At 42.8% G+C, this 67128-nt stretch overlaps 4 protein-coding genes across 10 annotated transcripts in view; 2 read left to right on the plus strand and 2 right to left on the minus strand.

Moving 5' to 3' along the window:
* Positions 1-29404: 29404 nt before the first annotated feature.
* On the minus strand, positions 29405-32011 carry LOC147861095 (phenylalanine ammonia-lyase-like). The gene has a single exon (XM_087323588.1). It carries the CDS (start codon positions 31887-31889, stop codon positions 29538-29540), a length of 2352 nt encoding a protein of 783 aa, XP_087179714.1. The 5' UTR covers positions 31890-32011; the 3' UTR covers positions 29405-29537.
* Positions 32012-35720: 3709 nt separating this feature from the next.
* Positions 35721-45287, plus strand: LOC147861096 (mitogen-activated protein kinase kinase 1a-like). Its single transcript, XM_087323559.1, has 8 exons — positions 35721-35883; positions 36192-36270; positions 36819-36953; positions 37181-37405; positions 37484-37666; positions 37775-37998; positions 44781-44826; positions 44936-45287. Exons 1-8 carry the CDS (start codon positions 35810-35812, stop codon positions 45017-45019), a joined length of 1050 nt encoding a protein of 349 aa, XP_087179685.1. The 5' UTR covers positions 35721-35809; the 3' UTR covers positions 45020-45287.
* Positions 45288-46585: 1298 nt separating this feature from the next.
* On the minus strand, positions 46586-49788 carry LOC147861097 (uncharacterized). Of its 2 annotated transcripts, XR_015530167.1 has the most exons (6): positions 49406-49788; positions 47754-47952; positions 47595-47663; positions 47200-47341; positions 46750-47128; positions 46586-46650 (listed from the first exon to the last, which is right to left on the minus strand). XR_015530167.1 is itself a non-coding variant. In XM_087324044.1 (5 exons), the coding sequence occupies exons 1-5, from the start codon at positions 49737-49739 to the stop codon at positions 46889-46891; spliced, it is 984 nt and encodes a 327-aa protein (XP_087180170.1). In that variant the 5' UTR covers positions 49740-49788; the 3' UTR covers positions 46682-46888. The 2 variants fall into 2 exon arrangements, 1 of the variants encoding a protein (XP_087180170.1); XM_087324044.1 differs by lacking the exon at positions 46586-46650 and having other exon boundaries at positions 46682-47128.
* A 16225-nt stretch (positions 49789-66013) lies between these two features.
* Positions 66014-67128, plus strand: part of LOC147861098 (protein phosphatase) — a 3349-nt gene continuing 2234 nt past the window's right edge. For all 6 annotated transcript variants that reach the window (XR_015530087.1, XR_015530088.1, XM_087323163.1 and 3 more), the window contains exon 1: positions 66014-66229. Coding sequence is in view for 4 of the 6 variants with exons in the window: in XM_087323163.1 (XP_087179289.1) it covers positions 66108-66229 (122 nt within the window). In the remaining 2 variants the exon portion in view is untranslated. The remainder of the gene's footprint in view (positions 66230-67128) is intronic.

Here is a 67128-nt window from a genome sequence, read left to right on the forward strand (position 1 = left end):
GCCGACCCGAAGATGATAGAGCCGATGGTGATTTTTACGGTGCCACATGTACCTTGGAACCTCAAGCCGATACCGGTTCCAAGAGCTCACATTCCAAAGTTGATTGAGCTTCTAAAGGAAAAGGTTAGGATGGGAATTCTTGAGCCATCCAATGCTCCCTACTCTAATAGATGGTTTACGGTGCCGAAGAAGAACGGGTCCTTACGCTTTATACAAGATCTCCAACCCGTCAACAAGGTGACGATCCGAAATGCCAGAATTCGTCCAAGCGTGGATGAATTTGCCGAAGACTTCGCGGGAAGATCGATCTATTCCATTGGAGATCTCTACTCGGGCTATGATCAATTTCAATTGGCCGTCGATAGTAGAGACATAACGACAATGAGGACGCCGATCAGGCTGGTAAGGATGTGCACCTTACCCCAAGGTGCAACAAATTCTATAGCCCACATGGTGAATGCCATGAATAAAGTGTTGAGGGATTGCATCCCCGATATCACAATGCCCTTCATAGATGACATTCCAATCAAAGGATGCTTGATGGAAGAGAAAGATGAATCGAAAGATGAAGATGGTTGCCAAAGATTCGTCATCGATCATATAAAGGATAGCGAGAAGGTGTTGCAAAAGCTTGAGGATGCGAATCTCACGCTTTCGGGAGAGAAGTCTGCATTCGGTCAACCAGAAATATTGGTAGTAGGACACTTATGTGGGTCTTATGGCCGGAAGCCATCTCCATCCAAGGTGAACGCTATTCAAGAGATGAAAGAAGAATGTGTGTCTCAAACAGAGGTGCGTAGATTCTTGGGAGCATGTGCATTCTATCACATATGGATTCCACATTATGCCCATGTCGTTGAACCATTGTATGGACTATTAAAGAAAAGGAAGAAGTTTGAATGGGAAGATGAGCATACCTACGCGATTTGAAAACTAAAGAAACTATTATTGGAAGCTCCAGCACTGCGCAAAGCCGACTACACCGATGGTACCCCGATATATGTGACGGTGGATACTAGCCCAACCGGAATTGGATGGGTGATAAACCAAGAAGACAAAGAAAAGAATCGGTATGCAATCCGATTCGGTGCGAAGGTGTTAACGGAAAGACAAAGGAAGTATGCCCAAGTAAAGAGAGAGCTATGGGGAATAGTATTCGCGGTTAAAACTGACCGTGACTACCTTATAGGAACAGAGGTAATAATCGAAACCGACTGTCTACCTATTCTCAGAATGATATCCGGTTGTGCTACACCGGATATTGCTATGTTGCGATGGATTGCCTATATCAAGTCCCTCAACCCCGAGATTCGGCATATAAATGGAAAGCATAATGTGGTGGCCGATATGTTGTCAAGGGCGAGGTATGAGGGTGAAGAAGATTTGCACTCCGATGAAGAGGATGTTGGCCTAAACTTCTTTACGGTTTTTTGTGCTCGGGTGCTAGCAGTATTCAAAGTAGAAGATTATGAGGGTGAATTCATCGAAATTGACAAATACTTAAGCTCTCTTACAAAAGATGAATCATGGTCAAAGGAAGACTTCTACCGAATTAGGAAGAAGGCCTACAAGTTCTTCCTCAAAGATGGACATCTATGGAAGTTTCTGAAGAAGAAGAATGGAACTCCACTTCGAGTGGTGTGCAAGAAACAGGATCAACAAACACTAATTGCTGAATTTCATGATAGTGTGTGGGCAGGTCATCGTGGTATGTGGGCAACATTTGCAAAGCTCAAGGAGAAGTATTGGTGGCCGGGTGTTTACAAAGATGTAGCAAGCTATGTTGAAACATGTGAGCAATGCCAATTATACTCGAATATTCAACATAGGGATGAACTTCATCCGACATATCCATTATCAATGCACTATAAGTGGTTGGTAGACATAGTGGTTATGCCAATGGGATTGGGGCAAATGAAATATCTCGTGCTAGCAAGAGAAGATCTCACCAACCAAGTAGAAGGACGGGCGCTAAGGAATAAACAACTTCGGCGGTTTGTAAGTTTCTCCTTGAGGATGTTATTTGTCGATACGGATGTGTCGGCAAAATAGTAGCCGATAGGGGAGAATTAGATGCGAATGAAGCTAAATAGTTCTTTTCAAGAATAGGCGTCAAATTATCGCTCACCATGGCGTACAACCCGGATGCAAATGGGAAGGTGGAATGAGGACATGGTCTGATTGTAAAAGCTCTAGCAAAGGCTTGCAACGGCAAGATGGGGAATTGGCCACGATTACTACCTTATGCATTGTGGGCAAATAGAACTACACATAGCACGACTACGAGATATATGCCTGCCGAACTCATATTAGGACAAAAACCAATAATGCCTATTGAGCAAAGTGTTGCTTCGTGGACATCTTTGCCATGGCAAGAGGAAATGAGTCAGGAAGACTTGCTAGCCACGAGGATTCAACAACTAGAATGGAGGCCCGAAGATGTCGAATTGGCAATAAACGGTTGCACCAAGCTCGATTGAAGAACAGGGAGAATTTCGATAAAAAGCATCGTCTTCAACAAAGAAAAATTGAAGAAGGAGATTGCGTTCTTGTCTATGATAGTAGTCTCGATAATCAATATAGCACTACTCGAAAGTTCGCGAAATGATGGTTTGGCCCGTATATGGTCAAGAAAATAGAAAGCAATGCAACCTATTTTTAGGCGGAGTTAGATGGAACTCGACTTGCTTTGCCAATAGCAAGGAAGAGGATCAAGATCTTTAAGAGAAGAGAGGCCCCAAATCTTGAGATCAAAGCTCTAGATGATGTATCCTCGAACATCGAGGTTGAAGAAGAGTAATTAAAAAAGAGGAACCTCACCACAATTGGCACATACCGGTGGATGTGCAGGTTTGGTGGGGGTGAATGTCGTGTGGTTTTTCACACACAAGATTAAAACTAGTAAAATAATTATTTAAGATTAGCTTAATGTATTCATATAGATAGGTGTCTTCAAGAGTTTCATAGCGTATTTTACTACGCATGAAACGGATAAACAAGTATCAAGCTATGTGAGTGTGAAGTTTGAAGAAGAAGAAAGAAAAGACAAAACTGTGAGATATCCCACATAGATAGGACAACATTGGAACCTAGGATATATAAGGGAAACCAAAACATATTCATTCTACCAATGTGTGGAACATAGAATGTTCAAGGTGACTCAGGCTACATTGTGTGGTGTGCACGCTTCGGGCATATGTGCGTATGCACGGTCGTGATTACGCTTCGAGCGTATGCACGTATGTGCATATGCACGGTCGTGTTAACGCTTTGGGCGTATGCGCGTATGTGCGTATGCACGATCGTGTTAACGCTTCGGGCGTATGCGCGTATGTGCGTATGCACGATCGTGTTAACGCTTCGGGCGTATGCGCGTATGTGCGTATGCACGGTTGTGCTGACGCTTCGGGTGTATGCGCGTATGTGCGTATGCACGGTCGTGTTGACGCTTTCGGCATATGCGCGTATGTGCGTATGCACGGTCGTGTTAACGCTTCGGGCGTATGCGCGTATGTGTGTATGCACGATCGTGTTAACGCTTCGGGCGTATGCGCGTATGTGTGTATGCACGATCGTGTTAACGCTTCGGGCGTATGCGCATATGTGCGTATGCACGGTCGTGTTGACGCTTCGGGCGTATACGTGTGTGCATGGCCACGTGGACGTCTTCGGATGTATGCGTGTGTGCAAGTTTCGAGCGTACGCGCGCAAGCGTAGATCCGTACATTGCGGCGCGGTCGGCACTTTTGCATGCAGACGCGTGTGTACGGACGAGCGCGCGGATGCGTACACAATGCGATCAGGACGTGCGCATGCGTGGATACGTACATTGCGCGGTCGAGACTTTTGCGCGCGGACGCATCTACAGTTTAGTTGCGACGCACGTACGGATTGCGCACGGGCTAAACTTTATGGATGATTGGGTCATTTGGCCGAATTATACGGACAATCGCATGCAACCAAAAGCCAAGGCCATGCAACTAAAAGTAAAAGGCATGCATCTAAAAATGGAAGCATGCAACTAAAAGCAGAGGTCATGCAACTAAAAATAGAGGCCATCCAACTAAAAGTGGGCATGCAAAGTAACATTGGGGAGGAGGATCAACGAGGAGCTGGATATATGTCCTATTTTTTCCCTACTAGTTTTTTTTTTTCGCCCCTCTTCCTTCTTCTTCCCTCTGGGTTTTCGAGAAACAAATTATCTCACATATTGATATCAAACTCCTAGCTTTGGGGACTCGATCTTTCTTGTCAAAAATTATCTCTCGTATTCATATCGGACCACTCCTTGCATGGTTGTTGGCTCCTTTCTTTGAAAAATTAATCTCTCATTTCCATACCCAACCCATTGTAACACGATTCTGAAATTATAAAGAATCGATTTTCTTTTGCAATAAAGGAATGATTTGTCTCTCCCACTTGTCTTATGCTTAAAACTTGCTTGTGTTGTACGTGTTGCACTAAATCCTTCTAGTCCAGAACCCCGGCGGTTCCGTCTCACGATCCGCACATAGTGACGGATTTTCACAACACCGGTTTCGTTCGGTGGGGAATGGAAGCCGGTATTGCTTCCCGAGTTGGCAAGATTCACATATTTGGGCCTTCCGGTGTCGCGAAGATACGCGTGCGAGCGTGCTTCGCTTGAGCGGGACCACCGGGGTCTTGGACCAAGGAGGATGTCCGTCAAGGTATTGAGAAGAGGACGATGTGAATGTAAGATTGGAGGAAGACCTATTACACTTGAGAAGATTGAAGATTGTACACTTTGAGAAGTAGATAAATAATTACAAGATAGATGCGAAGAAGAAGAAATAGAAGCTTATATTATTGATGGTGATGATGATTGTCATATCATATTGAGCCCCCCCCTTACACAAGCCGTACTAGGGGTTTTATAGGTTTGTCCATGCACAAAACCATGGGCTTGGAGCCATGGTTTCTATGCACACAGTTTTGCTTTGAGACATGCAAGAAACCATGGGCTTAAAACCGTGGTTTTGTGTACACGGTTTTGTTCGTTTGTTTCCTACGGAATACTGAATATGAGAAAGAAATATAGAACATCTAAAGCACTTAGTAGTAGCTTTAGTGGTAAGGTAATTGCCTCTTATCTTAGAGGTGCAAGGTTCAAATCCTACTTGCAACCCTCTACATGCACTCAATGCCATTGGGACCTAGGTTTATTTATTTTCATTTTTACAAGTATTCGTGAAATGTGTGTGGATCCTCAATTTTTGATTTTTTCTCGCACTAGACATGCCACATCACGACACCGGCAACTAAATTTCAGCAATTCAAACACAACTTGTTTCAATTGCAAGTCTTGAAGCGTCTGGTAGTTGACGTGGCCGATCCGCTTATGTCAAAGATCGATGTCTGATTCAATCTTCTGTCCTTTGGCAAACATGGCGGTGCCGACGTCATTGGTGTTGAGGATGAACATCCTCCCTTCTCTACGCCCTTGCGCGATTATCCGGCCTTCTTCTTCGATGAAACACCCGAGGTGCATAAACCGCACCTACATCCCCTGGTCGACAATTTGTCCGACCGACACCAAGTTCTTTGTGATTCTCGGAATGTGTAATAGATTCATCAGCTTCCACTTCTATTCCACATGGCTCAAAGGGACTTCTCCAACATGCACAATCGGGTGAGGAGTGTCGTCTCCAATTTCGACGATTCCCAGTTGTTCTGGTTTCTCCAAAAACGAGAACCACTCTTCATGGCTCGTCATGTGGTTGGACACTCATGAATCAACGTACCATACTTCCTCCGATCCGGAAGTAGTCTTCTTCATCGAGTTAGCCTTGTGCTTCATCACGAAGGTTGGCCCTTTACCGGTCTTCCCGGTTCTAGATCCTTCCGATCCTTCTGCGTCGTTCGAGCTTTGCCAGTTTTCCCGACCGGTTTTGGCGGATCCGGATTTGTCCGAATCGGCGCGCTTCTTCCAACACTGGCTTTCCCTGTAGCCCTTCTTGCCACAGTACTAGCATTCCGTGTCGGCTTTTCCTTTCCCACTTCCAACGCCGCTTTCACTCCCCCTGCTTGTGGAGGGTCCGGAACTGCTGTCGGCACTACCTCTGTGCCTTTGGTCCTACTCTTGCCAGTCACCTCCATTTCGTGCCGACCCACCTCGTCCACCACGTCCATGGGGATGATCTGTCTCCGTGTACAGCATCCGGTCATCCGATTGAGTGGTCCTCGACCCACTCGCGTGGTTTTCTTCGATCGTTAGCATCGATTGCAAGTCGAAGAAACTCGGGTCCATCAATGTGACGGTGGACGAAGACAAGATCGTACAAATCTGCCTCGGTGGTCTAGCGCAAAGGTACGGGCCAATCCGGACAGCAATCTGCACCTGGGAGAAGCGATCCTCCTTCTTCGACTTACAATCAATGTTGATGGTCAAAGAAAACCATGCGAGTCAGTTGAGGACCACTCAATCGAACAACCGGATGTTGTACACGGAATCGGATCGGCCCCGTGGATGTGGAGGATGAGCTGGGTCGGCATGCAATGGAGGCGGCTGGCAAGAGTAGGACTGAAGGCACAGAGGTAGTCCCGATAGCAGTTCCGGACCCTCCACAAGATGGGGGAGTCAAATCGGCGCCGGAAACCGGCAAGGAAAACCCGACACGGAATGATGGTACTGTGGCAAAAAGGGCCACAGGGAAAGCGAGTGTTGGAAGAAGCGCGTCGATTCGGACAAATCCAGATGCGGGAAAACCAGCAAAGCTCGCACTACGCGAAAGGATCAGAAAGATCTGGAACCGGGAAGACCGGTAAAGGGCCAGCCTTCGTGATGAAGCACAAGGCTAACTCGATGAAGAAGACTACTTCCAAATCAGAGGAAGTATGGTATGTTCATTCCAGAGCGTCCAATTACATGACGAGCCATGAAGAGTGGTTCTCTTCTTGGAGAAGGCGAAACAACCGGGGATTCTCGAAACCGGAGACGACACCCCTCACCCGATTGTGCATGTTGGAGAAGTCCCTTTAAGCCATGTGGGACAAAAGGGAAAGTTGATGAATGTATTACATGTTCCAACTTCCGACAATCACAAAGACCTGGTGTCGATCGGACAAATCGTCAACTAGGGAATGCATGTGCAGTTTACGCACCTCGGGTGCTTCATCGAGGATGAAGTCCGTATAATTGCGCAAGGACACAGAGAAGGGAGGATGTTCCTCCTCAACACTAATGGCATTGGCATAGCCATGTTTGCCAAAGGACAGAAGATTGAATTGGAAATCGATCTCTGGCACAAGCGGAGTGGCCACATCAATTACCAGAGGCTTCAGGACCTACAATCAAAACAGGTTGTGTTCAGTTTGCTTAAATTCAGTGGCCGGAAGGCCCAAGTATGTGAAGCCTGCCAACTGGGGAAGTAACACTAGCTTCCATTCCCCACCGAACGAAACCGGAGCCGTAACAAGCTCGATCTAATCCATTCGGATGTATGGGGACCAGCACAAAACGTTAGTCTTGGCGGGAGTAGATATTTCGTCTCCTTCATCGACGACTACTGCCGGCACACGTCGATCTACCTCATCGAGAAGAAAAGCGAAGTCTTCGATTGTTTCCGGAACCTTCAAAGCTTAGTCGAAAGGGAAATGGAGAGGAAGATGAAGTGCTTGTGGTCGGATGGCGGAAAAGAATACTTTTTCGGTCAATTCAATAGTTATCTGCAGCAGAATGGAATTCAGAGAGAATTCAGCTGCAGATACACACCGGAACAAAACGGTGTGCCCGAGAGAAAGAACCGGTCGATTGTCGACGCGGCAAGGCCAATGCTGGAGGAAAAGAGCATGCCCCAATTCTATTGGGCTGAGGTGGTTTGGATGGCCGTCTACATCCAAAACCGGATTGGAGACAAGGTGTCAGCAAACGAGCTGTATTTCGGGCGCAAGCCAAATTTGAGACACCTTCAGATATTCGGTAGCATAGCATATGTGCATGTACCGGATGAGAAGCGGAGGAAACTAGATCCGAAGTCGGAGAAGTGCATCCTATTCGGCTACTCGCATGAGCAAAAGGGGTACAAGTGCTATAACCCCCAAACGAAGCAAGTCCGACTAACCTGAGATGTCGAGTTTGATGAGACGGCATCATGGTACTCCTTATCAACTCCAAGTCCCGACAAAGACCCGATTCCGGAGGATGAGGCCAGTGAGCCTGAACCGGTCCAGATAGAAGATGACGAGCTTGAGACTCTACAAGAGAGTCCGGAATCGTTTCGGTTGAGTGGACCGAACGAGCAACTGGGTCAAAGTGACCAGTCGGATGAGGAATCGGCGAGTAGTGGAGACTCTGTCGTGCTCTCCCTGCGCAAGAAACCAAGGAGACGGTTGACGCGCAAAGAGAAGGGGAAGAAGAAGATCCCAGAATACAAAACCAGCAACGTTGAGTAGGATCGGAGTGAATCCAACTGCGGAAAGGATGAAGGCGGATCTTCGGGAACAAAGTCCGAACCAGCTAAGAAGGGCCACAAATCGGGTGATGACAAGTTACACTGGTCATCCCGCCAGAAGAACCCCATTACGAGGTACGGGTACAATGACTACATGGCGCATCACTATGTGTACATGACCAAAGTGGCAGAAGTGCGTGAGCCGGAGAGCTACGCAGAAGCGGCAAAGGACGCAAATTGGCATGCCACTATGGAGGAAGAAATGCAGGCACTCGAAGACAACGACACATGAGACCTCGTTGACCCTCCCCAACACTGTCAACCGATTGGTTGCAAATAGGTGTACAAGGTAAAGTACAAGGCCCGATTAGTGGTGAAGGGATATGCGCAGACCCACGGAATCGACTATGATGAGACATTCGCTCCGGTAGCGAAGATGACGACGGTTCGTGTGGTATTGGTAGTTGTTGTGGCAAGGAGGTGGCATCTTCACTAGATGGACGTGAAGAATGAGTTTCTTCAAGGTGACCGTGAAGAATGGGTCTATATGATCCAACCTCCCGGTTTTCAGTCGGAGATGAACAAGTCGGCGGTGTGCCGGCTTAAGAAGTCGCTTTACAGTCTGAAATAAGCCCCCCGATCTTGGAATGCGAAAATCACGCACCGGTTGTGTAAGATGGGGTTTGTGACCTCTAAATCCGAGTCATCGTTGTTCATCCGGCAAGGTCCGAACGGTCCAGTTTGCATCTTACTTTACGTAGATGATTTAGTCATCACGGACCCGGACTTAATGAAATCGGCCATGTCAAGGCCTAGCTATCGGACGCATTTGAGATGAAGCACCTAGGGAACCTTCATTATTTCCTTGGGATCGAGGTCATCCGAACCCCCGACGGCATATTGCTCTCACAACGACACTACGTGTTGAATATGTTGTACAAGTTCGGCATGACGGAATGCCGACCTGTCTCCACAGCCCTGGACCGAAACCTGAAGCTCTGTCCCGACTCCGAACCAGCCTGCGATGAGAAACGGTTCTGACAAATAGTCGGAACCCTGATATACTTGACAATCACCCGACCCGACATCAGTTATACGATCGGTGTGATCAGCCAATTCATGGAGAAGCCAACCGTGAAGCACCTTCAGTGCGCGCATCGAATATTGGGGTATGTGAGCAGCACGAAGGACCGGGGGCTGTTATACCAACATGGTATAACTGAAGAGCTAGTCGGATACACAGATGTCGACTAGGCTGGTGATACATCGGATCGCCGATCCACCTCCAGTTACATGTTTTCTCTAGGTAGCGCGGCTATTGCGTGGAGCAGCAAAAAGCAGCCAACAATGGCTCTGTCGAGCATTGAGGTTGAGTATCGGGGTGCTACCAATGCCACCTATGAAGCCATCTAGCTTCGGCGACTGCTCCAAGACCTGCGGATTGAGGTACCGACCCCCATCCTAATCTACTGTGACAACATGAGCAGCATTCAGGTCGCGAAGAACCCCGTGTTCCATTCTCGAACAAAGCACATAGAAGTGTATTATCACTTCGTGCGTGAGCGGGTCCTGAGCGGTGATGTCGAACTTCGGTATGTTTAGGAGGATCGGCAGGTTGCCGACAATTTCACCAAACCACTCAGATCAGAAAAGTTGCAGCACTTCACCGAAATGCTTGGTGTTCAGCATCTCAACATGTCGCACTTGAGGGGGAGAACAGGCACGAGTAAAGGCAAAGAAACCAGTGCCACAACGGGCAAAGGCAAAGGAACTGTTGATGGCACCAGACAAGGAACCAGAAAGGGAAGAACCAACAAAGGGAGAGACAGGAGGAAAAAGGAAGCCATGCCGATAGAAGAAGTCGGCACATCCGAACAAGTCCGAACGAGCGGCGGCGGCGGTAGAGTCAAGAAGGACAGAGCCGACCAGAAGGAGAAGTCCAAGACCCGGACATGGTCTAATGTGGTGAAGGGCCTAAAACCGGGAGATGAGTTGGAGAACACCGACTCGGATTGGAGCCGAAACAAATCGGGAGCGACTGATTCGGACAAGGACTGGAACGAATCGGAGACAACTGATTCGCTTCAACAGTTGGATTCGGAGGAGCCGGATCAAGTAAAGGCCAAGCGGACACGGACGCAGCGGAAGTCAATGCGAACATGAAGGAACCGACGGGTCGACAAGCGCCGGAGTCGCAGCAGCGAGGGAGCTGAAATGGGCTTGGTGAGCAGACAAGTCGACCGAGGAGGTCGAGGTGCGCAAAACCAGAAGGGTCACGACAAATAGGACCGAACCAGACGAGGAGCACGAGCAAGGTAGATCGATGCCAAAAGGAGCCGGCTAGAAGAACCGACTGCCACTGACACTAACACCACGATCTGACCTCAAGTTGAGCTTGAGGGGGAGTGTTGAGCAAGCAAGCTCAATCGAATCTGGATCGACTGAATAAGCCTGAGCCGAATCGGCATCCGGAAGGATGAGCCAGATTGGTATCTGGATGGTATCCAGAAACAACCAGGCCGGATCGGAGAGCCGGATTCGAGTGGGAACCGAAAGCCTAGTAGTAGCCTAGACTACTAGGTAATCATTGTCTCATAGTTAGTGTTAGTCGCATGTAGGAATATTGAAGTACCTATCAGTACTTCTGTCAGTCCTTTATGGACCTTGTATAAATAGTGTTGTTATAGCACATTGTATGTACACAGAGTTTTAGAGTTATTTTGAATCTACATTTACATTCTGCTCTCTCTGTCTCTCCCACGTATACTCTTTGTGTACTAACCTTCTCCATTAAACCTTCATCTTATTCTCTATTGCTATCCGGCTGAGCCGGTTCTATCTAACGCTTCCGCACGTTAACATTAACAATGGACTTGTATAAAAGTGCTCTCTGAGCACATTCTATGTACAGAGTGTATTATCTTTTTGAATTGAGTTTTATGTTCTGCTCTCTCTATCTCTCCCGTGCATTCTCTGTTAAACCTTCTCTCTACGTTCTGTTGGTATCCGGTTGAGCCGGATTGTCATACACTTCCGCATATTAACTTTCACATTCTTCAATTATGTCCTCATCAATCTTCTTTTCGTCTAGATCGCTTTTTTTAGGCTGCTCAGCTACTTTTGGTTGTCTCGTTTCCCCACGCTCGGGCCGTCCAAGTCAATGTCATCAACCCATTGATGACGCTTGTCAAACCTATTGCACGTTCACTTCACCACAATCCAGTTCGTCACAAGCCCGTTGGCTTGGGTGCCATCTTCGAGGAGAATCCCCAATTCTCGCCTATCCTTCATATCCACATCTTTCAAGAAGTACAAGTCTTGTCCTCCTCAAGCAACACTTGGTTCATGACGGGGAGATGACTAAACATCTGGTCGAACTCGTCATACACCCTCGAGGCACTCATCTTCTTATTCTTCTTCTCTATCCACCTCATCAAGACATGTCGAGTCCTCTTCGACAAATCCTCAGTCGCGAACTCCGCTAATATTGTTTTTTCGAACTCTGACCACATTGTCTTCCCTTCTTGGAGCTCGATGACCCGCCTTTGGACGTTGTTGGGAACAACTCGCTTAAAACTCGAGATTTGATCCGACACATCCCTTTGATTCATCTCCCTTTGTATGCATCAAGGAACTTCGTAATGTTCCTTCCATCAAATTGACCCACGATCTCCACGACACGATCGACAGCCTTCTCGACGCTTGCATCGTTGTCCCGAGATGTCATCATTTGTTCGACGATTACCATCTCCCCCGCTTGATTGCTTGAGGATGCCATCTCTAAGTGTCGATCGATCCTCGTCTTGATCCTTCCTACCGCTTCTTCATGTCGGATTCACCAAGAAAGATGTCAAGGAAATCCTCGCATGTTCGCGAAATGAAGCGGAACCACCAGGGTCCTGGACCGGAAGGAATCGAAGTTTGTACTAGCTTTAGCGAGAAAGTATTTAAGCTACATAGAGACAGATTGAAAGACGGTGATTCCAATTCTGAGACAGTTTGAGAGAGAGAGATTGAACCCTTGACTTTAGTTTTGAGAGACAAGATACATCACCATTAGGATTACTAGATTTTTTATCATTAGTTTGTTCATTGAATACATAGCTTGCCTCCTTCCTTTTCCCCCCTTACACAAACCCAAGTAAGGGCTTTTATATGTCCCTGCATGGAAAAACCACGAGCTAAACCATGGTTTTGTGCCCACGGTTTTTATATGTTTGTTTCCGTGGTAAGTTAATTAGTCTCCTATTTTGGAGGTGCAAGGTTCAAACCTTGCTTGCACCCCTCTATATGCACTCAAATGTTGTTGGGAAATCTGTCCCTCCGAATGGGATCCGATTATGAATGAAGAGGACCCGGTGAGAACCGGAAGAGATCCGGAAACCGGATCGGTTGGACCCGATGAGAACCGGAAGAGAGGACATATTTGTAGATATGTTTTGAGTAAGCCTATTGAGGCTATATGTGTAAATAGCCTGAAGTTCATATAAGTATAAATATGACTTAGGGTGAACACCTTTTAAAAAGGATGTTGTCATATTGTTATAACTGATATAGAGAGAGCGACAAAGAGAGAGAGTGTGTGAGACATAGAGCGATACTCTGTTGTAACTGTCGGTTGGTGAAGATACAAAGCTCAGGGTCGTTGCCTCCGAGGCTCTGATTGTACCTTTCTCATACAGTGATAGTTTGGAGTCTGTGGGCTCCCGTAGTTTTTCCCTATTACGGTTTTCCACGTAAACATCCTATGTATTTCCTTGTGTACTCTCCATTTTCCCATTTCTATGTTTGATTCTAAACAAAGTGATTCAAGATCAGTTGTGGCCGAGCAATATTCCGCATTTTTCTACAAATGTTACTAGGCTTTAGTCTTATTTTTATATTTACAAATGTTTGAGCGCACATCACACGTGCACATGTTTAACCTTACATCTAGCCTTCCTTTTATGATTCTCATTTCAGTCCTATTTACAACATGATAGCATATGCGTGTGACCATCACCCCTTTCACACGTGCCCATTGCACCTTCTCTATTTTTTTCGTTCCACACGATTTTCACACCGTTGCCAAAAATCTTCACGACAGCGTGAACCATGTATTCATTTCTGTCGTGACTTTCTAAGGTATGCTCTGGAGGATAATATCTTTTCGTGTATCTTCCCCTATGGCCATACTATCTTCGATAAGTAGTCTCGTATAGTAGGTTGTGGCGATATTCCTCATTCTTTCACCATCCTCTCGATTGAGACTGCACGTCACGGTTCTAGTGTGCCTCGGTCCCTTGGATAGAAAGAATTCCTTTGTGGTTTTGTCCCCTACTCAGATACAGCGAGCCATACTTCCATGAAACTGTTGGGAATTCGGTTCCTCTGGATGGGATCCGGATGAGAACCAAAGGAGCCGCATCAGAGGAGCTGCATTGGAGGAGCCGCATCGGACAAGCCGGATGAAGGAACCGAATATGGAAGGGTTCCGGATGAGACCCGGAAACCGAATCGAGTGAATCCGGATGGATCCAGTGCAAACCGAATCCAAGGATATATGTGTAAATATGTTTCAGAGTAAGCGCACTGTGGCTATATTTGTAAATAGCCCTAAGGTCATATGAGTATAAATATGACTTAGGGCAATCACATTTATTGTTTCTATTATAGTTGTAGAGAAAGAGAGAGAGAGTGAGTGAGAGAGTAGCTACGAGCACTTTCTGTTGTAACCGTCGTCTGGCGAAGATCGCAAGCACGAGGTCATTGCCTCTGTGTTTCCACTTTGTATTTCCTCTCATATACTGATAGTTCGGAGTTCGTAGGCTCCCATGGTTTTTTTCCTGATTAGGGTTTTCCACGTAAACATCTTGTGTTCTCTATCGTTGTTTTGTGTTCGTGCATTCATCATACCTATTTCCCATTTCTGTGTTTGGTCCTTCATAGAGTGATTTGCGACTCGATTGTGGCCGAGCAATACTTCCGCGCTAGTTCCTCACAGAAACTCCATGTTATAGATTTCCTTTTCTATCATGATGAGTTCTTGTTTGGCCATGGCAACCTATCCCACGATCCAACTACATGATGGGTATCTTTGTTGGAGTCATTATAAGGCTATTAGTCCCCATTTTGTCCTTTGTCGCTTTTTGTGAGCATCCTTACTTGGAGCACATGAATGCATTCCACGGGCTAATACACCAAGCCACCTCGTTGGAAGTACCTCTCGCGGATGAGGTACTCGCATTGCTCCTGCTCGGATCCCTCCCGGATATAGCTTGGAGACGTTAGTTGTCACATTGGGCAACGTCGGGCCGGAAGGAAAGTAGTTGTCCCTAGCAAGGGTAAAATCAAGCTTGCTAGATGAAGAAGCTTGCTGAAAGGACCGGGAGTCCAGAACCGATCCGAAGGCCTTGGTCACGGAAGATGACCAAAACCAGGGAAGAAGCCAGTATCGGAGTCCCCAAAACTAGGACAAATCGGGGACGAGGACGAAGTCAAGGGGGAGGCCTACTTGCTTCTATTGTGGGAAGTCGGGGCACTTCCAAAAGAATTGTCGGCATTTCCAGAAAGAGAAAGGAACCGATAGTGCAGATTCGAAGAAGGGTTCGGATCGGAACGATTTGGGCCGGAAAGGGTCGGATCATAAGGGAACGTCGGCAATCGCGATAAGTGAAGAAGAACTGATGCTCATTACCGAGGAGAATGAGTTAAACCTTGTCGGCGATGAGACAACGTGGGTTGTTGATTCCGGAGCATTGTTCCATTTGACACAAGACCGGAAATGCTTCTCATCCTACATAGTCGGAGGTCACGGTTGTGTCCAGATGGGGAATGAAGGTACATGTCGAATTGTTGACATAGGAGATGTGTTGTTGACAACATCAACCAGATGCAAATTGCTGCTAAAAGAAGTCTGACACGTTCCGGAGGTTCGGTTGAACCAGATATCAGCCGGTCGGCTAGATGATGAAGGCTACACGGGTAGTGTCAAGAACAGTACTGAGACAGAGAAGGAATTAGTACTAAGCGAAGGATTAGTACTATGAGAGGTGTGGAACTTCTTTGAGAGAAGGAAGAAGTGAGCGAGACAAAGAGAAAGAGAGAGATCGAGAGAGGGAGAGAGTGATGATAAGAAAGATATGTATTATATGAAGAGAATATACAATGGTGGCTAAAAGGCTTAAGACTGGCGTTGAACCAATTTGGTTCAACATAATGCCTAGTGCCCTCTTTTATAGTGTTTTCAGGAGTAATCCTGAAGCTTCTAGAATGTTCCAGAGAAATCTGGAATATACACTAATTTCCTATAATAAAATGTAAATGAAAATAATATCCTACGTATTACAATAGATGATCTAATGGTCAAGAGCTCGACCCATATAACCTAAGGTCATGGGTTCGAGTCTTGCCATATCATGACAGGTAGCATCCGGAACGGATTCATAAAATTCAGCAAAGGAAGCCTGATCGTGGCTCGAGCCTGGAAGATCAACACATTGTATCTTATGTGCGCCCGGATATGTCGGGAAGAAGTGAACGTAGCATCCGACACTTCCGGTGAGTTGTGGCACAAGAGGTTGTGTCACATGAGTCAGAAGGGGATGGATGAAGAGACTTGTCGAAGACAATCTCATTCCAGTGAAGGATATGCAACTTGAGAAGTGCACTAATTGCTTGGCCGGCAAGCAAAATCGAACCTCCTTCCGGTCAAGACCACCGATGAGACACCACTAGAGCTGGTGCATATCAACGTGTGTCAAGTGGCCACGAAGTCACATGCCGGATCACAGTACTTCGTGACGTTCATAGACAACCACAACCGAAAGTTGTGGGTCTCATCGTTGAAGACAAAGGATCATGTGCTATCTGTCTTCAAGGAGCTCCACGCGAGAGTGGAAAAAGAAACCGGTTGGAAGCTGAAGGCGGTTTGAGCAGATAACGGAGGAGAATACCGGGGGTAGTTCGAGGAGTACTATCAATCGAAGGGAATCCGGCTTGAATTTACCGTGCCGAAGACGACGGAATTGAACGGGTTGGCTGAACGGATGAACCGGACCATAATGGAGAGAGTCTAAAACATGCTAGCACATGCCAAGTTACCCAAGACATTTTGGGTTGAGGCGTTGATGATGGCAACCTATGTGATAAACAAATTACCCTCAGCACCCTTGGAAGGAGACTCACCGCAGAAAGTATGGACCGGTAAAGATGTATCTTACCGGCATCTGAAGGTGTTTGGCTATCTTGCATATGTGCATGCTGCAAAGGACAAGAGAGCAAAGTTGGATCCGAAGACCCTGCCATGCACATTCCTTGGATACGGCGATGATGAGTTTGGATATCGAGTATGGAACCTGGTCGACAAGAAGGTGTTCCGGAGTTGGGATATAGTCTTCATGGAAGATAGGACCATTTTCGACTAGGAGTCTGAGAAGAAGGTGAAGAACTCTAGATCATCAAATGAAAACCGGTTTGAGGACACAAGGACTTACCCGGTTGAAAACCAAAAGATAGTTGGTAACAGATTGACACTCGATGAACCGGCCGGATTCGGACAAGAAACCGAACCAGTCGAAGAAGAAGAGGAAGAAGACACCGGAACCGGACAAGATCCTGAATCAGATTCGGATGTGGAAGAGATGGAGGAACCGGTTGCCGAAGACCAAAGACGGAGATACCCTCTCAGGGAGAGAAGAGCCCCCCGGAGATTTCCGGATGCAGAGCATGTATTGTTGACCGATGAGGGGGAGCCGGAAAGCTTCGAGGAAGCAAAGAAAGACACCCACAGCCGCAAGTGGTTAAGTGCCATGCAGGACGAGATGAATTCCCTACATGAGAACCACACATATGAATTGACGGAGCTATCGAAAGGAAAGTGTGGGTGAACAAGCTGAAACCGGGAGACACCAGAAATCCACTCAGGTACAAGGCCCGGATCGTGGTGAAGGGTTTCCAGCAGAAGAAAGGTGTGGATTTCGATGAGATCTTTGCCCCGGTAGTAAAGATGACATCCATCTAGACGGTATTGAGCATAGCAGCAAGCATGGAGCTCAAGGTAGAGCAACTGGACGTCAAGATGACATTCCTACATGGTGACCTCGAAGAAGAGATCTACATGCATCAACCGGGAGGATTTGAGAAGAAAGGGAAGGAGCACCTAGTTTGCCGACTGAAGAAGAGCTTGTACGGATTGAAGCAAGCTCCCCGACAATGGTACCGGAAGTTCAACTCCTTCATGACCGACCAAGGGTACCACAAGACGCAAGCTGACCACTGCGTGTTTGTGAAGAAATTTGTCGGAGGCGACGTCCTGATACTACTGCTATATGTGGATGATATGTTGATTGTCGAACGAGACCAAATCAAGATCTGAATGTTGAAGAAGGCTCTGAACCTGACCTTCTCAACCGGCAAGACAGATTTTGGGGATGCACATCATCCGGGACCAGTCAAAGAAGTTGTTGTGGTTATCACAAGAGAAGTACATGACAAAGGTGCTTCAAAGGTTCAACATGTCGGAGGCGAAACCGCTTGGATCGACACTTCCGGCAAATTGCAAGTTGTTCGGAAAGCAAAGCCTGGAGACAAAGGTAGAGAAGTCGGATATGACAAAGATACCATATGCCTCTACCGTTGAAAGCCTAATGTATGCAATGGTGTGCACCCTACTGGATATTGCATATGTTGTCGAAGTAGTCAGCCGGTTCATGAGCAATCCCGGAAAAGATCATTGAAACGTGGTCAAGTGGATACTCCAGTACTTGAAAGGCACCTTGAGTATGTGCCTCCAGTTCGGCTCAGGTAAACCCCAACTTGACGGATTCGGATATGTCGGCTGATGCAAATATCAATCAATCTACATCCGGATATGTCATGACTTATGCAGGGGGAACCGTATCATGGCAGTCGAAGCTGTAGAAGTCCGTTGCACTATCAACAACGGAAGCGGAGTATATGGCAGTTGTGGAAGCCGGCAAGGAAGTAATATGGATGAAGGACTTCATCAGAGAGCTACGGATCCGACAAGAGGAATATCGGCTCTATTGCGATAGTCAAAGTGCCATCCACCTTGCGAAGAACGTGGCCTACCATTCCCGGACCAAGCACATCCAAAGGAGATATCACTAGCTCCGGGAGAAGGTAGAAGATCAAGACTTCGTGCTGACGAAGATCCACACGAAGGAGAACGGATCGGATATGCTGACCAAGGTGCTTTCAACCAACAAGTTGGATGCGTACCGAAGACGGATCGGATTAACGAGAAATCCCATGCCGGAGCGAAGGGGGAGTTTGTTGGGAATTCGGTCCCTCCAGATGGGATCCGGATGAGAACCGGACAAGCCGGATGAAGGAACCGGATCTGGAAGGGTTCCGGATGAGACTCGGAAACCGGATCAACTAAATCCGGATGGATCCGATGCAAACCGGATTCAAGGATATATGTGTAAATATGTTTCAGAGTAAGCCCACTGTGGCTATATTTGTAAATAACCCTAAGGTCATATGAGTATAAATATGACTTAGGGCAATCACATTTATTGTTTTTATTATTGTTGTAGAGAGAGAGAGAGGGGGGGTAGCTACGAGCACTTTCTGTTGTAACCGCCGTCTGGCGAAGATCGCAAGCACGAGGTCGTTGCCTTTGTGTTTCCACTTTGTATTTCCTCTCATATACTGATAGTTCGGACTCCGTGGGCTCTCGTGATTTTTTTCCCGATTAGGGTTTTCCACGTAAACATCTTGTGTTCTCTATCGTTGTTTTGTGTACGTGCATTCATCATACCTATTTCCCATTTCTGTGTTTGGTCCTTCATAGAGTGATTTGCGACTCGGTTGTGGCCGAGCAATACTTCCGCGCTAGTTCCTCACAGAAACTCCATGTCATAGATTTCCTTTTCTATCATGATGAGTTCTTGTTTGGCCATGGAAACCTATCCCACGATCCAACTACATGATGGGTATCTTTGTTGGAGTCATTGTAAGGCTATTAGTCCCCATTTTGTCCTTTGTCGTTTTTCCTGAGCATCTTTACTTAGGGTCTTGATGATCTCATGTAATAGATTTGAAGTTCTTGTTAGTTTAACTAGAAGTTTGTCGGATGTTGATGGGTCATTGACGGGTAATGACCATTGGGTGGTGAGTTGTTCCTTCACCTTTGTGACTGTGTAAATAGTGTGTAGGATTCGAAGTTGGAATGAGTTGCACTTTTGGTGCAACTAAAAATGACCAATTACTGGGTAGTGGTTAGAGAAAGTCGTGCCTAGAGTTATGTGTCACCAGCCTCCCTTCCCTTCTTGGGCCTCGCCTACATAAATGCGGTCGATGTGAGATAGGGTGGGTCCACTACTCCGCCCAATTGATCGAGAAAATAATAGAGAGTCCCTTTTTCGTTGAAAGTTGCCTGAATGCCATATGTCATGATATGGCAAGACTCGAACCCATGACCTTAGGTTATATGGGTCACGCTCTTGACCATTAGATCATCTATTGTAATACGTAAGATATTATTTTCATTTACATTTTATTATAGGAAATTAATGTATATTCCAGATTTCTCTAGAACATTCTAGAAGCTTCAGGATTACTCCTGAAAACACTATAAAAGAGGGCACTAGGCATTATGTTGAACCAAATTGGTTCAACGCCAGTCTTAAGCCTTTTAGCCACCATTGTATATTCTCTTCACATAATACATATCTTTCTTATCATCACTCTCTCCCTCTCTTGATCTCTCTCTTTCTCTCCGTCTCGCTCACTTCTTCCTTCTCTCAAAGAAGTTCTACACCTCTCATAGTACTAATCCTCCATTTAGTACTAATTCCCTCTCTGTCTTAGTACTGTTCCTGACAGTTTGAACCAATTTTCCTACCTTCTGTCTCTCTCATTTCCTACTAATCTCTTATTCCTCTTTTCTTTCATCCCATGGCCATTGTTAGCGCTGAAGAATATCAATCTGTTTTCTCGGAATTTCAATGCTTGAAAGAGAAGTTCCATGCTTTGGAACAAGAAAACCAACGATTGTTGGGGGATCTTCGGCAAATCTCCTTAGAAAAGTAGCGAACGCAACAACAGCATGGGGAACTTGCGTTACGCGTGCAACAACTCGAAGCAACCATCGTAGCGATGCAACAACAAGGGCCCGAAACACAAGGGATTCATAAAGAACCCAAGATTGGCCTTCCCACGAAGTTCGATGGAAGGTGATCGCAGTTTAGAGGGTTCCTTAACCAGGTACGATTAGTTATTCAAATGCATCCTTCCCGATATCCCACCGATGCATCACGAGTGGGTTTAGTAGGCACTTTGTTAAGTGGCTCAGCGTTGGCATGGTTCGCTCCACTATTAGAAAAGGAATCTCTGTTACTCAACAATTTTGAAGAGTTTCTAGGTGAGTTTAAAGCATGTTTCGGAGATACTGATAGCATCAGGACCGCAATCAACAATATTCGGCGATTACGGCAAGGTGACCGTCCAGCCTCCGCATACGCTGCAGATTTTCGCCTACTCCCCGCCGATATCCCTTGGGATGATCAAGCGTTGATGGAGCAATTCCATTATGGTTTACGCAACGAAGTCAAGGATTTACTCTTAACCTTCCCCGAAGAGCCAAAGTCCTTAACAGAAGCAATCAGTCGCGCGGTGAGATGTGACAACCGCCTCTTTGAGCGACATTCAAAACGACAGCTACAGATGCCGAGGGCAAGATCAGAGCCCACCTATGCCTCAGTGGTAGCAAGACCTTTTCCGAGGGAGTCATATAATGCGCCTCCAGCGAATACTCCGACTCCGATGGAGATTGACACTACACGTCGTCGAGGGCCATTATCCGAAGAAGAAAAGCAATGACGCCGTACAAATCGACTATGTCTTTACTGCGGTGGACCAGGACATATCGCAATAAATTGCCCCCATAGGCCAAGAAGACAGGTATACCAAATAGTCGCTAGTTCTAATTGTACTAAACCCGAGCCTATTTCAGTAGGGATATCTGATAATCCTAATAGTACTAATATCCCAGATCTAGCAAACAAATTTGATGTCCTTAGTCAGTTCGAAGAAGAGTTAAACGACTAAGTCCAACCAAAATAGGAGTCGTTTGGTTGGACAGCCCTAGATCTGTGCAGCCCATTAGTGGTTCCATTCCCTCTAAGCAAGTTAGTGATGTGTTCGTAGCCCAAGTAATAGTTAGTACTAAAAGTACCCCTCTAGTACATGTCCTAGCACTCCTAGATTCCGGAGCTAAGTCTTGCTTTATGGATAAGAAATTTGCTCAAGCTCATAAGATATCCCTAAGAAAACTCTAGTGTCCAGCCTCTGTAGTAGTCATTGATGGACGTCCCATTGCTTCCGGAAATATCATAGAAGAGTTAGAGCCCATTAGTATTGTCCTAGATAACTTAGCATATGTAGTATCATTTAGTATTATTGGTATCCCAAAACATCCTATAGTTTTAGGATTATCGTGGTTCGAGTTACATAACCCAGACATAGATTGGAGAACAAGAGAAATCCGGTGTCGACAAACCTAAGGGTCAACTCAGAAGATGGCAACCATTTCGCTACGTCAATTGCGTAAAGAAGGGCGCAAGGAGGAAATGTTCCTCTTTGCAATATCAGTAAACCCCTCCAGCACCACTAAAGAAGAATCCACCGTTCAACTTCCCGAGAAGTATCGTCATTACGATGATGTGTTCGATAAAGTACAAGCCAACACACTTCCTCATCATCGACCGTACGATTGCCCCATCGATTTACAACCAGGAAAAGAGCCGCCATGGGGACCGATCTACAATTTGTCACCAACCGAGCTGGAAGTCCTTCGGTCCTATATAGAGGAGAATTTGGAAAATGGTTTCATTTGGCATTCGAAATCTCCAGTCGGCGCGCCCATTTTCTTCGTCAAGAAAAAGCATGGATCGCTTCGTCTCGTTGTAGATTATCGTGGCTTGAATAAGGTTATAATCATGAATAGGTATGCTCTTCCCCTTATCTCAAGTCTTTTAGAACAAATCAATGGTGCCAGGTTCTTCACGAAGATCGACTTACGGGGAGCATATAACCTCGTACGGATCCGACCAGGAGACGAATGGAAGACCGCGTTTCGCACCAGATATGGGCACTTCGAGTATACGGTCATGCCGTTCGGCCTCACTAATGCACCGGCAGTCTTCTAGCACATGGCTAATGATATATTCTGAGATCTATTGGATGATTGTTTGATCATCTATTTGGATGATCTACTGGTTTATTCAAAGACCCAAGAAGAACATGATTCTCATGTACTATTAGTACTAAAACGACTTCGAGAACATGGTCTGTATGCAAAGCTAGAAAAATGTAGTTTCGGGTGCAACCAAGTGGAATTTCTCGGCTACATCATTTCGTCAGAAGGCATCTCCATGGACCCAGCTAAGGTCAAAACGGTGGTAGAATGGCAGACTCCGCGTTCGGTGTGGGATGTGCAATGCTTCCTAGGCTTTGCCAATTTTTACCGGAAGTTCATACAAGATTACTCAAAGATTGTTCTACCTCTCACACAACTTACCAGGAAGGGACAATCGTTCATCTGGTCTGAAGAAACGGACATGGCTTTCGAGAGTCTTAAAAAGGCATTTACATCGGCTCCAATTCTAGCTCATGTCGATCTGGAAAAACCATTCATTATCGAAGCTGACACATGGGATTTTGCATTGGGGAGCATTCTGTCACAACAGGGGAATGATGAGAAGCTACATCCTGTGGCTTTTCACTCACGCAAGTTTGACGCCGCCGAAATGAACTACGAAATTCATGATAAGGAGCTATTGGGAATAGTGGATTCTTTTATGCAATGGAGGCATTTTCTGGAGGGATCCTCTCATCCAGTCACCGTATTTAGTGACCACAAGAATCTTGCCTACTTTCAGGATGCTCGTGTGTTGAATCGACGTCAAGCTCGGTGGGCCCACTTCCTCACGCGTTTCGACTTCAAAATTACATATCGTCCTGGGAAGCACCAAAGGAAGGCAGATGCATTATCACGGCGTTCGTATCTAGCACCTCGTCCCGGCGAGCCAACTTTCGATAACCAAAAACAAGTCATCTTGGGACCGGCACGACTACAAGCAACACAGATCTTTAACATGCCCATGGATTCCCGCATTATCGATACCATACGTGAAGACTTGAAGATAGATGCGTTCGCGCAAGCTATACTAGCACAAATTGATCCCTCTCGAGCGTCGTGTTCATAGTCGCAACCACCAGGTACGGACTTTCGGCAATTCAAATACCATGATGGATTACTCTTCTTTAAAGAACTTTTGTATGTTCCTAATGATTCTTGCCGCCTTCGAGTAGTACAAAATTGTCATGACACATATACAGCTAGGCATTTTGGTAGTACTAAAATATTAGATTTAGTACAACGATCATTCTAGTGGCCTTGTATGCGACAATTTGTCGAGGATTTTGTTCAGACTTGTGATACATGTTGCAGAGCGAAAATGCCAAGGCATCATCCATATGGTTTATTAGAACCATTACCAATTCCAAGCAAGCCGTGGCAATCCATTGCTCTAGACTTCATCACAGTTCTTCCAATCTCTAAGGGGTTCAATGCGATTCTAACGGTGCTCGATCGATATACGAAGATGGCTCATTTCTTGCCATGTACTAAGGAGATCTCTAGTGAAGACACTGCCGAAATTGTCATGCGTGAAGTATGTCGACATCATGGACTTCCCGATAATATCATCAGCGACCGTGGACCCCAGTTCGTGTCAAAATTCTGGAAGCACCTTTTTAACATGCTCAAGGTCACTTGTAACCTCTCCTCCGGCTACCACCCACAAACTGACGACCAAGCTGAACGAACAAATCAAACACGGGAGCAGTATATGCGGTGCTTTCTCAACTATCATCAGGATGACTGGGCAGATGTTCTCCACTTTGCCGAATTTGCCTATAACAACTCTATCCACGCATCCACTAAAGTTACGCCATTTTATGCTTATACGGGATGTCACCCCCGGTGGAGTGTACTTGAAACCCCAGAGGTGTCCACAAATCCGTGCACGGAGGATCGTTTGGAGCGGTTACGCAAGATACAAGTGGATTTATCTACTCATCTCCAACAAGCTCAACAAACACACAAGGTCTACGCGGATCGTCATCGACTTCCATCCAGTTTTAATATTGGAGATCGGGTGTGGTTGCTACGACGACACATCAAGACTACTCGCCCATGTGAGAAGTTGGATTATCAGCGATTAGGTCATTTCCGTATTATCGGAAAGATTAATGATGTCGCTTTTCGTCTCGATCTACCGCCTCAACTTCGGATACATCCGGTGTTTCATAGTTCTCTCCTCTCACGAGAGCACCATCCCAGGACATCTTATACAACCTCCACCCCCGATCGAGCTTGAAGATGGGCCGGTGTACGAGGTTGCCACCATCCTTGATTCCAAGATTGTTCGCAACAAGCTCTATTATCTAGTCGATTGGCTAGGCTATAGCCCCAACGAACGTACTTGGGAACCAATCGAGAATGTGACCAATGCTCGTGCTCTTCTTGAAGACTTCCATTGTCAATATCCACACAAACCGGGTCCTCAATCCAAGACGACTTGTGACACTCGTCGTTTTAAAGGGGGGATAGTGTCATGATATGGCAAGACTCGAACCCATGACCTTAGGTTATATGGGTCGAGCTCTTGACCATTAGATCATCTATTGTAATACGTAGGATATTATTTTTATTTACATTTTATTATAGGAAATTAATGTATATTCCAGATTTCTCTAGAACATTCTAGAAGCTTCAGGATTACTCCTGAAAACACTATAAAAGAGGGCACTAGGCATTATGTTGAACCAAATTGGTTCAACGCCAGTCTTAAGCCTTTTAGCCACCATTGTATATTCTCTTCACATAATACATATCTTTCTTATCATCACTCTCTCCCTCTCTTGATCTCTCTCTCTTTCTCTCCGTCTCGCTCACTTCTTCCTTCTCTCAAAGAAGTTCTACACCTCTCATAGTACTAATCCTTCGTTTAGTACTAATTCCTTCTCTGTCTTAGTACTGTTCCTGACATTATCCATAGTGCACCAGAATTTTGTGTTATCCCAGTGTTTCTTCAGTTTGTTCACGAGGTTTTCATCTCTTATTCTTGTTACAAAAGATGTTTCTTGGCTACATTGCGCGCGTAGGACGGTGTAGAGTCATTGCACGGTGGCTATAGGGATGGGGTGGTGGCGACGACTGCGGTGGGGACGTTGTCATGAAGATTTTTGGCTATGGTGAGAAAACCAGGAGGGACAAATAAAATGGGGATGTACAACATTGCACATGCATTTGTAAATTTGTGTAATAAGAATAAGTAAACAAAATGTAATGGGAAGGGTAATAATCTAAGGTGTTAAAGGTGCACCATGAAGTTCGTAGAGGCATAAATGTGTTGTGCACTTTGTAGAGTAGAATGAGTAGTGGGCATTAAGAGTAAATGTGATAGGAGAGAGAGAGTTAAGGCCCACCGATTTAAGATCAAGGGAGATATTCCCATTAAATGAAAGGGGATTTGACTCCCTCTTGTAATGTGTTCACCCCTTACTACTATAAAAGGGAGTGAGGGGTCACTAGTGAAGGGGTTGCCTATTTTGAGTGAGAGAGGTATATCACTTAGGTCGAGGGGTTTTATTCAGTTTTAATGGTTTCTTCTAGGGTTTTCTTCTTGGGTTTCTTTTAGGGTTTCTATGCTTCTTTGCTTACTTATCTGGTTAGGGTTTTCTTGTAGTCGTTTTGGGTGCGGCCTATGCAACCTTGGTTGTAATCTTTTGTGAAATCTTAATATAGCATGTTGATGTTTCTTGTCTTATGGGTGTATCTTGCCTCCATCTATTCTATTCTATTCTATGTTTATGTGTTATTCTTCCTCTTCTCCTCTTGAGCTAAGATTCCATTTTGTGTATTATTCCTTCTCCTCTACTCCCTAGTCCAAGACCCCTGTGGTCCCGCCTCGGATCCTACACGTACTCACGGAATACCACGACAACATTGTGACAACCACTGCCTATTGGTCGTTTGCAAGAAGTGGTGGGGGGCAAGTGTAGGTTCTGCAGAGGGTGTGGTGATTTTTGTGCCCCATGTCTGCAAACCTCCACTTTGCACTGGCAAGGGTGCGCAATTCATCCCAGTTCCTGCTCCGCTCTCGTTGTGGCTCTCACAAGGATGCCCTTCAGCTCTTGGTTCGTTGGAGTTGTTGCATGCATGGTATTATGACATGTTATGTGAATAAAGAAAACATAGCTTAAAGGGAAAGAACTAAGCATTGGAACAATAGGATCAAGGGTTCAATACTAACTAAAGACGATGGGGCTAAAACAATGAGTTATAATTCATAAGTGACGATAAAGAAGCGTTGTGATACTCCTTGCTAAAATCTAACACCCACTTAACGATAAGAACAAGTGCAATTCATGTTAAAAGGAGATACTACTAATGTTAACGATAAGAACAAGTGCAATTCATGTTAAAAGGAGATACTACTAATGTTATCTAACAAGAGAGGTCGTTGACAAGTTCATTGGGTTCAATTGCAATGCATGTTAAAAGGAGATAATACTAATGTTATCAAACAAGAGAGGTCGTTGATAAGTTCATTGGGTTTAGGATTTGAATGCCCAAGTTTTGCCTATAAATGGAATCATGGGGAAGTAAATCACAAGGGCACATATGAGGCCTACAATGATCAAGGCAATCTTACGATCTATCATAGTCTCACCAAGCAAAAACTCAAGGATATGACCCCCAAAATCTTTCTTATACCCTAATATCTTCTCATCTTATGTCAAAAGCTTCAAATATTGTAAACTTTTGTGTAATTGGGATCCAATTCCGCTAAAACTTATTGTAATTTGTAAGATTATAAAAGTCATAGTGATTTAATATAATTTACCTCTATTGCATTTACTTATTTCAGTAAAAATAAAAATTCTTGTTCTTAATGTGAATTTGAGCAACAAAGGACAACAAATATAGTCTTAATATCTGCAATAATTGTAGAAACCCAAATTTCCCTCCATTTAGAATTTCTAGGTCACTATTAAAGTATTTGGTAGATGGTGGGATTTAACCACACTTCTATTGTTACCACCACCAACACGAATTAATTAAAAAAATATTGTTTAATTACAGTAAGAATTATAGAAGTTTAATAAGTATTATTAACTCCCAAAGAGTGGGTTAAACCGAATTTCATTTCTTAAGCCATTGCAACCCACCTACTTGTTAATTATGTCTAACTATATTTTAAGAATTGTGTTGCAATTGGAATGAGCTTATTTGATGAGCACATAAAGCAAGCCCATGACTAGAGCATAAGTTAAGAGAAATCTCAAGCCTAATTCTCAAACGCATTCATCAAGCCCAATCCTCTTATTGAAGTGAATCCTTGAATGCAATCCTTGAGCACACATTTCAAAGGCAGTCTTTAGCCTTAAAGCTCAAAGAAAAGAAGAGAGCAACACAAGAAAGGGAATATGATACTTGGATATAATGTGCGTGTTCTTCTTGACCCCACAACCACCTAAAAGGAAAACATCCGAGATCTTTTGATAGTGGCAATCCAACTCATGGTTCCCGATGATCCCACTCAAATAGCACACGTACACGCAATATACATGAAGGAGTTTTAATATATAGATAGGTTGAATTTGTAATATGTATGTAAAGGCCATATTATTGATTAAGCATAAAATCATGTGATAGTTACGTTCGTATTATATTATTTACATATAAAGGGGTAAATGAAGAAAAATTGTAACATATGGACAAAGGAGGATGTGACGTAAGTCCTCCACTTTCAAAACAAGAGACTTACCATTTAGCTTACAACCATGATAAATCAATAGTTTCTATACAAACTAAAATTTATAAAGAATTCCAATACAACACACTACATGGAGAACCTCCCTGGACGGTAAAAGGTGCATGGAGTGTCCTCACAAGGTGAGATATGAGATGGAAAAAGCTAGCTTGACAGTTGTGGTGATCACCTTGTAATCGAAGGACAAGGGTTCGAGTCTTACCTTGATACGATGCTCATAAGCATTTCTTCATTGAAAGATAGACTATATATTATTTACAAGAAAAGGAAGAGTGGCTCAACAATTGCTTCCTTGCATCCATTGTTCTTTTGTGCGTGAAACCACGCGACAATGTGTGAATAACAAACACAGACATATTCACACACTCACTTAGACAACCACATACAATTACATATATACACACTTACACCAAAATACAAATAGTCACAAATACACTGTGTGAATAACAAACACAAACATATTCACACACTCACTTAGACAACCACATACAATTACATATATACACACTTACACCAAAATATAAATAGTCACAAATACACGGGAAAGATGGGTGCCCAATCTTGCACACACTACATTACTATTTTAAGGGAACTCACTTATAAAATCAAATATCACACACACACATTCCAATGCACAAATTCATCAAGTCACCCCAGCCACAATTTGAACAAGGCTAAAGAAGGGACCATCAAACTATTGTCATCCTTAATCACTCCTCATTCGGGTCCCTTGTGGTCTTGACTCATCTTTCACACCCATGCGCGGATTTGCATGATAATTAATGGTGTGAAAAACTAGTCTGAAATGAGGGTCTTGCAACAATAGAGTTGTGTTGATTACATATGAGATACTAATGTAGAGAATATTTGGTGGTATGGACATGGATGGTGTTTAGCATTCATTCATCTCAATTCCTTCACTCAAGTAGAAAAGTATCCATAACCCCTTTATTTCCCTTAACTACATGTGTATTTTCTTACTTGTTTGTTATATCCATAACATTGTTTGACGGAGGCATCAAAGAGGGTTTGATCAAGACTTGATCCTAAAAGGCAATCCACACTTGTCAAGGAGAAAAAAACATGTTTTTTATTCTCAAGAAGCAAAAGAACATAATAATAAAAAAGACCCCAAACGCTTAGACAAACTATGTGCAATTTATCATCGACATCTTAAGGGTTTTATTGCTTGCCAAGTCCAGAACCAAAGTTGGCCACTCCTACAACTTTTTAAAAAACTAGACATGATTGATAGGATAACATAATGTGACACTTAGGTGAGAGCCCAAAAAGCTTTACTAGATGTAGCTAAAGGTGATCTAAGGTTGTCAAACCAAGTCCAATAGGTGGGGTTGTATATGGCCGGGGATGCATGCACTAGTCGTGGTGTGAAAGGACCCGCGGATCCTCGCCATCCATCAAGACACTTGATTAATGGTAGAAGCAACTTCCCGTCCAATATTGCAATGAAAATCTTCTCAATGTCTTCTCCGGGGCTCCTAGTAGCATTCCCTCTCAACAAACTAGTTTCCAACTCACCCCTCACAAACTTATAGATCGGGTAGGTTCGGCAGTTCTTGATCTTGTTGGGCACCGCATAATCGCCATTGTCATATCGCTCCCTTGCCTTGGGAACCTCTTTGTCCAAGCTCTTCTTCAAGTGTGCTTCCAACATTGGGATGGCCTTGACCAAGGCCCCCGAATCGTCCTCATTGTTGTTATCCGAGGGAGTGTTCAATGCTTGATCCACCAGCACCTCTCTCAATTGTGATAGAAGTGCATAGGCCGGATTGGACGGGTTGTCGATGTACGAGAACACGGGTTGATGGTCCACGACCGAAAGTAGCTCCATCGCCGATGAATTGGTCGAGAGGAGAGATGTGTTCTCCAACTTTAGAGTTGCTCGGATCGATCGATCCACCAATTTCCTCACCACTGCTTGCATGTTATCTTCGAGGTGCCTCAAGTCCACCGCCTGGCAAAGCGCGGCCAAATATGTCGACGACATGAGCTTCAAGATCTTGATGGCTTCAGCCGTCTTCCGAGCCGCAATGAGCCCCAAAGAGTTCACATCTTGGTTGTGCTGCTCTGCGCTTTGGACGTGAGTGGTCACGGGATTCGCGAGGTACTGAAGCTCCGAGCAATAGGCAGCCATCGCGATCTCCGCGCCTTTGAAGCCATAATCCAGGCTCGGGTTCGGGCCTCCGCTCAGATTGGAGGGCAAACCGGAGTTATAATAATCGCACACAAGCTCGGAAAATTGGGCAAACATCAATTTGCCGATTGCAGCCAGTGCAATTCTCATGTTATCCATGGAGACACCTATGGGGGTGCCTTGGAAGTTACCCCCATGTAATGCCATGTCTCTCGACACATCGATCAATGGATTGTCACTCACCGAGTTTATCTCCCTCTCGATGGCATGGGTGGCGGCACGGATGACTTCAAGCTGAGGCCCCAGCCATTGAGGTGATGTCCTGAGTGCATACCTATCTTGTTTCGGCTTCGAGAGGGGGTCTGTCTCGTTAAGCTTCGTGGCCGCCTTCATGTACACACTCCCTTCGAGGAGAAATTCCATGACCGCCGCAGCTTCTATTTGGCCCGGGTGATGCTTGAGCTGATGCGTGAGAGGGTCGGTGAACTCAGGCTTGCCATTCATCACCTCACAAAAGAGTGCCGAAAGAACCTCCGACAAGAGCACGAGGACATTCGCGTCAAAGCAAGCATTGGCGGCTACGGCCGCCCCGACCGACGTACCATTGACGAGAGCGAGCCCCTCTTTTGGTTGCAATACAAAGGGCTCCTCCACGCCGGCTAGCTTTAGGGCTTCTAGGGCCGGAAGCTCCTTGCCATCGGGACCAAAGGCCCGGGAGTTCGGGCGTGCCGTGATCAACCCCGCAATGTAAGCAAGCGGTAGAAGATCCCCGGATGCGGTGATGGTGCCTCGGAGTGGGAGCTTCGGGACAACATTGGCACACATGATCTTCTTCATGGCATCCAGTATGTCCCACCGGATCCCCGAGTAGCCTTGCATGAGGGTATTGGTCCGGACGAGCATGGCCGCTTTGGCGTACTCGGGAGGCAAGAAGCACCCATCTCCATCTCTCCCCAACACGCCGGCATTAAGGAAGCGGATGAGCTCTTTCTGAAGATCGAGGGCTTGGCCGGTGCGGCGGTGAGATGCGGCACCGAAGCCTGTCGTAATGCCGTTGATGTCGATGCCTCTTCGGATGTTGTCGAGGACCCAATTCGAACTCTCGTCGACACGAGGTTTGGCCTCGACCTCGTCGAGCTCAATGGTGACCGAGGGGCGTTGGGTGATGGCCGCGACTTGCCCGATGGTAAGGCCACTCCCACTCAACACCACCTTCTCGCACTCGTAGAATTGATGCACCATGCCGCGAACTTCATCGAAATGGCTACTCTCGAGGTCCTCTGCGGCCTTGACCCAATGTGGGGGTTTGGCAACAGGACCATCGACAAAGAGGAGGTTCTCGCCTTGGACTGGGAGAGGGAGGGTAGGGGGTCTATGGAGCTCGGCGAGCTTCTTCTGGGTTGTAGAAGAAGACTTGTCGGAGGTGGCCAATGTCAACGAGGAGGAGACACTAGGGGTAGTCCTAGACATGGGGAGGGATTGGAGATGAGAAGGATGGCTAATGATGAAATGGAAATGGGTTCTTTCAATGCAAAGACACAAGTTTATGAAGAACAGAGATACTTGTGGGTATGTTTACTTACATAGGAGGAGATTTAAGAGGTCTAAAGAAGAAGACACTCTTCTTCTTTCTTTGGTATTGTAAGCTTTGTGAAAGACTTTTTTGAACATTTGATAAATTCCCATAGGAGGAAAGGAAACTTGACTAGGCAAGAAGAAGAAATTTGTTGGTAAAAGATTTTGATGTGTACTTGGAACAATTAGACAATTGACAAGATTGCCTGGATGCTAACAAATAAGTTTATGACATGGCATGACAATTTCTTCATGCCATATCTTGCAGAGCACACATATTGCCTTTATGTCATATCATATATATCACAAATATTTCTTGTCAAGAGTAGAAAATTTTCAATGTATTTCATTCAATAATCGTGACTCCCGAAGCCATGTTTTGTTTTAGTCTTCGAAATGTTTGTTGGACACGTTTCCTATTAATATTAGATGATCACACATTTTCCTTGCAATGAGCAAATGCTTCGGACATGGCTACATTGTTCACTGGAAAGCTCTTTGAATTTTGAAATGAATAGAATATATCATTTCCATGCGATTGATAGAGAGAGAACAAATTTTGGTTCAATATTTTGTAGAGGTGACATTATTTCAAGACAAATATGAAACCCTCAATATCTTATTCACTACAATAATATATGAAAGCCTTTTCTCTTACAATCTTTTGTCTTAACATAAAGGTTGATTTAATAACATCCTGATATTTTTTGGTTTTCTTTGTTTCGCTCGAATTCGTGATCATCTTGAAAAGAATAACAAGGTGGGTAAATTGACTTCTTCTTTTTTTAATTATATAAATGATTGCCACTTGATCTCTCACTCTCACATCTTACACACAAGAAAATGTTCTCTTGTGTAATTCAATCGCTTGTTCTCTCATATAGTAATAATGCTCAAGAGAACTCGACCAAGTTTTTTGCCCACACGTGACACAATTACACAAATTTACATACATATTTACACCAACACCAACACCACATAAAACACATTAGAATTTAGAACACATGCATATTTATACATACAAGAACATATTTATATGGACACATTTACAACTAAGCATTTACAAAAACTAAAACTTTCACACTAAAACTTACACTACATATTCACATAAAGAATCAAATATGATCACAAATAAATATAAAAAAGTTATACACATTTGCATGTTGTAATAGATTTCAAAATCACACAACTATATTAAATAGGGGGATGGTTAATGAGAGAGAGAGAGAGAGAGAGAGAGAGAGAGAGAGAGAGAGAAAATTTTATTTTATTTCAAAAAACAAAACCCCAATGAGAGTGTTATATACAAATCCTTGTAAGGACGCGATAGTTCCATCTTGTGTCGATGCCCACGGACTCAAGAAAAGGAAAGGACGGCCAATGTTGGATGAAGGCTAATTGTTGTCTTTCAACTCCATTGGATCCGCATATGAGGCCATTGTATTGGCTCTTTAGAGTGGCTACAACTTCACTCCATATATCCTGCATTAACATTACTTGATGCACTATTTGGTTGGAGAAGACTCGTCTACACCGTTGTTTCCATAGAATCTAAAGAGTTATTGGGTTGAGCAATTCCAACACAACTTGAGATTTGGCATTAATAGGAGTTGAGTGGATATATGTCGATGGTGGGAAAAAAATCCCTTGTGCTTTTATCAACAAAGTCATCCCCTCCTTTTGATGTTCGTACCTATCAACTGGGGCCTTCTATGATAACCAACATACATTCCCCCACTTGATTGTGCCTTGCACCTAGCATAATTGTGCGATATTCATATTCGATAGGTCTTTGGGTAGTCCCACAAAGTGTGTCAGATTGACTCTGTTGCATTTGGGCACGCTACACAATTAGGAGAGCTAAGGTTCCCACGCTACCATGCTCCAATTAGTAGTGACCTATGTATTAACAACCATTGGAACTTGGTAATTCGCCTCTCTCTCTCTCTCTCCAGGATTTTTGCTAAAACTTAGTGATGAGAGAGAATTAAAATTCCCACCATTAAAACAACTCATTAACAACTATAGTATAATATCCTCTATCTTGTTGACATAGATGATCAATACATGATTGAAGGGAAAACCCATACAAAATACACTAAACAATGTTACAAGCTAACCTCATTTTCATAATCTCCCAAGTTGATGCATTGTCTAGTATTTGGATGGCTTATAACATGAAAACCATAAAATCTCTAATGTCTCTTCAATTTCACATAGAGGTAACGTATATTTTATAGAACAAATCCAGAAAGAAACCTTTTTAGGTAGAAATGGACTTGTGAATCTAGTATTGTCAACAACATCAATACTTTTGTATATGAAGCTCCAACAATTAGATCATAATGTAGTTATATGATTGTTAATGTGCATCCCTATAGTATCAACATCTGTCTCTCTAGAATTTGTTGTTCCTAACTTGGTTAAGGTGATTAGAAAACTTTGGTAGAGAATATGATAAGAAACTCTTGTTTTTGTTTCCATGATAAAGAGTAAGGTATGATCATGCATACCCTACATGAGTAAGGCCTAGAAAGCAAGTTGAGCAATATAAACATATGTTGAAGTCATTGAATAAATCACCAAATTTTTGACACATGTAAAATTGCATGTTATCAACTGACCTCTAGCATTCTTGAGAGGGCCATGTGTGTTTTTGACTGTTGTCATTTGTATACCGTAATACCATCATGAGATTTTGTGCAAAGAATTAGAATGTTGGGATGCTTGATGGTAATTCCTCAAAAATAGGTATGCTCCATATTTACTTAAAACACAGGATCCATATGTATGTGTATTAACCCTATTTCTATGTATTGTTAATTCCATGTATGTGTGTTAATTTCTATGTATTAACCCTATTTCATGTGTGTTTCTTTTATGTGTGGTTGTGTGTATGTGTATTGTTAAAATTCTATATGTGTGTGTAATAGTAACCCTATGTATTGTAATTTTTGTGCATGCTTGTGTGTATGTGAATTCTCGTATGTATGTATTATTAACCATGTGTATGTATGCGTGCATATAGTGTATGTGTGTGTGTATCATTAACCCAATGTATTGTAATTTCTAAACCCTAAACATCCCATTATGTTCTAGTGTTGTAAACGAGTATAGGTATTTCGCCTTCTAGTTGTTAGGCTAGATCATTATGGTCAGATGACACATGTCATTTGTTGGGTAGTCCATCATGGTTGCCAATGTGTTGTTCATGTTTTAATGTAATCGTCGAGTAGGATAAGCTTCTTAGCTAAGTGAACATTAATTACATCAGATATCTTCATAAAATCCGAGGATAAATCAATGTTGGAATGCTTAACACTTAGCCTTAGGGAATAAGTTAGGAAATGAGTTTTGATATTGGCTCAAATTAAGAAGCCACTGAGACAGTCATACCTACGATTAGAAAGTGGCGCATGCAAAAATACAAGGAGACTCAGGGAGGGCCTAAACTGAAGGTGGAGGGTTTAGGGTTTACTAAACATACTTCTGGTCAAGAGGCGAGCAACGAGTAAGTGGGAATGGATTCGGCTAATCATTTGACCTCAGCTAGAAGCGGCTCTCGGATTGATCGGCAAAAATGGGCAGGCAAACAATACCTGACAAAAACTAACACATAACATGGATTGGTGTGTGTGTATGTGTATGTGTGAAGGAGCCCAATTTTGATAATATTGGTAATGAAGGGGTATATGTTTGTAATTTCTCTAAAAAGTTAGAAGAAGAAGAAGAATCTAAAGAAGCTGCAGCTGCAGCTAAAGAGAGAAGGAGAGAGAGAGAGAAGAAGAAGAAGAATCTGAAGAAGGAACAGAGACATGAGGAAGAGAGATACACCACGCGGGCTCAAACTCACTGTACCAGAGCAACAGACCCCCATCTCTGATTTCCTGTAAAGTAGCTGAATCTCTCTCTGGTTTGAATTTCATTCTATTCTTCTTTAGATCTGTGCTTTGAAATGCATTTTACTCTGTTTGTAGCTTTTTGGTCATAATTTTCTTTTCCTTATGTTCCGTTGCAAATAACAACTGAATTTGTATACTTTGATATTCTCCATATTTGTTTTTCTCCCTTGGTTGTTTTTGTATATTCTGGTGATGAGTGATGAGTGATGAGTGATGAGTGATAAATGATGAATGATGAATGATGGTGATGGTGATGAAAATCTTGTTTTCCTTTCTTCTTCTCCCATTAAAACAGGACTGCTAGTGGAACTTTCCAAGATGGAGATCTCCTTCTCAACAAGCATGGTCTACGTGTGATATCAAAAGATTCATCTGTAAGTTCTATTATTTAAAAGTATCATCTTTTTTATTCAAAATGGTAGTTAAATGGAAATGTTTTAGTGGGTTATTATTGGGTTATTTGAATGGTATGCTTGAACTATAAAGTTTCTTAAACGCCTTCTTTGTTTCGGAATTAACCCCATATTTTTGTTCCAAATGATGGCTTATGAAATTTCTTCAGTGGATACTATTGATTTTCCAAACATAAAAGGATACCGAAAAAGGGATTATTTGGTTGCATATCTATGATATATTGTAGCAACTATCAAAAAAATTCTTAAACAAAAATTTGATTCGTTCAAAATAGAATGCATTATTGAGAAGTTGAGCTTTCCTGAATAGAACAGGAGGATATGGCAAAATGGGTGATCTGCTCATATAGCTTTGGCATATTGTTTGAACTGTCCAAAACCTCCATAAATACAAAGTTGTTTCTCTCAAAATAGTGACTGCTTTTATGAATAGAAGAGGGATATGTGAAAATTGGTAATCTGCTTTTATTATCTAATCAATATATTGTTTTGAACTGGTGAATCTGCAGCCAGCTGTTGCTCAACCTGCTGATTCTAGTTTCACATTGGAAGATATGGAGACAGTGAGGGTCGTCGGGAAAGGCAGTGGGGGTGTAGTTCAACTTGTTAGACACAAATGGACAGGCCAATTCTTTGCATTAAAGGTGAACGATTTCTCCTGAAAAGTTGATTTCAGTTTTCCCATCCATTTACAGTGATCTTTCATATTAGTAATGCCGTTGAAAGAATTCAATGGTTTTGTGGATCATGTAGATATAAAGTTATTTATATAGCCTTTCTCATTCATTCAAATAAATTGAAATTCTGCTTATGTGGGGAGACCAAGTAAGTTGAAATTGTTCTCTTTTTTTTCTCTCATTTTCCTTTATAGGTTATCCAAATGAACATTCAGGAAGAAGTTCGGAAACAAATCGTTAGGGAACTGAAAATTAATCAAGCTTCTCAGTGCCCATATGTTGTTGTGTGTTACCATGCATTTTATAACAATGGAGTCATATCCATAGTACTAGAATACATGGATGGTGGTTCCTTAGCCGATGTCATAAGAGATTTTAGGGTCATACCGGAGCCTTATTTGGCAATTATATGCAAACAAGTAAGTGCTGTTTACGATGATCCTTCTCTTTTCAACCATGCATACGGATAGCTCCACTAATCAATGCTATTTTTTCAGGTTCTAAGGGGACTAATATATCTGCACCAAGACAGACATGTAATCCATAGGGACATAAAACCATCTAACCTTTTGGTGAATCACAAAGGTGAAGTGAAAATCACTGATTTCGGAGTGAGTGCAATGCTAACAAATTCGATGGGTCAACGAGATACATTTGTGGGAACTTACAATTACATGTCGGTAGGTGGGAACAAATACAGTCATAAAAAATATTCATAATTAGGTATATTACCTAGTATTGTTGCTCTTCATTATTTAAGTGAGATTTGTATTTATTTATTTTTTCAGCCGGAACGTATCAGTGGTGGTGCATATGGTTTTGATAGTGATATATGGAGCTTAGGTCTTGTTATATTAGAGTTGGCAATAGGGCGATTTCCATACTTGCCTCCAGGTAAAAATGATGGGTGGCTAAACTTCTATGAGCTTTTGGAAACTATTGTCGAACAACCCCCTCCATCTGCTCCTGCTGATCAGTTTTCACCTGAATTTTGTTCATTCATCGCAGGATGGTCAGTTGTCACGCTTTGCTCTTTTCTTTTTTATTATATTTGAAGGGTTTTTTATGAAAAATATTTCCTGCTGGCTATTCTCAAGTTTATGCATCCTTAGGATAATTGTGATTTTAATTACTTGAAATCCTTACAATTTATAGCTTTAATACAAGATAGGAAAATATTCATTAAGGAATAATTTTCTATCACTACGCCTTCAATAATTCATCATTTCTGTAGTTTGTAGGGTGTGTCAATTTAGCTGAAGCATATCACACATACTCTGAGATATTCCATCTTTCTGTTTTTAATATTATTACCGTATCTTGATTTTCCTTAGTGAAAGTAGACTCTTTTGCTATACCTCGGCTGTATATGGAATATATTGTACTCATGCACATACATATATGGTTCAAGAGGAAATGGGATCTTGGGACTATTGATATGAACCTAAGCTATTTGCCCTAAGTTTAAGACCCTGGTATAGTATTGCCTAGCTTTTGTGATCGATGAGAGTACTTGGCTTTATTCTTTCATGGACTGATTTTGTTAATTTGGTTATCCATGTGATTTCGATTATGTTATTGGCTCATATCAGATTTGGGTATGAATAACATGAATATGATTTGTAAAAATCAAGATTACATGGATGGGGTATGTGATCCAAAATACTTTTCATTGGCCTTCTTGTCTTCCTATGTCTGTCTTGTTCAGCTGCAGTGTGAATATTTCTGCAAACCAAATCAGTCTCTCTTCATCTTCTTTTACCGTAATGGGTTTAACCTTGTGGTAAGTTGTTAGATCATCAAGACAACGTGGTAGGTTCAAATGCCTATTTTGGCACATCTTTGATACACTATATATCACTTCATCTAAACATGTCGTATGGGTGTATCAAATTAATGAACTAATGGTCTCCAAACAGTTGACATGGCCATCTCATGACCTAATTGCACAACATCTCACCTATAATCCAGTCTCTTTCTATCTCTCTCATAGTCTCCAAATAGTTGACAACCTTCTCATGACTTCATGGTCTCCAAATTGTTGACATAGGTATCTCGCCTATGGTTTCTGCCTTTTTCTTTTGGGTGAAAACACACAATTATATTAATAAATGTGTGGAAAAGACTACAATGGTACCACAATTGAGTGTGGCCACTGTAATGAGGGTAGTGGAACATGTTAAATCACCAATTGTCAAGATGAACACTCCATTGAGAAAAGAATTCCTATTTGCTCAAATAAAGAAAATTGCCACATTTGTACTCCCTTCAACTTTCGTAGATATGCTTTGACACCATGCCTAATCAAATACAATTGCAAATATCCCAATTATGATGCAATCCCAAATATCTTAGAAGTCGGAAAATGATCTCCATCTTTGATTTCGATTTGACATGTGTGAATCGTGCAAATTGTTGGAGGGTGGCAGCTCCAGATCTGCACTCTCTTTCATCTTTATTATCTCTGTACTACATTCTCTCTCTTCCTAGATTCTTCTCTCTCAAGAATTTGCAACTCTTTAAATGCCTTCTCTCTCTAGAATTTGCAACGCTTTAAATGCCTTTTCCTTTTTTATTCCTAGTTTATTGTACCTGTTTGGTAGTACAAGAGTCTCTTAACTACCAAACAACCATTCCCAATTTTGTATAAATAGGCTTACACCAAACTCTTTTGTAATGAGATTATTTTCTGCTGCTACTTACACACAAGCACAACTCTTTGGCTGTGTCTCGACTCTTTGCAACCATTTTTTCTATTGTTGTCTAACAGCCTTCTCACAGCTTGGCTGTGTCTATTTTGTTCTAACTCTTCCGCTCCTACTATTAACAACTTTTCTCACATGGTATCAGAGCAGTGAGGTCTCCATATCCTCAGCCTGATTTTTTTTGCCAAAGAGCACACAGACCTATCTTCTTTTATCCCTCCCTCCCAACCCTATAGAGGAGGTTCTCTTTGCAGCCACCCTCCCAACCAACAGAGGAGGTTCTTTTTTCTTTTCCCCTCATCTGAGCCTCACCTAGCATCTAGGGAGAAGTAGAAAGACCCCGAGCATCTATTTACAACTGTTGTAAATTATCCAGTTGTAGAGGATATCCATGGCCTCACATGCCACCATTGTTTCATCAACCATTCCCCAACTCCCCAAAGAGTCCATCTTGGATGGGATCAATTACTCGAATTGGGAGCTGCAAATAAGACCTTGCTACAATACCATCATTTATGGAATGTAGTCAATGGTAATGACAAGAAACCACTAGTAATTTCATCCTCTTCAAACTAATCAGTTGCTGGTTCATCTAACGCTGAGATTGAAGCTTGGCTAGATAAGGATTCTCGTGCTCATGCTTTCCTCATGTTTAATATTAAACCGAGCATCACTTGTCAATTTCAAGATATAGATGAAGAGTCAGCCAATGAACTATGAACATCCATCAAAAAGAGGTATCATCGAGCTAATCATGCTCAAATGATAGCTATTGAAAGCCAACTAGCAAATCTCAAGATTCATGACACTCCCAACATCATGGATCAAATAACGTAATTTGTTACTCTCCAAAAGGAACTAGTTTCTTTGGGAAGCAAGTCAACTGAAGTTGAGTTTGTGCATCGTCTAATGATAAAGTTGCCTGAGTCATTCTCAGCTTTTTGTGACACAATTTCTCTTCTTCTCAACGCACCTGACATGAATACATTTCTTGGCATGCTACAAGACAGGGCAACAAGGAAGAAAAGTGCTCAAACTTCGAATGAGACGCTTCTACATGCGAAATGTAAAGGCAAGTAGAAGCAAAATGGTAACTCCTACAACAAACCCAATCCAAGACCACCAAACAACCCAGCCCACAAGGAGCTTTTTGTGACACAATTTCTCTTCTTCCCAACGCACCTGACATGAATACATTTCTTGGCATGCTACAAGACAGGGCAACAAGGAAGAAAAGTGCTCAAACTTCGAATGAGACGCTTCTAAATGTGAAATGTAAAGGCAAGTAGAAGCAAAATGGTAACTCCTACAACAAACCCAATCCAAGACCACCAAACAACCCAACCCACAAGGAGCTTACTTGTCATTATTGTGGCTACGAAGGTCACTTTTAGCCCGACTGTAGGAAAAAGAAAAGAGACAATGCCAAGAAATCTTCTTCTACCGCAAGTGAACCTACACCAAAATTAAATTTGGTCCACTCAGCCAAAGAAACAGTTTTCCTTGGCATTGAGGAACATACTTCACATTTGGCTGGACCAACTACCTCAACCATTGATGAGTGGTTAGTAGATAGTGGTGCCACTTCACACGACCTATGACAAATCCATTTTGCATGATGTGAAGCCTAGCTCCTCCCAAATCTCCATAGGAGATGCCTCAAGCATTGAGGCTTCATGTGTGGGTAATGTGTTTCTTAACAATTCTTCAAATGAAGAACCTGCCATTCTTCAGGATGTGCTACATGTGCCTCGCATCTCTGCCAATCTACTTTTATTCTACCAAATCACTAAGCAAGGTTATGGAGTCTACTTTGATAGCTCAGTTTTGGAAGTCATTGACACCAACAGCCTACAAATTGTAGCTAGTGGCACACAAGAAGGGGGTTTATATCGCCTAAAACGCTCCCATAGCCCCTTGGAAAAATCCAAATCTCATCTTCTTCAAGGCTCTCATACCTTGGTGGCACAAGAAGATCCCATGTTGTGGCATGCTAGGCTCGGTCACCTCAACTACGATTCTCTACAAAAGCTCTCCTCTTCACAGCTAGTTGAGGGTCTGCCTATTTCAAAACTCCCAATACCCCATGTGTTGCTTGTCTTCATGGCAAACAACATTCCCTCATGAAGCCACTCACCGTGCAACATCTATCTTGGAGTTATTGCACATGGATCTTTGTGGTCCCATGAAAGCCACTACTCTTGGTGGTGCATGCTACTTCATGCTTATAATTGATGATTTCTCCCGCAAGGTTTGGGTTTATTTTCTTGTCGAGAAATCTCAAGCCTTCACAAAATTTCAAGAATGGGTAGCTCTTGTGGAGAACGAGACATCAAAGAAACTTAGAAAGAGCAAGTCGGACAATGGTGGAGAGTCATCAAGTTGGCATATTGCCCTACTCAAGAAAATGTGGCTGGTTTATTTCGTAAGCCACTTCCAAGGCAAGCCATTGATCAGCTCCTTGGTCAACTCAATGTTGGACCGCCGTTCTGGAGCTGAGAGGAGGTGTTGGAGGGTGGCAGCTCCAGACCTGCACTCTCTTTCATCTTTATTATCTTTGTATTACATTCTCTCTCTTCCCAGATTCTTGTCTCTCTAGAATTTGCAACTCTTTAAATGCCTTCTCGCTCTAGAATCTGCAACGCTTTAAATGCCTTTTCTCTCTTCCACTTTTTCCAAGATATTCCTTTTTTATTCCTAGTTTATTTTACCTGTTTGGTAGTACAAGAGTCTCTTAACTACCAAACAACCATTCCCAATTTTGTATATATAGGCTTATACCAACCTCTTTTGTAATGAGATTATTTTCTGCTACTACTTACAAACAAGCACAACTCTTTGGCTGTGTCTCTACTCTTTGCAACCATTTTTTCTACTGCTGTCTAACAGCCTTCTCACAGCTTGGCCTTGTCTATTTTGTTCTAACTCTTCCTGTGCTGCTATTAACAGCCTTTCTCACACAAATGTCCATTGTCTTGGCATCAAATAAAAATGTGACAAAATTGCCAAATCTAAGAAATGTAATTCCCAAATCTGACAAGCTATCAAACATTGTATGAAACAATGAGTACTATCTTTTACTTGAAATGCAAAAGAAGCAATTGGTTATTGCTAGTCCACATCGTTTTAGAGCTAATCCCAAAGGTAAACCCCCAATCAACACTCTCCAAATGAAAACCTTTGCTACGAGTGGCAATTTATAATATTAACTATGTTTCAAGATTTGCCACCATCCATAACTAATCAAAGTTAAGTACCTTCCATTCTTGTTCAGCTTTAGATGATAGCCATCGAAGAGACTCAACGTAATAATGAGACACTTGTAAAAATGACGATTGCCCCTTAAATGCTAATCAACCCATGGTTGTTTTTTGATTTGTAGAGGTAAAGGACTTTGCATCAATATTTGTAGTTGTTGTCAGATAAACCCATAATTGGGCTGGATGTGTAGTGATTGTTGTGTTTCAACAAACTCCAAAATTCTTTGGGATCAAGTCTTAACTACATCTCCCATGTCTTTGACCCCCAAACGAAACAAACAATTAAATTGAGAGCGCATCTCTCTTTTCTAGGCCATCATAATAACTAAGAAGACACAAGTAACGCTTTTTGTGCAAAGCATTACAACATTCTCTATTAGATGATGGTTTCCTTACAAATAAGGAGAGCACTTCATGCCATGAGACAACCAATTGTTGAACACATGAATAATGAGGAATCTTAAGTGGAGCATTGTTGTCCAGTCATTGACACCATGATGCTTGGATCGTTGAAATATTAGCCAATAGATATCCATATTTGTGAGTGTGAACGTATGTCTTGCAGTAATGAAAATTTGAGCCATTATATGCATAGATAAGTCCAATATTGCAACTTCCCCCAAGTGCTTAGGGCTTGCTAGATGGTTCCATGCAACCGATGTGATTCTTATCTTATCCATCTTTCTCCACAAAAAATGTTGAAGAGGTTGCAAAACGGAATGCAAAGCCTTCTTTGTCCATGGTAGAAATCGCAAATAGTATATAATATCATTGGGTTTCTCTCTCACCCCTGCACAAACAATTATATTGTTAAATGTGTGTGAAAAACACTAGAATGGTACCGCAACTAAGTGGTGTCATCGTGGCATGGGTAGTGGCCAATACGGAAGACTAACACTCTACCATTGAAAAGCTTGCTCCAATAAACCAAATTGCCACATCAATATTCCCTTTAACTTTTTTAGATATGCGCTATGCCTACCATCAAATAAAAAAGTATTGGGAATATCCCCAACATCTTAGAAAAAAGAAAACGATATCCGTCTCTAATCTCAGGTTGAGTTGTGTAAATTGTGCAAACCACTCGTGTCAAATGACAAATTTGAGAAATGTGGACGTTGTATGAAATGAAAAGTACATTCTTCCACTTGAACAATGCAAAATAAGCAATTTCTTGTTGCAAGTCCACATCTCTTGATAGCTAATCCCAAAAGGTAAACAACCAATTAATACACTCCAAATGAAACCGTTGTTAGAAGTGGCAATTTAGAATGTCAACTATTTGTCAAGATCCACCATCCATAGTCAGAGTTATGTACCTGCCATTTTTGTTCAGCCTTATAGCCATCAAAGAGACTCAATGGAGCAATGATACAAGAGATTAATAGTCACTTGTAAAAATAGAGTTTTACTCCATACACATCAATTAACCCATGGTTGCACTAAGTGTGTATAGACTAAGGATCCTATATCAATGTTATACTCTGTCATTGCTGCCAAATAAATCCATAATTGGGCGAGATGCGTAACAATCCTTTTGTCTCAAAAAAGTTCAAAAATCTCCAAGATCACGCCCCAACTCCACTTCTTTGACCCCCAAACAAAACAAGCAATTAAATCTCTTGTCACTCATTTCAACACCAATCTTCTTCCACTACGAGTTACAACATGTATGATAACATTATAAACATCTTGATTAAAGTGTTTGCTTTGTCAATTCAAATTACTGGATGCCATGTAATCTGTATAAAGAATGCTTTAATTACATTATCTTAATGTTTTAGAAGTATTTATATGAAAATTAAAAGTTTCTTAATTTTTGTAAACAGTGTCCAAAAGGAACCCAAGGATAGGCTGACTGCTTTAGACCTGCTGGTATCTCTCACTCTCTCTCCTGCAAATGTCTATATTTCTTATTTCTTCATGATTTCTGTAGTTTTTTTGTTATAAATTGATTGTTTATGGTGTTTTCTTTGTTTCTCAGAACCATCCATTTCTTCAGAAATATGAGTCTCATGGCACCAAGTTGCTTGCAACTTTTCTTGAAGATTGGTCACCTATCTCATAGATAATGTCTTAGAGCAAGCTTTAATGTCATTATATATATAATATATATAGAGATTTAATTGGCTTTAATGATCAAGAGATTTTTGGTGAACTTGAAAATCAGTTGAGAAATCCATATATTGAAACATTGGTCAAGAAGTCTGGTGTTATCCACATTGAATATGATACATGGTGTTATCCACACAAAGTGTCTGGTATCATGTTACGAGAAACATCTGAAATGTATTTAAATCTAAAAAATAAACAAAACAAAATTAGGTTGAAGAGTTTGTTTGATCTTTGCTCCGGAAAACATATCAGTGTTAAGCTTGTAATGAAGATAACAAATAAATATTATAGTATATTTAAGAGTTTTATCACTGGTTTTCAATTATCGACATCATTGATTGTTTTTGTTATTCTTCTTGTAATGAACATGAAATCAATTGTTTGCCGGTACTATTTAGTGTATGTAATTAGTCAATTGAATGGCTAAAATCAAATTACAATATAGAATAAAGTTTGCATTACTTGGGATAGCGAATCCATGTTCCTGAAAATTGTGCAGTGCTATTCTATCTTTGATCAATTATAGTTTTTGATATAGCAATGGGATGGTATTGGAAGCATTTAATCAATCTCTTTGCTCAATATATATTTTTGCATGTAGATTATTGTAATGCTAAAATATTAATGAAAGTGGTTTTTGGAAAAAAAATTAAAGTAACTAATTAATTCATTGTGTTCAAAATTTAAGTAAATAGCATTTGCATTGCTTGACCTATATAGCGTGTATATTTATACGAGTATTTTTCAATCATGCATATATTTCAGTATATTTTTAGCATGTAATTATCTTTAGATCACGTATGTATATCTTTATTAAAAGTACTAAATGAGAGGTTTGTGAACCACAAACCAATGTAATCCCCAAAACCTTGATATAATCTCACGTACATGTGTTTCAATATATATCTTTATCGAAGGTAATAAATGAGACCTTTGTCAAAAACAAAACCCAATGTAATCTCAGAGTGGTATCATAAAGACATGTTACAAATGGAACTAATATGTTTTCTTGGTTTTATACATGGTTTTGTGAAGCAGTACTACAAAGAATACATAATGTATACCTGACAAAACTAAAAACAATCTATAATGTACATATACCTGACACATTGCAACCCTCACGTTCAACAAGAAGAGCTTACACATCTGAAGACATGCAACTCTTGCTTTCAAGTAAAATTTTACATCTCTGAAGAGAAATGCCATAAAACATACTACTGGTAGCTTGAGATTTAAATTTATGAACGAAAAGCATTTTTCCTTATAAAGGAATAATCAGATAGACCCTATATATCTGCACAGTTCTAACAGCCCACTAATACCATGTCCATTCTCGTTAATATTTTCTTTACGGATCTAGAGATAGGGATTCCAAGTAAGAAGAGGGATTTCACATGAAAACCCATGAGTTATAAAACTCTCAAAATCTAAATCCTCACACTTATAATTTGTTTTTTATGTGTGTGAATGTAGCATTGTGTTGAAAAGCCAAGCTATATGCAAACTCATATTGAATTAAATCAACAATAGATCAAAATTGTACACCTCAGATTTACATCTTAGCATCTTAGTCAAGATGACACTCTATTGCAACCAAGATGTATCTAGATGCAGATTGAATCAAATCACCAATAGCTCAATATTGTGTATCTCAGATTTCAGCATCCTAGTTGAGATGATGACACTCTTTTGCATCCAAGTGTCCATTACATTTTTGAGCCTTCTTTTTACTCACATTGGAACAAATAAACAACCCTCTTCAACAATTTCCCTCAATCTGGATGCATTCATGCCTCCTAAAAATATCTCAGTTCATATCTCCCTATTCAACAATCTCTCCCTCTTCAACTTCTTCTTCCTTGTAGGCAAACCCCTCTGGTATGGTGTCTTTACTCAATAGCACACCATTGACACTCCGATCCTCGATTATAACAAAGTCTGCACTATTGCTAGCAGATGAGACTACAAGTATGGTCGGGTATTCAATAATCTTCATGCTTACAAGTTGAGAACCTAATGCTTGCATCGGATCTAGTTTTATGTATCCATTGTTGTGCACACCCTACCAAGCAATATAGAGTTATTACTAAATCTGAACTAAAACATAAATATATTCCATTTATTGAAATTTACCTCTTTTGCTATAAGGAAGCACACATTTTCGAACGATGCCTTGCAGAGCTTTCGTGCATGAGACAGAACTTCTGCATCAAAACCATCATCAGCCATTAGTTGCTTCTGCAATGTATCAACAAGGCTCTCATTTTCACCTGCACTGAGAAAAATACACGAGATTGACAAAAAAGAGTTGAACTTTAGGGACCAAGGCTAAATTTTTATAACAATATAAACAAATTAACCATTTGAAAATTCATGTCAATGAATGAGTTTTTTTCATCAAAGTTTTATCATCATTCCTCCATTGTTGAGAAAGCTACAAAGAATACATGAATTTTCAATTTTCACATTTTAAATCGTTTTTCGGCGAATTAAAGCAAATGGTATTGATTTTAAAATGCCATGAATACCTTGGATTCACAAGCCTCACTTCTGTGGAAAGGAATCTCCACTCAACTCTCCAAAAGATACATTTGCGTCTGCATGCAAACAATTTTAGCTTTCCCCACTGAAAATAATGCTAAGTTAAATAATGTTCTACAAATTAACTGAGCTAAACAAATTTATACTTTTTGCAATATCTACTTGAGTTCTCAATTCGTTTGGTCATTCCTTCGGGTAGATACACAAGATCAATTCTTCGCCTCCTTGCTTGGTTTCTTAATGTGGCCCATCGAGGAGTCAGATCGTGTTTTACTCTTTCAAATTGAGCTCTGAACCTTTTAGCAGAGTCCGTATGTGTCAACATCTCTTCCAACAAGTAGTAGTCTGTGATGAAATGCCAATTTATCAAATCTGAGATACATTCACCTTTTCATGCATACTTGCATTGATACATGCATATACCAATACATTGATATTTTACATTGATACCATGGATATCATGGACATCCACAACATAGATATTTATAAACATGCACATCAGAACATTGTGCGACATTTCGGTTCATATCTGATGTTGGAGTAGGCACATTGAACGGTCCTTCCCAAGTACAAGAGGATTGGGAATGATGCGCCTTGATGAGTGCTCTCCTACTGTATTTAAGAAGTCTCGAATTTGAGAACTCAAGATAGGTCACAGTAAGACTAGCTGTTTATAACCATGATAAGTGCAAGGTATAGGTACAGCATTTCCTTGTCACAAACCAATCAATAAGGTTATAGGATGATAAAATTTGCTTGGCATATACGTATCTGAGCAATCTTGCTCAGTTATGTAGTTCTTAAAACATGGATCTTCATATGCATGGTTCTGCAAATGTAACATTTTTTAAGCTACTCAAAAACCACTTGACATACAGACATCTGATTGATCTCCATTGGTTATATAGTTCTTGATACATGTCGCTTCAGTAAGGATGGTTCAGCAAATGCAACCTTACTTAAGTTACTATGGGCATACCATAGTACGTATCCTATGGAATGAGAATCCACATAGAAAAATCATTGCAATGAGAACATGGAGTGAGTTGAGACAAGAAATAACACCAGAACACAAAGCAAGTATGGTAATGTGTTTCAAAGACATATATTTAAAGAATAAATGCCGAAACACCCCAACCTTGTTGGACAGTAAGTTCCCAAACAATTACCAAAATGCACTTCTCTAGTACAGAAACTGTACTACTCCGTAGGTGTATTATTAACATTTCCAAAAACATAGGAGATGTGAAAACTACTAAAATAGCCATTTGCTAGTATCAACTCTACTAGAGGATTTCTGTCATTTCCCAAAACTTTGGTGTATAAAGTTATACTATAATACCCAATTCCTGGTACCAACTCTGTCCTCTCTGACAAAATCTACTCCAGACATAGGGGTTCAATTATTTATGAAAACTTGTGTGTGTAAAAGTTTGCCAGAATGTTCCTTCCCTAGTACAAAATTGACACTTCACAAAATTCACAACTACATAGGAGGTGATCCAGGCGTTTAGGAAAGCTTCAGACATTTACCAAAGCACTCCTTCCCTGTTACAAAATCTACTACTACATCAAGAACATAGGGGCTATAAAAATACTGCCACCAAAACAAACACCTCTCTGGTACACAAAATGCAATCATGCTCTGGTGCGACAGGGAATTTCAGACTCTTATGGGGTATTTGAGCAAATACACAAAAAGTTAGTAACAGCAACATAGTGGCAGGCCGGCAAATTTCCGAAACATAAGGAGGGTATTCAGATAAATATAGAAATCGTAGTTAAGAAGGTAACTGACCTGACAAGAGGCGGGCGTCGTCAAATGCAGAGACAGGGAGGAAGGACGTACGGTCCCGTTTCCCAGAGCATGAGGTCTTCAGCTTGTGGGCACGGACGCAAGGAAGGCTGCAAGATCGGAAAGAACAGGCAGGGCACTTGTATTTCGAGACCTGGGCACTGCAACCCTCGCACATCATCATCGCCATGGCCTTCTCCCCTTCTTCTTTGATACCATTCTTCCTCTTCTTCTTCTTCTTCTTCACCATTTTAGCATCAAAATCTTCTTCTTCTTCTTCTTCTTCTTCTTCTTCTTCTCCTTCTTCTCCTCTGCTATGATCCTCCTCTTCTGCCATCTCTGTCTGTCTTGACTGCCTGACTGACTCTTCGGAACCCTAATAAACCCACAGACGATGATGGGTCTTTCTTTCTTAGCGGGGTTTACTCCTGTTAAAGGAAGCTCAAGCCTAAACCGAACCGAACCGAACCTCGGAGCCGTTTTTAAACGGTTTAACGGTTCGGTTTTAGGGTTGAACCGAGCCGTTGCCGATTCCTTGCCTGTGCTTATGCCGGGAGAGGGGCGTCCTATAACGCCACTAGAAAACCCAGAATATGCCAGCTTGAGGAATTGATCCCCACATGCTCGAACATCCAGAAATTCTACGTAATAATAATAATACCTTTCGACTTCTTCGTGTACACTTTCACCCCATGTCTATTATCAAACACGAAAGCATTCTCCGCATGTTTTTCAATTGTGCTCCAGTTCCCAATATCGTAAAAAAAAATTGGACCATTTTGAATATACTTACAAAAACCACATTGTTGACGCCTTAGTAACAAGGGGTTAAAACTCGCCAAATGATTGTCAATAAGTACTTCCAAATGATACACGTTATAGGACATTTAATTAACCTAGTATGTGTATTGTCCTCCAATGGAATGGTACAAAAGAAGCACGTGTTGGACCCTATTCCCCGTCTCTTTAAGGTTGGACCTAATGGGTGCCCACCCACCAATCATGACTCTTCGTTTGAATACCTTTGCATGGAATGGCAAATGGGAACGCCAACGACGTTATAATATTTTCCACCACCTTGTGTTCGGCTTACATACATTCCACACCTTTTCTGCACTAGGACATAACCAAGATAATGATGCCATTGCATGACGATACGATATATTTGTATTGACCTATAACAAGCATGAACCATCTTGCAATCGTCAATCCACAAAGGTGCAACATTTGTTTTCAATGGCAAAGATCCATGCAACAATGGTATGTATATCTTGCAATTTCTCCCAAATAAATCCATAATTTGGGGGAATGCATAACCATCGTTTGGCATCTTCAAATTCCGACGACCTTTGATATTCATTATCAACCACATCGCCCAATTTTACAACCCCCAATCAAAATAAATGATTGAATTGAGATCTCAACTTTTCTTTTCCATGCCAATACAACACTTGAGAAGAAACAAGCAATTCATTTTGTAATGAATTAAAAAATTCTCTATCACTTGATGGCGCCCACTCAAAAAACGATAATGGACCTTGTTATGACCTTAGCAATTGTTGTCCGCATACAAAATATTGAATCTTTAGAGGAATACATCCATTGAGTAATGGCTACCACGATGCTTGAATCTTCATTTTCCCATGCACCAATCCTTCATGCTCAATACAATATTGCATCATAGATATCCATGGTTGATCTTGTTGACACATATCTCATAATAATGCAAATCTACTAGCCATCAAATCTATTTCCAAATCAAATATTGCCGCACCACCTAACCGTTTGGGAGTAGCCAAATGGTCCCATGAAATCCAAGTAGCTCCCATCGTTTCTCCCTTTCACCGCAACATGAACCAAATAGGTTGCAACAATATTTATAATTTCTTATTAGTCTAAGTAATGGTAAAAAATATAATAACATGGGTATCAAGATACATTGCACCACTTTGAGTCGTACATGAAAGGGCCATAATTCAAACTTCCAATACATAAACTTGTCCTTCAATTTACCACCAATCTAATCAATTAGTTGAACATTTGCAACATCAACACCCAATGGATACCCCAAATGTTGATAAATTGATCCTCTTGTAATCACTAACCCTCTTCATCCCAAACATTCTAAATCACTCTCCATACAAGAAATAAGGTGAGACTTCCTCTAATTTATATGCAATCCTGAAGCCAATGCAAATTGTTCCAAAATTTGCTTACTCCTTTCAAGATTTTCTTCTGAGGCTTGTATAAACATAAAAGAATCATCAATCAATGCTTTGTGCCACCAATTCTCCACCAAAAGGAATATGCAAACCCACAATATCACTACTAATTGCAAGATTGGACAACATTGCTAACAAACGATGTGTAACAATAGCACAAAGCAATGGATATCCTAGCTGCATGGATCTACTAAGAAATTTTTTCAAAGTAACTCCACCATTAAGCATCACATGGGATGTTGCATTTTGCCCTACCAAAAAGATAAGTCGACACATATGAGAACCAAACCCCATATTATGCATCACACCTAAGAGAAAAGATCAATTAACATGATCACATGCTTTTTGCAAATCTAATTGCACCATAATCATTTCTTGACATTTATGTCGAGCATAATCGATAACCATTTATACATTCAATACATTATGCAACATATTTCTACCTAAAATAAAACCATATTGACATGGGTGAATAAATTGAGGTAAGAATTTCTTAAGTCTGTTAGATAATGTCTTTGCAAACACTTTGTATAACCCTCCCATCAATGAAATAGGCATCCATCGATGAAATGACTTCAGAGATGGTACCTTTGGTATCAATTTGATTAGGCCCATCTTCTAGCTATTGAGTCTTAACCATGAAACCAAAATCCCAACATTGTTGAAACATTTGCGTCCATGGACTCTTAAGCATGAAAGCAACTTTTTAAAAACTTCATTTGTAATACCATCCCAACCAAGGCTTTTTCCATTTGGAAGGTGTAACAATACCTTTTCCACCTCAAATTCATCAAAATTAACATCCAACTCTTGACAAATATTTTTATTCACAACACACCCAACTACATTATAAAACTCTTATTATGCTTTAAACACATTATCATTAATAATCAAATCTAGCCCAATCAAATTCTAAAATTGTGAAATACATAACTCAATAACTTGGGGGGGATGTTAAGCGTTGGGATAACAACACAACCAGTCACGAATAAGAGCGCATCAACAAGGACGTAGTACGAAGAGGAAACGGCAAGAGGAAAAGAAAGCAAAGAGACGTCCAAGTGTGAAAGGCCCATACCCTAAACGTGGAAGCTATATAAACCACATAGTAGTGGCTTTGTGGGGGTTCTCCCATTTGTAAAGATCTCCTATTGATTAGAGCTAGAGCTTCCTCTCCTCCTTCTTGTAACCTTTGAGCTTAAGAGAGATTAGTGAGGTGTTTAGTTAGAGAACACTAATGTCTCTCCTTGTTGGTGCTAGACCTCTTAGCAAAGAGGGTTAATAAACATACTCTTCCTTCTTATTGTCTATATCTATTAACCTAGTGTTTATGAGAGAGATCTTGAGAGAGTGAGAGAGATATCGTGCTTAATCATTTACCAATCGTTAAGTGAGTGTGAGGCTCGGAGGTATCCGACAACTACCTCCGCCCGATTCGCCATCAAAAGGGTATACGCCGGTCCGAACCTCGCAAACGACATCGAGGGTTTAACTCCGTCGATACATAGATAGTACACATCTATTTGGCGCCGCTGCCGGGGATCGAACCCGGGTCACCCGCGTGACAGGCGGGAATACTCACCACTATACTACAACGACATAAGCTTACACAATTGACACGCGTGATTTTGAAACCATGATTGACACGCGTTTTTTCCCCGCTTACATAAGCTTTAGTCGAAACCCCCCTTCTCCCTTCGCCGGCCACAACACCTGCACCTGGCTCACCGGCCCCAAGAAAGATTTCTTCACAACAACCCACCAACTGCAGGAAATCCGGCTACCACCACTGAACATCCGCCGTCTTCGCCATCATCTCCGACGCCACCCACCCCCCTACTCAATCCTACTCGCCCCCGACGCCCGAAGCTCCCCTCCCACAGTGCACCCGGGAGTGTGCACTCATTAGGTTGGGGGGGATGTTAAGCGTTGGGATAACAACACAACCAGTCACGAATAAGAGCGCATCAACAAGGACGTAGTACGAAGAGGAAACGGCAAGAGGAAAAGAAAGCAAAGAGACGTCCAAGTGTGAAAGGCCCATACCCTAAACGTGGAAGCTATATAAACCACATAGTAGTGGCTTTGTGGGGGTTCTCCCATTTGTAAAGATCTCCTATTGATTAGAGCTAGAGCTTCCTCTCCTCCTTCTTGTAACCTTTGAGCTTAAGAGAGATTAGTGAGGTGTTTAGTTAGAGAACACTAATGTCTCTCCTTGTTGGTGCTAGACCTCTTAGCAAAGAGGGTTAATAAACATACTCTTCCTTCTTATTGTCTATATCTATTAACCTAGTGTTTATGAGAGAGATCTTGAGAGAGTGAGAGAGATATCGTGCTTAATCATTTACCAATCGTTAAGTGAGTGTGAGGCTCGGAGGTATCCGACAACTACCTCCGCCCGATTCGCCATCAAAAGGGTATACGCCGGTCCGAACCTCGCAAACGACATCGAGGGTTTAACTCCGTCGATACATAGATAGTACACATCTATTTGGCGCCGCTGCCGGGGATCGAACCCGGGTCACCCGCGTGACAGGCGGGAATACTCACCACTATACTACAACGACATAAGCTTACACAATTGACACGCGTGATTTTGAAACCATGATTGACACGCGTTTTTTCCCCGCTTACATAAGCTTTAGTCGAAACCCCCCTTCTCCCTTCGCCGGCCACAACACCTGCACCTGGCTCACCGGCCCCAAGAAAGATTTCTTCACAACAACCCACCAACTGCAGGAAATCCGGCTACCACCAATGAACATCCGCCGTCTTCGCCATCATCACCGACGCCACCCACCCCCCTACTCAATCCTACTCGCCCCCGACGCCCGAAGCTCCCCTCCCACAGTGCACCCGGGAGTGTGCACTCATTAGGTTGGGGGGGATGTTAAGCGTTGGGATAACAACACAACCAGTCACGAATAAGAGCGCATCAACAAGGACGTAGTACGAAGAGGAAACGGCAAGAGGAAAAGAAAGCAAAGAGACGTCCAAGTGTGAAAGGCCCATACCCTAAACGTGGAAGCTATATAAACCACATAGTAGTGGCTTTGTGGGGGTTCTCCCATTTGTAAAGATCTCCTATTGATTAGAGCTAGAGCTTCCTCTCCTCCTTCTTGTAACCTTTGAGCTTAAGAGAGATTAGTGAGGTGTTTAGTTAGAGAACACTAATGTCTCTCCTTGTTGGTGCTAGACCTCTTAGCAAAGAGGGTTAATAAACATACTCTTCCTTCTTATTGTCTATATCTATTAACCTAGTGTTTATGAGAGAGATCTTGAGAGAGTGAGAGAGATATCGTGCTTAATCATTTACCAATCGTTAAGTGAGTGTGAGGCTCGGAGGTATCCGACAACTACCTCCGCCCGATTCGCCATCAAAAGGGTATACGCCGGTCCGAACCTCGCAAACGACATCGAGGGTTTAACTCCGTCGATACATAGATAGTACACATCTATTTGGCGCCGCTGCCGGGGATCGAACCCGGGTCACCCGCGTGACAGGCGGGAATACTCACCACTATACTACAACGACATAAGCTTACACAATTGACACGCGTGATTTTGAAACCATGATTGACACGCGTTTTTTCCCCGCTTACATAAGCTTTAGTCGAAACCCCCCTTCTCCCTTCGCCGGCCACAACACCTGCACCTGGCTCACCGGCCCCAAGAAAGATTTCTTCACAACAACCCACCAACTGCAGGAAATCCGGCTACCACCACTGAACATCCGCCGTCTTCGCCATCATCTCCGACGCCACCCACCCCCCTACTCAATCCTACTCGCCCCCGACGCCCGAAGCTCCCCTCCCACAGTGCACCCGGGAGTGTGCACTCATTAGGTTGGGGGGGATGTTAAGCGTTGGGATAACAACACAACCAGTCACGAATAAGAGCGCATCAACAAGGACGTAGTACGAAGAGGAAACGGCAAGAGGAAAAGAAAGCAAAGAGACGTCCAAGTGTGAAAGGCCCATACCCTAAACGTGGAAGCTATATAAACCACATAGTAGTGGCTTTGTGGGGGTTCTCCCATTTGTAAAGATCTCCTATTGATTAGAGCTAGAGCTTCCTCTCCTCCTTCTTGTAACCTTTGAGCTTAAGAGAGATTAGTGAGGTGTTTAGTTAGAGAACACTAATGTCTCTCCTTGTTGGTGCTAGACCTCTTAGCAAAGAGGGTTAATAAACATACTCTTCCTTCTTATTGTCTATATCTATTAACCTAGTGTTTATGAGAGAGATCTTGAGAGAGTGAGAGAGATATCGTGCTTAATCATTTACCAATCGTTAAGTGAGTGTGAGGCTCGGAGGTATCCGACAACTACCTCCGCCCGATTCGCCATCAAAAGGGTATACGCCGGTCCGAACCTCGCAAACGACATCGAGGGTTTAACTCCGTCGATACATAGATAGTACACATCTATTTGGCGCCGCTGCCGGGGATCGAACCCGGGTCACCCGCGTGACAGGCGGGAATACTCACCACTATACTACAACGACATAAGCTTACACAATTGACACGCGTGATTTTGAAACCATGATTGACACGCGTTTTTTCCCCGCTTACATAAGCTTTAGTCGAAACCCCCCTTCTCCCTTCGCCGGCCACAACACCTGCACCTGGCTCACCGGCCCCAAGAAAGATTTCTTCACAACAACCCACCAACTGCAGGAAATCCGGCTACCACCACTGAACATCCGCCGTCTTCGCCATCATCTCCGACGCCACCCACCCCCCTACTCAATCCTACTCGCCCCCGACGCCCGAAGCTCCCCTCCCACAGTGCACCCGGGAGTGTGCACTCATTAGGTTGGGGGGGATGTTAAGCGTTGGGATAACAACACAACCAGTCACGAATAAGAGCGCATCAACAAGGACGTAGTACGAAGAGGAAACGGCAAGAGGAAAAGAAAGCAAAGAGACGTCCAAGTGTGAAAGGCCCATACCCTAAACGTGGAAGCTATATAAACCACATAGTAGTGGCTTTGTGGGGGTTCTCCCATTTGTAAAGATCTCCTATTGATTAGAGCTAGAGCTTCCTCTCCTCCTTCTTGTAACCTTTGAGCTTAAGAGAGATTAGTGAGGTGTTTAGTTAGAGAACACTAATGTCTCTCCTTGTTGGTGCTAGACCTCTTAGCAAAGAGGGTTAATAAACATACTCTTCCTTCTTATTGTCTATATCTATTAACCTAGTGTTTATGAGAGAGATCTTGAGAGAGTGAGAGAGATATCGTGCTTAATCATTTACCAATCGTTAAGTGAGTGTGAGGCTCGGAGGTATCCGACAACTACCTCCGCCCGATTCGCCATCAAAAGGGTATACGCCGGTCCGAACCTCGCAAACGACATCGAGGGTTTAACTCCGTCGATACATAGATAGTACACATCTATTTGGCGCCGCTGCCGGGGATCGAACCCGGGTCACCCGCGTGACAGGCGGGAATACTCACCACTATACTACAACGACATAAGCTTACACAATTGACACGCGTGATTTTGAAACCATGATTGACACGCGTTTTTTCCCCGCTTACATAAGCTTTAGTCGAAACCCCCCTTCTCCCTTCGCCGGCCACAACACCTGCACCTGGCTCACCGGCCCCAAGAAAGATTTCTTCACAACAACCCACCAACTGCAGGAAATCCGGCTACCACCACTGAACATCCGCCGTCTTCGCCATCATCTCCGACGCCACCCACCCCCCTACTCAATCCTACTCGCCCCCGACGCCCGAAGCTCCCCTCCCACAGTGCACCCGGGAGTGTGCACTCATTAGGTTGGGGGGGATGTTAAGCGTTGGGATAACAACACAACCAGTCACGAATAAGAGCGCATCAACAAGGACGTAGTACGAAGAGGAAACGGCAAGAGGAAAAGAAAGCAAAGAGACGTCCAAGTGTGAAAGGCCCATACCCTAAACGTGGAAGCTATATAAACCACATAGTAGTGGCTTTGTGGGGGTTCTCCCATTTGTAAAGATCTCCTATTGATTAGAGCTAGAGCTTCCTCTCCTCCTTCTTGTAACCTTTGAGCTTAAGAGAGATTAGTGAGGTGTTTAGTTAGAGAACACTAATGTCTCTCCTTGTTGGTGCTAGACCTCTTAGCAAAGAGGGTTAATAAACATACTCTTCCTTCTTATTGTCTATATCTATTAACCTAGTGTTTATGAGAGAGATCTTGAGAGAGTGAGAGAGATATCGTGCTTAATCATTTACCAATCGTTAAGTGAGTGTGAGGCTCGGAGGTATCCGACAACTACCTCCGCCCGATTCGCCATCAAAAGGGTATACGCCGGTCCGAACCTCGCAAACGACATCGAGGGTTTAACTCCGTCGATACATAGATAGTACACATCTATTTGGCGCCGCTGCCGGGGATCGAACCCGGGTCACCCGCGTGACAGGCGGGAATACTCACCACTATACTACAACGACATAAGCTTACACAATTGACACGCGTGATTTTGAAACCATGATTGACACGCGTTTTTTCCCCGCTTACATAAGCTTTAGTCGAAACCCCCCTTCTCCCTTCGCCGGCCACAACACCTGCACCTGGCTCACCGGCCCCAAGAAAGATTTCTTCACAACAACCCACCAACTGCAGGAAATCCGGCTACCACCACTGAACATCCGCCGTCTTCGCCATCATCACCGACGCCACCCACCCCCCTACTCAATCCTACTCGCCCCCGACGCCCGAAGCTCCCCTCCCACAGTGCACCCGGGAGTGTGCACTCATTAGGTTGGGGGGGATGTTAAGCGTTGGGATAACAACACAACCAGTCACGAATAAGAGCGCATCAACAAGGACGTAGTACGAAGAGGAAACGGCAAGAGGAAAAGAAAGCAAAGAGACGTCCAAGTGTGAAAGGCCCATACCCTAAACGTGGAAGCTATATAAACCACATAGTAGTGGCTTTGTGGGGGTTCTCCCATTTGTAAAGATCTCCTATTGATTAGAGCTAGAGCTTCCTCTCCTCCTTCTTGTAACCTTTGAGCTTAAGAGAGATTAGTGAGGTGTTTAGTTAGAGAACACTAATGTCTCTCCTTGTTGGTGCTAGACCTCTTAGCAAAGAGGGTTAATAAACATACTCTTCCTTCTTATTGTCTATATCTATTAACCTAGTGTTTATGAGAGAGATCTTGAGAGAGTGAGAGAGATATCGTGCTTAATCATTTACCAATCGTTAAGTGAGTGTGAGGCTCGGAGGTATCCGACAACTACCTCCGCCCGATTCGCCATCAAAAGGGTATACGCCGGTCCGAACCTCGCAAACGACATCGAGGGTTTAACTCCGTCGATACATAGATAGTACACATCTATTTGGCGCCGCTGCCGGGGATCGAACCCGGGTCACCCGCGTGACAGGCGGGAATACTCACCACTATACTACAACGACATAAGCTTACACAATTGACACGCGTGATTTTGAAACCATGATTGACACGCGTTTTTTCCCCGCTTACATAAGCTTTAGTCGAAACCCCCCTTCTCCCTTCGCCGGCCACAACACCTGCACCTGGCTCACCGGCCCCAAGAAAGATTTCTTCACAACAACCCACCAACTGCAGGAAATCCGGCTACCACCACTGAACATCCGCCGTCTTCGCCATCATCACCGACGCCACCCACCCCCCTACTCAATCCTACTCGCCCCCGACGCCCGAAGCTCCCCTCCCACAGTGCACCCGGGAGTGTGCACTCATTAGGTTGGGGGGGATGTTAAGCGTTGGGATAACAACACAACCAGTCACGAATAAGAGCGCATCAACAAGGACGTAGTACGAAGAGGAAACGGCAAGAGGAAAAGAAAGCAAAGAGACGTCCAAGTGTGAAAGGCCCATACCCTAAACGTGGAAGCTATATAAACCACATAGTAGTGGCTTTGTGGGGGTTCTCCCATTTGTAAAGATCTCCTATTGATTAGAGCTAGAGCTTCCTCTCCTCCTTCTTGTAACCTTTGAGCTTAAGAGAGATTAGTGAGGTGTTTAGTTAGAGAACACTAATGTCTCTCCTTGTTGGTGCTAGACCTCTTAGCAAAGAGGGTTAATAAACATACTCTTCCTTCTTATTGTCTATATCTATTAACCTAGTGTTTATGAGAGAGATCTTGAGAGAGTGAGAGAGATATCGTGCTTAATCATTTACCAATCGTTAAGTGAGTGTGAGGCTCGGAGGTATCCGACAACTACCTCCGCCCGATTCGCCATCAAAAGGGTATACGCCGGTCCGAACCTCGCAAACGACATCGAGGGTTTAACTTCGTCGATACATAGATAGTACACATCTATTTGGCGCCGCTGTCAGGGATCGAACCCGGGTCACCCGCGTGACAGGCGAGAATACTCACCACTATACTCATCCACTTTCTTTTGATGAGGATCAATTTCGATCCCTCACCTTCTAGTTCCAGTGTGGGTCATAACTGCTCACTTTCCTCATGGGGATCGCATCAGTTTCTTGCTAGCACTACTGTTTGTTCCGTGTTTTGGGTCAACCTTTACTATTTACCCTCTCATGATAGAAGAAGTTGAGTCGACTGCTTCACCTGCACTCCTTTGCCCGTTGTTGTTCCAGTTCCTAATGAGGACCGCACATGGTTGCTGATGTTCCAATTCCGGTGAGGGCCACACATGGTCACTCACGCATGTTCGTGTTCTTGTTCTAGTTGAGAACCACACATGGTCACTCACTCTCGTTTGTGTTCCAGTTCCCACTGAGGATCACGTGGTCACTCATGCCTGTTCATGTTCCCGATGAGAACCACACATGGTCATTCATGTTTGTTGGTGTTCCAATCTTAGGTGAGGACTGCACATGGTTGCTCATGCCCCATTCGTGTCCCATTTCTCAGTGAGGACTACATGGTCGCTCACTCTCGTTCGTGTTCAAGTTCCCAACGAGGACCACATGATCACTCGCGCTCATTCATGTTCTCGATGAGGACCGCACATAGTCGCTCACGCCCGTCAGTGTTCTAGTCTCTGGTGAGGACCGCACATGGTTGCTCACGTCTGTTGGTGTTCATGTCTCCAGTGACGACATCACATGGTTTCTCACACCCATCGGTGCTCCACTTCCCACTCATCCCTACACCACACTTTTGAAAAGGCGGTCGTAAAGGGGAGGATAATTTCACGGCACAATGACATAAAATATATACTTGGTGAGGATTGAACCTACCTCACATCAACAAGATGTCATGCTCAACCATTTTGGTATGACCATGCATTTGTATATAATGATTTAGTATTCTATAGTCTAGCATATAGTACATTTCAGAATCAGAATATTCTAATTGTTAGTAAATTCTAGAAATATTGTATGGTATTTTCTAGAGATATTTCTAGAGATATTTCTTGAGTATATTCTAGAGATATTCAATCTCGGAACTGACGGGAACTCAAACACTCCTTATGCGCAATGCTCGGCCACAACCGAGCTTAGAATCATACACAAAAAACGGGAATGAATTCACGACACAAAGAAGAGAAGAGTACATAGGATGTTTACGTGGAAAACCCCAAACTAGGGGAAAAACCACGGCAGCCCACAGGCTGCGAACTATCACTATGTTAGAATGTACAACAGTGAGTTTATGGAGGCAACGACCTTGTGCTCACGATCTTCGCCACAGGCGACGATTACAACAGAGGCAACGACCTCTTTCTCTCTCTCTCTCTCTCTCTCTCTCTCTCTCTCTCTCTCTCTCTCTATACACTGTTACACGCTCTCTCTTCTTACACCAACAAGAAAAGACAACAACCATCACTAAAAGTTTGCCCTAAGTCATATTATGACTTTTCGGCTATTTATAGATATAGCCTCGATGGACTCTCAGAAACATATTTACGAATATGTCTCTTCATCCGGTGAGCATTCCTCACCGGGTCTGCACCATCCGGCTCTCCGTAGCCAGGTACTCCTCATCCGGTTTCGGCCTCGGCCGAGTTTGTTCATCAGCACTGTTCTTCTCTCTTCCCATCCGGAGGGACCTGTCTCCCAACAGGAACTTGTATAAATACTTGTAACCTCCTTGGTCCCTTTCAAGGTATTCAACACCAGTCATTGACACATCAATCTAGTATTCTTGTTTCACCCCATCTTGGCTCCTTGATCTTTATCTTTGTCTTCATGCTCTTGTGCCATTCCCGGCTTCTAAGTTCCACACTCTTAGCCCCATCATCCATCCTCTGTCTGAGTCCATCGTTGGTGTATCCATGACAAAACGTTGTCAATGAATCTATTGGGTCAATCCACACAATACCACTCCTTATCTCATCGTCGGCCTTTGATAAATCTTGTGATTGAACTTTCTTTTCATTAGCCGACTTGATCACTTTTCCACAGAATCCTCATCCAATTTGGGGATAGCCAACCTTCAATCCGGAGGTAGTCGAAGTTGACTTCAGGGGTTGTCGAGTCTCAAAGGAGTGGATTCTCCAATTATAGTAGAAGATAATTTTTCTTTCCAACACTTCCTTGTGACTCAAACAATCCTTTTTTAGGTGCCCGATGCTATAACACCATATGCACCAATGGACGTACTCCCTCTTTTCTCCTTCCTTGGGCTTTTGCCCGACACACGAGCTTTCACCCTTCTCAATCTTCGTGAATTTGAGCTGCAAATCCTTCATTCCTTTTATGAGCTCATCAATTACTAACTCTCACACTTTGCCAGCATATGTTTGGATTCCTATTTCTTACTTTGGATGTTCTCTAACAATCATCTTTATTGGCTATCATATCCTCCATCCTTAGCACCCTAATTCTAAGTACTCGTCGAGCCTTTGGCACCTTTGCCCAATCGAACACCACTATGGTCGTGCTTGTTTGGTCCTCTAGAAGAATTGTGTGATCTTTTCTAAAAGATCTATCTGCTGCTCGGACGAATAAATCCACCTTCTCTTATTGTAATAGCTCTTAGTCTCTTACCAAAATCTTCTATCTTCTCAACCTCCCTAAGTAACTATGAGACTGAGAGACCTTTACCCCCTTTCTTGGTCCATTCGAGAAAGTTGTTCTTTGTCATCCAAGTTTGTTCATCTAACATATATTTATTGAGCAATGCTTGATGGAAACCAACCTAGTCTTCATGGAACGAACCTCTCTTGCAACTCCATCACCCTTTCTTGGACATCAACTGTATTATGACCTAGTTTATATGTGACACTATTTGTACCCCGTTTGCTCCTCTACTGGCCATCTCGTATTCATAGACCTCGAGGTATCAGGTGATGTCCCTCACCACTAAACTTGTTTATTTTCTCAATGATGATCTGTACATCGAACGTTAACCCGCATTCCATCCGGTTCATCACGCTTTGCTCCTACATCATCTCACTCATCACGGTCATCATGAAATTGATTATATCCATGTTGATGTCACTCTCGACCATTTTCTTTAATCGGAGACTTCGTAATGAAAAGTGAGAGAGACAAGCACAAACAAGAGGTAGAGATAGTGTATGATTCAAGAAGCAAGAGTATATGACAAAAAGAAGCTTTATTATATTGAGAATACAATATTTTACAAAATTTACAATGCTTGATAGAAAAGATGATATTTTATCTTTGCCAAACTCTGACTTGAACCCATAACTTCAATTTTGAATGACGATATACTTTGCAGATGACCTATCTTGAGTTTAATTGATTTATTGGTTAATTGATTTTCTAATTTTTTCAATGCCGACATGCTTCCCTTCCCTCTCTTTATATAGGTGCTCACATGCATATTATGTATGTGAGGGTGCATGACATGCATGCAATGCATGTGATCTATGATCGCCATTTGGCATACGTGTGTTATATGCGATGCATGATAGCCATCTTGCTCATCTAAGTTGTCATGTATGAAAGTAGAGATAAGATCTAAGTATGGTGATGAGAATATAATTATGTACAATAGGTTATCTTAATGGTTTCTGCTTTTTACTCAACATATAAGGTTATAGGGTCAAGACTCACAAATGATGTTTGTTTTTATATCGCGAAGATCTTAACTCCCATAGAGGTTGACCTATTGTCAAGACGCTCGTCCCCATTCAAGACACTATAATATATGGCTCTCCCAATATGACCGGATGAGAGGATGTCTCCTATACGATGAAATGTTGGTCAATCTCAACATCCCAACCTTCACCCTTACATTTGGGAAAGCACCATGTAACTCTTCGATCACTCGAGTCACTACTCTTATCTTCCACTTGTGTTTGGTATTTATCAACAATTTCCCCTTTCAATAGAAGTTCACGGACATTAAATTAATCTCATATCCATGGTCAATCAACGCCACAAGCAGAAAACTAAAGAAGAACCAAATGCCCCCGGATGTCGAGTTTCAAAGCAACTCGACGTGGTGTAGAAGCCATTAACAAAATAAGGGAACATGAGCTACACCTCCCCTAGAAGCCATGGTTGGGGTACCTTCTACACTGGAACCATTAGTCACACCCACACCGAAACCCTTTGAACTCCCACTTCATTTCGAGAGACTTGGATGGAAATGAAACTAGGCCTAGTACAAAGTCATTTCTTTTATCGAATACGTTACGCCAATACACGTTTTGTACAATACTAGAACTTTTTTGGCTTAAGTTCTATTTTTATTTTTATTTGTATTTTGATGATTGGGTAGACACCCTATTTTATTGTACACCAATTGTCTCATGGGCCCATTTGTGACCTTAGAAGACGTTAATATATCTTTCTTACTGACATCCTGAAAAGAATGGCGTGTGGAAGCAATATAGGAAACCGAACAACAGAAAACGCAAGTTTAATGGAAAGCTTAGGTTTTGCACAGTACGCACGAGAGAGACAGAGAAAATAAAAACCAAAACTATATTCAAAATCATACTCAATCTATATATCGTGTGTGTTCAATGAACACTTTTATACGAGTCCTTTTTCGGACTGACAGAAGTACTGACAGTACTTCAATGCTCATTAAGGAGCCCCTACACTAACTCCCAAATATATTCCTTGCGGAATATCTTTCAGATGGCCTCCCAGTTTCTGCACCGATCCGGCCTTCCTACGCACCGGTCTGCGTACCGGTACCGATCCGGCCTAACCGATCGGTCCCAACCGATCTAGTCCTCGGCTTGCTCAGCCGATCCGGCCGATGTTGAGCTTGTCTCTCAACACATCCTCTTTGTGTGGGCACCTACTAGCTTCGACAAAAATGTATGTTTAAGTTGTATTCACAGTTATAAATGTGCATCCTTATCATCACGTAATGCAAACATAGCGGATTGTGGTGGCCCACCACCCTAAAAGATGCCGTGAAGTATAGCAGAGAATGCGATTTGTGTCAACGACTGGGCCAACCCACGGAGCAGGCCCGGATGCCACACCACCCGGTCTTGCCTTTGGAACCATTTCAAAAGTGGGGTTTGGACTTTGTCGGTCCCTTCAAGCCACCGGCAATGCGAACCGGAAATCGGTATGTCATAGTGGCAACCGACTATTGCACCAAATGGGTAGAAGCAAAGCCCTTACGAGACAACACGGCCGCGTCCACGGAAAAGTTTCTGTACGAGTGCATATGGTGCCGGTATGGATGCCCGATCGAGCTTATAAGTGACCAAGGAGGACATTTTCTCGGGCAGGTAGTAGAAAGCCTAACGTCATTTTACGCGGTGGTACATAAAAGGAGTACTCCCTACTACCCTCAAGCCAATGGACTAGCGGAATCAACGAACAAAACCCTGCAGAACATCCTACGAAAAATCGTCAACGAGAACCGGACCGACTGGGATACGAAATTGCAAAGCGCGCTATGGGCGAAATTGCAAAGCGCGCTATGGGCGTACCGAACAACGTACAAAACCAGCATCCGGACAACCCCGTTCCGACTAGCATTCGGTTTAGAAGCGGTCATGGTGGTAGAGTTCCAGATCCCCAGCTTACGGATCCAGGTAAAGGAGCGCTTAAGTGAGAAGGAGTCCGAACGAATCCGGCTGGCGACGTTGTTGGAATTAGAAAAAAACCGAATAGCCAGCTTACTACAACTCGAACTGGAGCAAAGGAGGAGAAAAGCTTTCGTGGACCGACACCGGCGTGGCAACGAAAAGGAGTTCGAAGTCCTCGGCAGGCCTTCAATGGGCGCAGCGAGGCGGGGTTTCGGACCCCGGGCCCGTTTCATTACCAAATGGGCGGGCAGCTCCTATCATTTTGTCCGGACATAGTTCTCGTGGCGACCATATTGTCGACCACGGGGTTACCGGGAGCCTTGTCCTATGTAAAACACCATATTTCCGCTTGGCACACAATTGAATTCATCTCATATGCCTATCTCTATCCTTCCTTCCTTCCTTCCTTCCTTCCATTCATTTCTGGTCTTTCTTATTCTTCATTCACTTCATTTGTTTGTTTCATTTGTTTGATAATGTGAAGAAGAAGAAGAAGATGAAGAAGATGCTGCAGACAAGAATCTGACACTGAAGCTATGGCCGCTCTGCGATCGCCATGGCAGACATGAAAGAGAAGGTCGCCACTCCTCCTCCTCCTCCTCCTCCTCCTCCTTCTTCTTCTTCTTCGTCTTCTTCTTGCTCGGCTCTCAAAACCATCTACAACGACTGTTTCAACAAGTAAGCCGCTTCCCTTCTTCTCCTTCTCCTTCTTCCTCGTCTCTGTTTCTGCCTTCCCTCTTTCTATTTTGTGCCTCTGATTGCACGTTTATAGGCTTCTGAGATGAAATTGCCGAGCCTCCTGTATGAAATTGTCGAATCTGAGGCTGATAAGCTCTGCATCTGTTCTGTCCGTCTTTCTGTCTTTCCTGTGAAGTGTGTCGTGGATCTGTGTGTGACGGGATCTTACATATAATCTTGTGATTCTGTGGTTTTCTGGGCATACATCACAAGGCCATGTTATTCAACGTTTTTACATATCCTCCGTTGCGCTTGAGTTATGTTGGTTTGTTTATCTGAGTCTTTGCTTTGTTCATACAAGTATATGTGTCATAAACCTAACGAAATGGGTGCCGGTGGCATCAATAAGCTTAGCAGATGGACGTTGTTTTGAAACTATTCAGATATAATATCTTCTAAGCTTATTGATGCAATTTCATATATACATATATTTGCATACACACACACATATGTAGAGAGAGAGAGAGTGTGTGTGTGTGTGTTTGTGTGTGTGTTAACATCTATTAGAGACCAAAAATAGGCGTATGAGACAACCATAGATTAATTCATGTCATCCATACTGAAACGAAAATAATAACAGGTTTAGGTTTCCTAAAGGTTCATGATCATTATCTGAATGCGTGAGGTGGAATGACGTTTGAGTTGGGTGACAAACATGAAGTGCACAACAAATATTTATGAATAGTGGTGATAGGATTGCAGTCAAAATGATACTATGACGAAGTTTAACCAGTGCATCTGGGTGTCCTTGTGTGGATCAGACACGGTGAGAAATTATCTCTATATTTCGTTGATGGTACTTGTTTCTGGTGTCATCAGCATTCCTATGCTAGCTCTTT

This window comes from Azolla caroliniana, unplaced genomic scaffold (genome assembly GCF_043228905.1).
Source record: "Azolla caroliniana isolate FFs.n. ecotype wild unplaced genomic scaffold, voAzoCaro1.0.p SCAF_8, whole genome shotgun sequence".
In the NCBI taxonomy this organism is placed as follows: domain Eukaryota; kingdom Viridiplantae; phylum Streptophyta; class Polypodiopsida; order Salviniales; family Salviniaceae; genus Azolla; species Azolla caroliniana.

Bases quoted from the DNA above. Each gene is read 5' to 3' on its own strand.
- LOC147861096 (XM_087323559.1), top strand. From the start codon at position 35,810: ATGAGGAAGAGAGATACACCACGCGGGCTCAAACTCACTGTACCAGAG. The intron at 35,884-36,191 runs GTAAAGTAGCTG...CCATTAAAACAG, and splicing joins ACCCCCATCTCTGATTTCCT to GACTGCTAGTGGAACTTTCC. The intron at 36,271-36,818 runs GTAAGTTCTATT...GTGAATCTGCAG, and splicing joins TGATATCAAAAGATTCATCT to CCAGCTGTTGCTCAACCTGC.
- LOC147861095 (XM_087323588.1), bottom strand. From the start codon at position 31,889: ATGTCTAGGACTACCCCTAGTGTCTCCTCCTCGTTGACATTGGCCACC.
- LOC147861097 (XM_087324044.1), bottom strand. From the start codon at position 49,739: ATGGCAGAAGAGGAGGATCATAGCAGAGGAGAAGAAGGAGAAGAAGAA. The intron at 47,953-49,405 runs GTCAGTTACCTT...ATTTCATCACAG, and splicing joins CGACGCCCGCCTCTTGTCAG to ACTACTACTTGTTGGAAGAG. The intron at 47,129-47,199 runs GTAAATTTCAAT...ATTGCTTGGTAG, and splicing joins GCTTCCTTATAGCAAAAGAG to GGTGTGCACAACAATGGATA.